Raw genomic sequence first — 53,562 nt, forward strand, 5'->3', positions numbered from 1 at the left:
ACCTCTGTGGGGTAGGTGGGCGTCCCACCCTAGTCAACAGCCAGGTGGAATCCCGTGGCGCGATATTCAAATACCTTAGAAATGCAATTACTTCAATTTCTCAAACATATGACTATTTTACACCATTTTAAAGACAAGACTCTCGTTAATCTAACCACACTGTCCGATTTCAAAAAGGCTTTACAACGAAAGCAAAACATTAGATTATGTCAGCAGAGTACCCAGCCAGAAATAATCAGACACCCATTTTTCAAGCTAGCATATAATGTCACATAAACCAAAACCACAGCTAAATGCAGCACTAACCTTTGATGATCTTCATCAGATGACACTCCTAGGACATTATGTTATACAATACATGCATGTTTTGTTCAATCAAGTTCATATTTATATCAAAAACCAGCTTTTTACATTAGCATGTGACTAGCATGTGACTAGCATTCCCACCGAACACTTCCGGTGAATTTACTAAATTACTCACGATAAACGTTCACAAAAAACATAACAATTAGTTTAAGAATTATAGATACAGAACTCCTTTATGCAATCGCGGTGTCCGATTTTAAAATAGCTTTTCGGTGAAAGCACATTTTGCAATATTCTGAGTAGATAGCCCGGCCATCACAGGCTAGGTACTCACCAAACTCAGATTTGCTATAAGAAAAATTGGATTACCTTTGCTGTTCTTCGTCAGAATGCACTCCCAGGACTTCTTCTTAAACAACAAATGTTGGTTTGGTTCCAAATAATCCATAGTTATATCCAAATAGCGGCGTTTTGTTCGTGCGTTCAAGACACTATCCGAAGGGTAACGAAGGGTGATGCGCCCGGCGCGTTTCGTGAAATATTCCATTACCGTACTTCGAAGCATGTCAAACGCTGTTTAAAATCAATTTTTAATGCGATTTTTCTCGTAAAATAGCGATAATATTCCGACCGGGAGTCGTTGTTTTCGTTCAAAGACTGAGAAAGTAAAATGGACTCTTCACGTGCACGCGCGCACCCGTCTCATTGTTCTCAGATCGACCACTTACCAAATGCGCTACTGTTTTTCAGACAGTAACTGCAGAGTCATCATTCAACGTTCTGGCGCCTTCTGAGAGCCTAAGGGAGCCTTAGAAAATGTCACGTTACAGCAGAGATCCTTTGTTTTGGATAGAGATGACAAAGAAGGCCAAGAAATGGTCAGAGAGGGCGCTTCCTGTTTGGAATCTTCTCAGGTTTTGGCCTGCCATATGAGTTGTGTTATACTCACAGACACCATTCAAACAGTTTTAGAAACTTTAGGGTGTTTTCTATCCAAATCAAACAATTATATGCATATTCTAGTTACTGGGCAGCAGTAGTAACCAGATTAAATCGGGTACGTTTTTTATCCGGCCGTGCAAATACTGCCCCCTATCCCCAACAGGTTAAATAATTGTTATTTATTTTGTCAACGTTTATGATGAGTATTTTTCTAAATTGATGTGCTCATTCACCGGAGGTTTTGGTGGGAATACATTTTCTGAACATCACGTGCCAGTGTAAAATGCTGTTTTTGGATATAAATATGAACTTTATCGAACAAAACATTCATCTATTGTGGATCATAATGTCCTAGGAGTGTCATCTGATGAAGATCGTCAAAGGTTAGTGCTTCATTTAGCTGTGTTTTGGGTTTTTGTGACACATATACTTGCTTGGAAAATGGCTGTGTGGTTATTTTTGTCTACGTACTCTCCTAACATAATCTAATGTTTTGCTTTCGCTGTAAAGCCTTTTTAAAATCGGACAATGTGGTTACATTAAGGAGAAGTGTATCTTTAAAATGGTATAAAATATCCGTATGTTTGAGAAATTGACATTATTCGATTTTTGATGTTTTGTATTTTGCGTCCTGCTGTTCTATTGGATGTTGGCTAGGCGTTCCGCTAGCAGAACGGCTATAGCCAAAAGGTTAACACATTTTTTAAACCAAACACTTTAACAAACACAAAACAAATGTGTATGCATGCTGTATTTCTGACAACAAGGGACGAACTGACGACCTACCTGTTAACTGTGCAGGGTCTAGACATCTTGTGTGGGTGAAAAATCTATAAACAACAAATGTCACATGACCGGATGAGGTAACCATTCTTGTTCTTCTTGTAACTTTCCGGTAGACTTTGCGGTAACTTTACGGTGTTTTGCTGCTCGTCACAGGTCGACGCAGGTATTGCAAATGATTTATCGTTCTCATAACCGTAGGTGCAGCCAAGTGGAAATACGAAAGCTTTCTAGCTATTTCGCACTGACGGTAATTTGAACACAAAGTTTCTAGTGAAAAGGTGCTTACACTCAGAGCCATGTATTTACACTCAGCCAGCTCATAGTACAATTCCACCCTAGCCTTATTACGGGTTAACGTTTTGGTAATTTTGGTTGGCCAACAAAATTTAAGACTACAATGACTGCACACGTTTCCCCAAATGTTAAATACATGGAACTACAACAGAATAAAACGCCATTAGCCATCATGCATTGCTTACATTCATTTTATACTGAAATGTCTGTTCAGAAAAATCGAAAACAGTACATATAGGCATACATCCACAATGTTCTAATAGGAATTAAATAAAGCCAAAATATCTACATATTCATAACATTAAAAAAATATGAAATACAGGCTATTGCGTCTATGGTTGTAGGAAAGGCTTGTGTGTCGCCTACTGGTTAAATTCGTGTCATAACGCACTAATTAAGTACCACATGACTTCGTGGCTTTTCGAACGTATTGAACAACACAAAAATGCACAAAAACACACAAAATCTGCTGAATTTTTTTTACATATATGCGCAAATTGAGGTTGGGCTGAAAAGCCAGACTACGGTTTGCAACTGCACATGGGGACAAAGATCATACTTTTTGGAGAAATGTCCTCTGGTCTGATGAAAGAAAAATAGAACTGTTTGGCCATAATGACCATCATTATGTTTGGAGGAAAATGGGGGATACTTGCAAGCCGAAGAACACCATCCCAACCGTGAAGCACAGGGGTGGGGGTGCTTTGCTGCAGGAGGGACTGGTGCACTTCACAATATCGATGGCATCATGAGGCAGGAAAATGATGTGGATATATTGAAGCAACATCTCAAGACATCAGTCCGGAAGTTAAAGCTTGGTCGCAAATGGGTCTTCCAAATGGACAATGACCCCAAGCATACTTCCAAAGTTGTGGCAAAATGGCTTAAGGACAATAAAGTCAAGGTATTGGAGTGGCCATCTCAAAGCCCTGACCTCAATCCTATAGAAGATTTGTGGACAGAACTGAAAAAGCGTGCGAGCAAGGAGGCCTACAAACCTGACTCAGTTACACCAGCTCTGTCAGGAGGAATGGGCCAAATTCACCCAACTTATTGTGGGAAGCTTGTGGAAGGCTACCCAAAACATTTGACCCAAGTTAATTGACTGTATGTAAACTTCTGACCCACGGGGAATGTGATGAAAGAAATAAAAATGGAAATAAATAATTCTCTCTACTATTATTCTGACATTTCACATTCTTAAAATAAAGTGGTGATGCTAACTGACCTAAAACAGGGGATTTTTACTCAGATTATTAACTTCTTAGGGCTAGGGGGCAGTATTTTAATGGCCGGATAAAAAACGTACCCGATTTAAACTGGTTACTACTCTTTTCCAGAAACGAGAATATGCATATAATTGGTAGATTTGGATAGAAAACACTCTAAAGTTTATAAAACTGTTTGAATGGTGTCTGTGAGTATAACAGAACTCATATGGCAGGCCAAAACCTGAGAAGATTCCATACAGGAAGAGCCCTCTCTGACCATTTCTTGTGCTCTGTGGCATCTCTGTCGAAAATACAGCATCTCTGCTGTAACGTGACAATTTCGAAGGTTCCCATAGGCTCTCTGAAGGCGCCAGAAAGTGGAATGATATCTCTGCTGTCTCTGGGCTAGGTACAGGAGCGCTGTTTGTGAGTGGTCAGGCTGGTGGCTCAGAGACAGGAGATGCGCGGCCCCGAGAAGTGGCCATGTTTTTCTTTCAGCCTTTGAACGAAAACAACGTCGCCCGGTTGGAATATAATCGCTATTTTACGAGAAAAATAGCATAAAAATTGATTTTAAACAGCGTTTGACATGCTTCTAAGTACGGTAATGGAATATTTTGAAATGTTTTGTCACGACATGCGTCCGCGCATCACCCTTCGGATAAGGACCTGAACGCACGAACAAAACGGAGGATATCTGAACATAACTATGGATTATTTTGAACCAAAACAACATTTGTGGTTGAAGCAGAAGTCCTGGGAGTGCATTCTGACGAAGAACAGCAAAGGTAATCCAATTTTTCTACTAGTAATTCTGAGTTTACTGAGCCTCGATGTTGGCGAGTGTCTGTTTAGCTAGCCTTGATGGCCGAGCTATCTACTCAGAATATTGCAAAATGTGCTTTTTCGAAAAGCTATTTTAAAATCTGACACCGCGATTGCATAAAGGAGTTCTGTATCTATAATTCTTTAAATAATTGTTATGTATTTTGTAAACGTTTATCAAGAGTAATTTAGTAAATTCACCGGAAGTTTTTGGTGTGTATGCTAGTTCTGAAAGTCACATGCTAATGTAAAAAGCTGGTTTTTGATATAAATATGAACTTGATTGAACAAAACATGCATGTATTGTATAACATAATGTCCTAGGAGTGTCATCTGATGAAGATCATCAAAGGTTAGTGCTGCATTTAGCTGTGGTTTTGGTTTTTGTGACATATATGCCAGCTTGAAAAATGGCTGAGTGATTATTTCTGGCTGGGTACTCTAACATAATCTAATGTTTTGTTTTCGCTGTAAAGCCTTTTTGAAATCGGGCAATGTGGTTGGATTAACGAGAGTCTTATCTTTCAAATGGTGTAAAATAGTCATATGTTTGAGAAATTGAAGTTATAGCATTTTTAAGGTTTTTGTCAGGAATTGTGAAAAACGGAGTTTAAATGTATTTGACTAAGGTGTATGTAAACTTCCGACATCAACTGTATATTTGTAGTAGCCTATTTATTACAGTAATCAGGTCCAGACACAAGAATAGAAATGTTATTAAAAAACGGTTTATATTTCACATATAGCACAACATATGTATTGTCAAAACATGACAATGTAGGTCCTGGATTGCAGGAAGCTTGACCCCAGTGATGTACTGGGCGGTACGCTCTACCCTCAACCGGTCAGGATGCTCTCGATGGTGCAGCTGTCTGTGCTAGCAAAACAGTCCTGTAGCGTAGTATCCACGCCATCTGATCACTTCTGTATTCAGCGAGTCACTGGTACTTCCTGCTTTAGTTTTTGCTTGTAAGCAGGAATCAGGAGGAAAGAATTATGGTCAGATTTGACAAGTGGAGGGCGGGGGAGAGCTTTGTATGCATCTCTGTATGTGGAGTAAAAATGTTTTCCTCTGGTTGCACATGTGACATGCTGGTAACAATTTAGTAAAACTGATTTAAGTTTGCCTGCATTAAAGTCCCTGGCCACTAGGAGCGCCGCTTCTGGGTGAGCATTTTCTTGTTTTCTTAAGGCCTTATTGAGTTGGTTGAGTGTGGTCTTAGTGCCAGCCTCTGTCTGTGGTGGTAAATAGACTCCTACGAATAATATGGATGAGTACACTCTTGGTAGACAGTGTGGTCTACAGCTTATCATAAATTACTCTACCTCAGGCGAGCAATACGGGTCAGTGCGCACGATGGGTCAGTGCACACGAGAGAGCACTTCCTGGAGTTTAGTGAGCTGCTTGACGCAACGGGGGTGGGCATGACCGAGTTGCTCATCTCAAAACTACAGAAGCATGGCATTGCCATCATGGACATGAGAGGGCAGGGGTATGACAACGGGGCGAATATGCAGAGGAGGCACAGCAGAGATTAACCTGTTTAGGATAGGTGGCAGTATTTTCACGGCCGGATAAAAAACGTACCCGATTTAATCTGGTTATTACTCCTGCTCAGAAACTAGAATATGCATATAATTAGTAGATGTGGATAGAAAACACCCTAAAGTTTCTAAAACTGTTTGAATGGTGTCTGTGAGTATAACAGAACTCATATGGCAGGCCAAAACCTGAGAAGATTCTATACAGGAAGTGCCCTCTCTGACCATTTCTTGTCCTTCTATAGCCTCTTTATGGAAAATAGAGGATCTCTGCTGTAACGTGACATTTTCTAAGGCTCCCTTAGGCTCTCAGAAGGTGCCAGAATGGGGAATGATGACTCTGCAGTCCCTGGGCGAAAAACAGTAGGGCTTTTGGAAAGTGGTCGTTCTGAGAACAATGACACGGGTGCGTACGTGCATGTGAAGACTCCATTTTCTATTTTCAGTGTTTGAACGAAAACAAGGTCTCCCGGTCGGAATATTATCGCTATTTTACGAGAAAAATCGCATAAAAATGTATTTTAAACAGCATTTGACATGCTTCGAACTACGGTAATGGAATATTTGGAAATGTTTTGTCACAATACGCGCCGGCGCGTCACCCTTCTGATATTGTCTTGAATGCAAGAACAAAACCCAGCTATTTGGATATAACTATGGATTATTTGGATCCAAAACAACATTGGGTGTTGAAGTAGAACAGCAAAGGTAATCCAATTTTTCTTATAGTAAATCTGAGTTTGGTGAGTGCCAAACTTGGTGGGTGTCAAAATAGCTAGCCATGATGGCCGGGCTATCTACTCAGAATATTGCAAAATGTGCTTTCACCGAAAAGCTATTTTAAAATCGGACACCGCGATTGCATAAAGGAGTTCTGTATCTATAATTCTTAAAATAATTGTTATGTTTTTTGTGAACGTTTATCGTGAGTAATTTAGTAAATTCACCGGAAGTTTTCGGTGTGTATGCTAGTTCTGAACGTCACATGCTAATGTAAAAACCTGGTTTTTGATATAAATATGAACTTGATTGAACAAAACATGCATGTATTGTATAACATAATGTCCTAGGAGTGTCATCTGATGAAGATCATCAAAGGTTAGTGCTGCATTTAGCTGTGGTTTTGATTTTTGTGACATATATGCTAGCTTGAAAAATGGCTGTGTGATTATTTCTGGCTGGGTACTCTCCTGACATAATCTAATGTTTTGCTTTCGTTGTAAAGCCTTTTTGAAATCGGACAATGTGGTTAGATAAAGGAGAGTCTTGTCTTTAAAATTGTGTAAAATAGTCATATGTTTGAAAAATTGAAGTTTTTGGATTTCTGAGGTGTTTGTAATTCGCGCCACGCTGTATCATTGGATATTGGCGAGGCGTTCCGCTAGCGGCACATCTAGATGTAAGAGGTTAAAAGAGAGTGCAGGATATCAATCCGAGAGCCTATTTTGTGCCGTGCAGCGCACACTGGCTGAAACTGGTTCCCTCTGATGCAGCATTGTGTTGCTTGGAGGCGACTGAGTTTTTTAACATGTGTCTTCCATGTTAAAACGTCTAGGAGCGACAACGGAACTACTGAGTTCCCATCTTCCTTTGGAAGCAATGTCGGCAAAGGAACTGTTCGTGAGGAGCTTCATGAAATGGGATTCCATGGCCAAGCAGCCGCACACAAGCCTAAGACCACCAAGCGCAATTCCAAGCGTCTGCCATAGTGGTGTAAATCTCGACGCCATTGGACACGTTCTCTGGAGTGATGAATCACACTTCACCATCTGGCAGTCCTATGGACAAATCTGGATTTGGCAGATGTCAGGAAAACGCTACCTTCCCCAAAGCGTAATGCCAACTGTAAAGTTTGGTGGAGGAGGAATAATGGTCTGGTGCTGCTTTTCATGGTTCGGGCTAGGCCCCTTAGTTCCACTGAAGGAAATCGTTACGCTACAGCAATCAATGACATTTGAGACGATACTCTGATTCCAACTTTTTGGTAACAGTTTGGGTAAGGCCCTTTCCTGTTTCAGCATGACAATGCCTCTGTGCACGAAGTGAGGTCCATACAGAAATGGTTTGTCGAGATCAGTGTGGAAGAACTTGACTGGCCTGCACAGAGCCCTGACCTCAACCACATCGAACAGCTTTGGGATGAATTGGAACTCCAAATGCGAGCTAAAACTAATCGCCCAGCATCAGTACCCGACCTCACTAATGCTCTTGTTGCTGAATGGAAACAAGTCTCCGCAGCAATGTTCTAACGTCTAGTGGAAAGACCGGCCATGGAAACGCATTTCATGAAGCTCCTGACGAACAGTTATTGTGCTGACGTGGCTTCCAGGAGGTAGTTTGGAACTCTGTAGTGAGTGTTGCAACCGGGGACAGAGGATTTTTACATGCTTCAGCACTTTGCGGTTCTGTTTTGTAAGCTTGTGTGGCCTACCACTTTGCGACTGAGCAATTGTTGCTCCTAGACGTTTCCACTTCACAATAACAGCACTTGCAGTTGACCGGGGAAGCTCTAGCAGGTCAGAAATGTGACAAACTGACTTGCTGTAAAGGTGGCATCCTGTGACAGTGCCACATTGAAAGTCACTGAGCTTTCCAGTAAGGCCATTCTATTGCCAGTGTTTGTCTATGGAGGTTGCATGGCTGTTTTCTCTATGTTATACACCCGTCAGCAACGGGTGTGAATGAAATAGCTGAATCCACTAATTTGAAGGGGTGTCCACATACTTTTGTATATAGTGTATTTTATTGTAGTGCCATGTAGCCATCCCACATGGGATTATAAGACACATTGATATTAGAATCAGTTCGAGCACCAGCGTAAAAATGAATTAAAAATAAACAATTATGAGGCTCAAAGCAGTGTTCCCAGCAAACTCTTAATACTGACAACCACATTTCTTTCAGCACTGTCAAATCTCTCTCTCTCTCGGAGAAGATGGCTCTCATTGACCTCATCGAGTGGTTTCAACTCCTGAAGGGCCACTCCATACTCATCCTGGAAGGCACCTTTAAGAAGAGCCTTCTCCCTAAGAGCATCTATGTTACTGGAAAGTGACAATACACATAGCTGCCCTGAGGAATCCCCACTTCATGGGCTGGACAACCTCCTGGCAGAGTATGCTGAGGGTCACCCCAAGTCCTACATCCTGACTGTCGACAAAGAAGTGAAGTTAGCTGAAACAGGAAAGATCTGGGTGGATCACAACCCCAAAATGAAACGGCACCAGGGAACCTCCTGTATCTTAACACTGTTTGTTAATTACAGATGAAGCTATATAACAATTATTACAGATACAAAATATTTCATTAAAATATTAAATAATTAAACGACACTCTAGACAACTACTTTCATGCCACCTGGTTCTGTCCACCCACCCTACAATTCTGGAAAGAAACTATATAAAAACAATCCATCCTTTTTGAATGTGATAACCCAATAAATAAAATGTCCCACAAAATATGAAGCCAATATAGTATGCTATGTTCTCGTGTTTCAGGAGCGTACAGATAAGGTGTGTACGTAAGGTGTGTTGGAAAGTGTTCAAGCGCTCCTGCGCACCTGCTAATCTAATTTCACCAGAAGTCTGACATGAAGAAACACATCTTCATTCATACAGGTGAGTCATCATGTATTCTATGGGAATAGAGATCTTGTCTTTGTCAAGGTCACAGTCGAAATGTGTTATTAATTTTCCATAAGGCCATACTATTCCAAGGTTATTATAGTAAAGGAAAATTGAAACTAAAATTCTAATTCAAATTTGAAAAACAATTTAGAAAACTGAAATAAAAAAGTAATCAATATTGAAACGATTGTCTTTGACTGAAAAAACAAAATTGAAACCAAGTATATGTTTAGTTTTAGTTTTTTTCTAAACTTTAGACAAAAGTCTAATGGGGTTTTTGAGCTTCTGAATCTGGCAGGTAAATGCTGTCAGTAGATGCTGATGTTACAAATAGGCCTATCTTGTGCATCACTATCACTAGCTATTACTACCTCCTGGGAAAACTCTAGTTTTGATTTACATTTGGTTGGAATCCAAAAAACACATGTCTCCGTATCATTTAGTTTATTTGGTAAATATTTTCTTAACTCTTCTTGAACTGCACTGTTGGGTCTACACTTGCACTGTAAGGTCTACACTTGTTCTATTCGGTGTATGTGACAAATACAGTTTGGTTTGATTTGACTTACAGTTGACTGGGGCAGGGGCAGAAATTGGACAAACTGACTTGTTGTATAAGTGGCATTCTATGATGGTGCCACGTTGAAAGTCACTGAGCTCTTCAGTGAGGTCATTCTACTGCCCATGTTTGTCTATGGAGATTGTATGGCTGTGTGCTCGATTTTATACACCTGTCAGCAATGGGTGTGACTGAAATAGCTAAATCCACTAATTGGAAGGAGTGTCCACATAGTTTTGTATATATAGTGTGTATGTAGCTTTAGAAATCAATGACTTGCTAACATCATGTCGTGTCTTGGCTATCATTAATGTGATGACGATTGTTTTATCAAATCGATTAACTATGTTTAATTATTACGATGATTAAATTAATCCTGTAACAATTAACTCATTTGCAATCTCAGGGCACCACGGAAGAGTTTATTTAACGAGTTACCGTTTTCCGAATTAACTATTAAAGATATAAATATCTCTTACATTTCAGTCATTAATTAATTGTTTACCTTCTATCAGTCTCAATCTGAATGTCGCAAAATCCTTAGATATCTGCACGAACCCAAGCATAAATGATGAACCAGCGATACACAAATTGGCTTAATTATTTATTTACTAACTAACTAAATAATCACACAGAATTACATAAACACACAAATAGTTGGTTATTGGTTACTAACACAATGCAATGAATGGTCCCTAGTGGACTAAAGCGATATGAGAGACAGATATTGGGCTTATTGTACATACATGTGGAAAACACCGCCATCGTCAATATGGATATTTAACACCCTAACAACCGCACTGCCCCTTTAACTTATAAAATAGTGAACTTCACCTCTGCTTTCCTATCCCAGGTGAGAAGCCCAATGTGTGCCAGGTGTGTGGCAAAGCCTTCAGCCAGAGCTCCAACTCATCACTTGCAGCTATCAGCACAGTGGCAACCAACCCTACCACTGACCCCGCTGCCTCTTCGGCTTCCAACGCAAACAGGAGAACCACCGCACATACTTTCAGTCTACGACCCTGCTACCAGCTGATCTGAGATCAGTTTTAATAAGCAAGCGAACAACAGCAAATAGATAGCAACTCAGAGGCTCTCACATGGTTGCTAATGTTTGCATTCCCAGGCTAATCATTGTTTTATTATTTTAGGTGATCAAACTCCCTTGATTGTCAGTGATTTACCTGTAAGGGTGTAGTTAAAGATATGGCCCTTTGAGATATAATACGTTTTAGTGCTTGACAAATATATTTCTCTTGTGACACCCATGTAGCTTCTCTGGAACTGAGTCATCCTCTTCAGTTCTCTAGAAAATAAACATTTAGCTGGAATGGATTGGGCTGAGAACTCCCCACCCTCCCTCTCTGTCAGCGTTACCCTATAAAAGCAGAGCCATCTCTCCACTCTGCACTAGAACACCTGATTACTACAACCTTCAAGCGCGCCATCGCATCGAGGAAGAACACACAGACACAGGTAAATACATCATTTAAAATACATGCTTTAGGTTTAGGTTTAAAATCACTATTGGCCTCATGGTAATGACCCCAGGCTTAATTGCTACAGAGAGATGTGTGGGGACAAGATCATCCTTATGGTGACATACATGGGTGCCTGACTTTGTCTGAAATTGAATTTTAAAAATCCTGCAATTCTACACTGTTTCTTCACAGGACGAATCCATATTTATGAACAGAACACAACTATTTGTTCTTAGGTTCTGACACAATAAATAAAATTGAACTCCAGTACTTAAATGGAAAAAATATATATTTTATTTTTAGAACACAAGGACATAAAACAATATGTGCGAATTTATCTAGGCATATATGCCAACAGTTTACAAAAACAATGCCTAATTTATTATAACCATTACACATAACAAATCCTAATTGCTAAATTGACCCATATATATTCAGTCAATAAAAAGTGCCATTTGAAACCATAATCTTAACAGGTTATATTATGTCATGGAACCAGGGGCGAAAATCTGATATCCACTTTGGAGGGGACAATTACATTAAATTTTCTCAAGAGCAATTCCTGAGGGGGACACCAAAAGTAGTGCTGTAACACATAGCCTACATTGTAATATGGTAAATGTATATTGAGGAACCAAAGAAATAAGGTGTTTGCCGTACTCCTAACTACCGGTACCCAAAACTACACAACTAATCACAACAGCAATACCATAGGGCTTCTATCATCTTCTATCATTCTATTTGGGCTTCGATCTACAAGGTAGCTAGCAAATGTGAAACGGATTAAAATGACAAGAGTTGACAGCTGTATGAGTTCACCATTTACACAACATATGCTGCAACCTTTTGTAATTTTAATAGTTTGTTTCAAATTGGCTGGCTTCCAACAATAGCTGAATTTGCAAAGCTAGCGAGCACCAATTCAGTTTCAGTGGTGTTTGCTATAATCTTTGCTACCCGGGTTAAATAAAGGTGAAATAAAATAAATAAATAAAAGTTCCCTTGCGACAATTTAGCTTTTGCAACGAGACCATTAAATATATTTAAGACAATGGTAGAAGAGAGTGTAGTTCTGTTCAGTTTGGACTTGAGTTTATCGCTAACCTTATCACAGGGACTTTGAAGCACTAACTTACATCATCTGCATGCTGATTCCATCTTTGACGACGCCACATAAATGGAATAGGTACTAGCTAGCTTAATAGTTAATATTTGCGCGCTAGCTCTGCATATTCAGCTAGTGTGTGTGTGCGCGATTGACTGGATGAACCTCACGGCAGTTACGTGCAAACTAAGGAACTGGCAGTGGATCACACCATTGTGAGGCAAAGAGCGGGGAGGTCACAATCTTTTGAAACTTAAAAACGCGCTATTAAGTGTCTATAATCAGCACAATTGCTTTCATTGCGTATTGTTAATATTATTTAAATTACATAGTTATGTTTCAGTGATATTGGGGGGGACAAATCATATCTTTCCCAGGGTGGGGGGGTCGTGTCCCCCCCGTCACCCCCGGGATTTCCGCCCCTGCATGGAACACAATCTTCAAAAGGCAGTAACCTCAGCAGGCGTGTAACTGTAAAAGCCTAGGGCTGTACACCTTAATTAGCACCTTAATTGGGGAGAACGGGCTGGTGATAACGACTGAAGCGGAATCAGTGGAATGGTATCAAATACATCAAATACATGATTTCCAGGTATTTGATGGCATTTGTGCCGTTCCCGCCACTTTTATGAGCGTGTCCCCTCAGCAAGATATACAGAAATGGGGGATACTGTCAGTCTTGTATCAATATGATACCAAATATTATGATCTCAGTATCTAGAGCATCCTCCACTGCAATGGTATAGCCTTGTTTTGTTAATTTGATCATTTGTTAGATTTGTCTTATTTTTGGATACTACGTTTCTTAGTAAAATGTCTACAAATATATGTTTTAGTGTAATGATGTTATTGCCTATGTTAGGTTGCTTTTCAACACTGAGTGGAAGACCCATGTATGCATTTATAAGTTATATTCTTCATGAATTAATGGGTAGCCTATTAATTTAAATGATCAAAAATGGCTGTAAATATCAGAGTGGGCATTTCAATTATGAACGACGTGACACACCAGGATTTTATAGTCCTTTGTTCCTTACACAGTTCAGATATATCAAGTTAAAAAATCATAATGTAATATAATAGAATAGAATATTTTTCCAAATGAAAAAAGTTGGCAGTGAGAGGACGTGTGTCTCCTTTTCAGGGTTACAACCCAAAATCTGTCTTCTTTTCAATATACAGGCGTGCGATTTAGTGTAATCTGCCTGTTCATTGGAATTTTCTAAATGGACAATTCCCATTGAAAACGGCATGGTGATGAATTACGGCCACAACATCTGGTGTTGAAAACAACAAGTAGACTGGGCTTAATGATTCTGATTAAAATATGTCCTTTATCAAACTAATGTTTTTGCAAATTGTTTTTAAATGTTTCCAGTTTATTCTTTTTTTTTATCACTTTGATATAATGGAGTATTTTGTGTAGATCAGTCAAAATCCATATTAAATCAGATGTTCCTGTTTGTAACACAAAAAAAATGGGAAATAGGCAGAGGGGTGTGAATACTTATATAGGCACTGTAATGAAACTGAACCTCAAGAGACTGTTGAAGCCACCAGTTATCATAGTCCCACAACTACTGACTGGTTCTCAACCTAGTTTTATTTTATTGTAAAACAAATGTGTTGTTAGTTTTAATAATTTAATTGTGCCTTATTTCAGATATTGTTACAGTTGTTGAATTTACATGCATATCTCTTTTTATGTTGACGTAATACAAGATAGCTGGAAGGGAGGAGTTGTTACATGTGATATAATGTGATATAGAATTTATCCTAGACACTACTTTGTTGTTACTGTGGAACCTAGAGCATTGATACTAATTGAGTACTGCGCCTACTAATGAATGTTCTGTGCTTGAACTTGAGTTTGATTGATAAACTAAAGTTAACATTACCTCCGTTTCAAGTAGAATTATTACTGTTTGTGTAGTAGTAAGAACACAACACCTAATGCCAATAAAATGACAAAACAGTAACAGAGAATAATGTACAATATGGCGAACTTAGCAAACTAGGCATTTGTGGTAAGTACATGGGGGGCCGCCATCTTCATGCACCTTCACCATTCTCAAATAAATTCTGAATTGACACCAACCCTTGTCTTATTTAAAGACTTACAATTAGCATAAGGACCAAGACATCGCAAAAGACATGCAGTGCCACTTAGTGCAATGGTGACTAATAATGATAAATTCCACAGATACACTTTGCTTATCGAGATCTGTGCTTTATGCAGATAGTTTGGATGAGGAATATTCTTTAATTTATTCAGTGGTGTAAAGTTCTTAAGGAAAAATACTTTAAAGTACTACTTATGACATTTTGGGAGGTATCTGTACCTTACTATTTATATTTTTTGACAACTTTCACTTCACTACATTTCTAATGAAAATAATGCACTTTTTACTTCATGAATTGTCCCTGACACCCAAAAGTACTTGCTACATTTTGAATGCTTAGCAGGACAGGAAAATTGTCAAATTCATACACTTGTCAAGAGAACATCCTACTGCCTCTGATCTGGCGGACTCACTAAACACACATTCTTTGTTTGTAAATGTTGTGTTTGAGTGTGCCCCTGGCTATCTGTAAAATAACAAATTGGTACCATCTGGTTTGCTTAATATGAGGAATTTGGAATGAATTACACTTTTACTTTTGATAAATAAGTATATTTTAGCAATTACATTTACTTTTGATACTTAAGTATATTTAAAACCAAATACTTTTAGACTTTTACTCAAGTAGTATTTTACTGGATTAATTTTAGTCATTTTCTATTAAGGTATCTTTACTTTTACTCAAGAATGACAATTGGGTAATTTTTCCACCACTGAATTGAATCAACTTAACCCTTAATTACCCTCTTTCTCTCCCCCTCTCTTTCTCTCCTTTCTCTATCGTTGCAGCAATGGATTGTGCTTCAACTGTCGTCACTTCACATACCAACAGCAAAAACGACTGCAATAAAAAAAAATGTGTTGCCCCATGTCCTACTGAATCAGGCAAAAACATATCAGGTCAAAACATATCAGGCCAAAACATATCAGGCCAAAACATATCAGGCCAAAACATATCAGGCAGTGTGGGCGGAAGTATTTCCATTGGCAACCAGGACAATACCATCACTCATACCGGTATGTAACCCTATCCAGCGGGAGGGAATCTACATATGAATGAATTTATACATCAATTCATATTTTATTGTTTTGTGGCCATCCAACATGGGAATATAACACACATTGATATTAGACATTTCAAAGCATAAAGCAATTACATGTCCATACACATACACATTTCACAGCTCAGTTCCAGAACCAGCATAAAAAAATGGTTTATTGTTGCTCATAGCAGTGTTCTATGCAAACTCCTAATACTGACAACCACATTTATTTCAGCACTGTCAATGACTCTCTCTCGTTCTCTTAGCTTAACAAACAACTCCCAGAAAAACTGTCGCACCCAGCATCACCATAGCCAACATAACAGGTGGCAAAGTGGGTCTCTACTACAAGGCAGAGAAGATGGCTCTCTGTGACCTCAGCGAGGGAAGTCAACTCAGGAAGGGCCACTCCATTCTCATCCTGGAAAACACCTTTAAGAAGACCCCTCTTCCTCCTCTATGTCACTGGCTTCCAAGTAGAAAGTGACAATACACACAGATTAAACTACATACAAATTATTGATTAAAAATAAAGAGAGAATAAATCTCAGATAAGTGAAAAAGTGCTACAAGATATACTTTGATTGTATGTTCAAATTCAGCAATGTAATCAATGTAGGTTTTTGACAAAAAAATAAATGGTACCAAACTGAGAAAATGTTAGTATGTGTTCTGTAAGATGTTATCATGAGTGTGTGTGTGTGTGTGATAACATTACATCACTGGGGTTGCCACCAGATATCCTACATACTGATACTAATTTTAACAAAGGTCAACAACACAATATTGTAATCAAAGTTTTATTTCTAAGGTTGAAGTCATGTTATTGCAAGACACTTACAGGGAGCACAAATATATATAGCAGAGACAAAGTCTGCACATTTCCTCATTACATTGGATTTGAAAATCATTTGAACTATAATGTTAGATAAATGCAGTGTTTCCCAACTAAAGGTTTGATGATTAGTTGAATCAAGTGTGTTAGTGCTAAGGAAAAAACTAAAATACAACTACTTTCACGCCACATGGCTCTGTCCACCCACCTTACAATTCTGGAAAGAAACCATACACAAACTGCCCACCCTTTTGGGTCACAGCCTTCCACTCTCCCATCCTTCTGCCTTCTTGGAGATCATCAGTCCATTTTTATTGCCTTAAAATATCACCAAGAAAACAATATTACTCAGCTAGACAAACAGAAACCAAGTGTGTTTGTCAATGGATTAACCTCCTCACAGACCACATCACAATGGGAAAAATACAGCATCCACCAAAGACTAAATTCAAACCTTCAACGATAACTGGACCCCATTCCTCTACTCCTTGCAGCTTCCGCTGAGCTGATCCCACCCCAGTATTTCCTCTACCACCCAAGTTGCTATTAGCATTTATTTGTATACATTATATATATTTATATATTTGTATACATTATATTATTATGGATCAGCAGTTGAAAGTTACAATGTTTGATAGTTGAAAGATGTTGTACAGTCAGGTCCATAATTATTGGTACTCTTGAAAAAGGTTAGTAAAAAATACTGAGCTATATTGAATGCAATTTTTTGGGGAAAATTGTATTCTTTTAAACTACCTGTTTTGAATACTCCAGCACACTCCCCTTGCGAGGTTAATTACACTGAGCCTTTAAAGAGAGAACACGTTGGGAGGAATTTTAGACCATTTCTCCAAATATAATCTTTCCAGATCCTTTATATCCTTTATCTACTCTTATGGACTGCCCTCTTCAATGAAAACCACAGGTTTTTAGGGGCTCAAGTCCAGGAACTGAGATGGCCATTGCAAAAAGTTGATTTTGTGTTCAATTCACCATTTCTTTGTAGATTTTGATTAGTGCTTGGGGTTACTGTCTTGCTGGAAGATCCACTTGCTGCCAAGTGTCAGCCTCCTGGCAGTGACAACCAGGTTTTTGGCTAAAATGTCCTGGTACTTGGTAAATTGCATGATGCCGTTGACCTTAACTGGGCCCCCTGGACCATAGGAAGCAAAATAGCCCCATAACATCAAAAATACACCCCTATTTTTTACCGAATGTATGAGCTACTTTTTCTGCATATGCTTCTGTTTTTCAACGTCAAACCCGTCACTGGTGTGCGAGGCCAAAGAGCGCTATTTTCATGTCGTCTGACCATAGCACTGGTTCCAATCCAAGTGTCAATGCCGTTTTATCAAACTCCAGGCAGTGCTATGATCGGATGACAGAAGGCTATGGCCTTGTTATTCACAGAATAATTCCCGGGTTCTCATGTCTTATTACTTAAGTATTTGCATTATTTATTTTATACAGTCTTTTTGTTTTCATCTTTATGAAGGGTGCCAATAATTATGGTCCTGACTGCATATACTGTAAATGTATTTGTATTGAACAGCGACAGAGCAACGTATTGAACATAGATCTCCAAGTCCAATGGCAAACTCGTTTCCTTCCCACTGCTTCAACTGGCAAGGGTTGTTTCATGTCCCCACGCTTCACTCTACCAAGTCTCTCACGTATACACACCTCTCCAATAGCCTCAGAGACACCATCCCACTCTGACACCAATGTAGCAAACAACAATGTAACATCCCTTGTGGGTCTTAAATCCAAGTTTTCCAGCCAGTAAGCAAACCCCTGCACCAATAGGGTTAACCAACTAAGGGAATATTCTAACAAGCCTATACAAGCAAGGGTATTTAACATAAATTACATTGCTACATATTTTTATTGTCCTACGACATGGGTGATGGAAATGTCTAGTCATTTGAGGAAGTGGACAAGAACACCACTGGAGAGGACTACTCCAATGATATTGTTGCCAGGGCTAAATGGAACAGCAAGGCTGAAGGTAAATTCACCAGAACACTACAATTAAATGTGTACACAACCGTTGTATGGTCTCTTTCACCAGGTCACAAACAGTTGTTTTGTTAACATGACAATACGTATTTTGTGCTAAATGTGAAATATAAAACGTTTTTTAATAACATTTCTATTCTTGTGTCTGGACATCATTACTGTATTCAATAGGCTACTACAAATATACAGTTGATGTCAGAAGTTTACATTCACCTTAGCAAAATACGTTTAAACTCAGTTTTTCACAATTCAAATCAAATAAAACATACAAATGGTTAGCAGATGTTAATGCGAGTGTAGCGAAATGCTTGTGCTTCTAGTTCCAACTGTGCAGTAATATCTGACAAGTAATCTTACAATGTCACAACAACTACAAGTGTAAAGGAATGATGAAGAATATGTACATATAAATATATGGATGAGTAATGGCCGAACGGCATAGGCAAGATGCAGTAGATTGTATAGTATATACATATGAGATGAGTAATGTAGGGTATGTAAACATTATATAAAGTGGCATTGTTTAAGTGACTAGTGATACATTTATTACATGCAATTATTAATTATTAAAGTGGCTTGAGATTGAGTCTGTATGTTGGCAGCAGCCACTCAATGTTTGTGATGGCTGTTTACAGTCTGATGGCCTTGAGATAGAAGCTGTTTTTCAGTCTCTCAGTCCCAGCTTTGATGCACCTGTACTGACCTCGCCTTCTGGATGATAGCAAGGTGAACAGGCAGTGGCTGAGACAGTTGTTGTCCTTGATTGTGGGCGGAGCAGTTGCCGTACCAGGCGGTGATACAGCCCGACAGGATGCTCTCGATTGTGCATCTGTAAAAGTTGTGTTTTTGGTGACAAGCCAAATTTCTTCAGCCTGCTGAGGTTGAACAGGCGCTGTTGCTGTTGCGCCTTCTTCACCACGCTGTCTGTGTGGGTGGACCATTTCACTTTGTTCGTGATGTGTACGCCGAGGAACTTGTATGCCGAGGAACTTGTATATGCCGAGAATACTAGATTGGCGCCGACAGTGATGGACGCCTCGCTTCGCGTTCTTAGGAAACTATGCAACATTGCAACATTCTTAGGAAACTATACCAACATTACGACCAGGAATACGACTTTCACGAAACGGATCCTCTGTTTGGACCACCACCCAGGACAAGGATCGTAAGTTCATCAAAGATGTGGTACCCACGGTGACTATGAAAACCTTCCCCAACCAGAAACTGTGGATTGATGGCAGCATTCATGCAAAGCTGAAAGCGCGAACCACTGCTTTCAATCATGGCAAGGCGACCGGAAACATGACCCAGTACAAACAGTGTAGCTATTCCTTCTGCAAGGCAATCAAACAAGCTAAGCGTCATAATGCTGCCACCCCCATGCACCAACATGATGGTGTTCTTCGGCTTGCAAGCCTCCCCCATTTTCCTCCAAACATAACGATGGTCATTATGGCCAAACAGTTCTATTTTTGTTTCATCAGATCAGAGGACATTTCTCCAAAAAGTACGATCTTTGTCCCCATGAGCAGTGTCAAACCGTAGTTAGACTTTTATATGGAAGTTTTGGAGCAGTGGCTTCTGCCTCGTTGAGCGGCCTTTCAGGTTATGTCGATATAGGACTCGTTTTACTGTGGATATACATACTTTTGTACCTGTTTCCTCCAGCATCTTCACAAGGTCCTTTGCTGTTGTTCTGGGACTGATTTTCACATCAATGTACGTTCATCTCTAGGAGACAGAACGCGTCTCCTTCCTGAACGGTATGATGGCTGCGTGGTTCCATGGTGTTTATACTTGCATACTATTGTTTGTACAGATGAACATGGTACCTTCAGGCATTTGGAAATTGCTCCCAAGGATGAACCATACTTGTGGAGGTCTACAATTTTTCTTTCTGAGGTCTTGGCTGATTTCTTTGGATTTTCCCATGATGTCAAGCAGAGGCACTGAGTTTGAAGGTAGGCCTTGAAATACATCCACAGGTACACCTCCAATTGACTCAAATTATGTCAATTAGCCTATCAGAAGCTTCTGAAGCCATGACATTATTTTCCATGCTGTTTAAAGGCACAGTCAACTTAGTGTATGTAAACTTCTGACCCACTGGAATTGTGATACACTGAATTATAAGTGAAATAATCTGTCTGTAAACAATTGTTGGCAAAATTACTTGTGTCATGCACAAAGTAGATGTCCTAACCGACTTGCCAGAACTATAGTTTGTTAACAAGAATTTTGCGGAGTGGATGAAAAACGAGTTTTAATGACTCCAACCTAAGTGTATGTAAACTTCCGACTTCAACTGTAAACTAAATTTGATCACGTTCACATTTTCTCCTGACACACAAATGGACTACAAATACATAACGTTACCAATTAGTTTACCCTGACCAGATGGACAGGGCGCATAGGATGTAACTATATGCAGCTGCTCTTATTAGTAGCCTAGACTTAAAAATAGTCTAGTTTTCATCCCATAGAGCATGTCAGATTTACAATTTCTAACTGTAAATAATTTTCAGAGAATAATAGACAGAGAAATAGGCATTCTTACCATATTTCTCCATTTCAAACCAGAGTGTCTTGTTTGCAACACTGTTTGCAAATAATTACATCTTAGACATCCTTGTGAATCTAAGCATGACACTTTCAAAAGTTACCTTTCCACCCAGACAGATGCTCTACCGACGCAAAAAAATGTAAGCTTCAGCTGCTGGCTACTTATCTATTGTGTAAGCCAACAACAGAAGTGCTTCCCTTAAAGCTGCCTGGGTTTAAACAAACATCTTCTCTTTTCAGAAAGAGAAAAGCTCAATCAATAGGGACAGAATAGCAAAGTCATTTTTTATCTCCTCGAATATTATAGGCTGCAGCTCAGCTTCAGAATGTCATAGAGAGTAATCAATATCCTCATATGCTTCAAAGTCACGTCTTTCGCGGGCATTGTAGAGCTTGTTTCTACCATAAGTCAACACCGAGTTAAGCATTGTTACAGAACGCATGATATAATTTGGATATGTTTCATGTATGTATTTCAAAACATAAAACAAACAATAGATATCCTTTTTGCCTTTTCCTCACTCAATTCGATCCCTGGTTTTAACCAAACACACCAAGCCCTTCCCAGACACTGAGGTATTTAATCAGTGCATACGACAGTATTGGAGTATTTGGCTACACCGACATCTATGGATAGCATAATTGTGTCTGTCAAACAGATAGGCTCCAATTTTACATATGTAAATCTATGATTATGCCCATAGAAAATGTTGGTGCACGCGTGCACATATAGGAGGTCCCAGGCAGAAGGGAATTTTACCCCATGCATCGGAGAGTTACAATGTTCCTATCACTATGCAGCCAGCTGCCTAAAGTAGGAGTTTCTTACTAATAATATGACACCTGTTATCACACATGGCACGACCCCACAATTGTTACAATAAAATAACACTTTTATATAACATATTTAACAAATATTGTAATATTCCTGTAGAACTGTAAAAAAGAGAGATCATTTTAGCTTTAGAAGCAATTGCTTTCATAAATGCATGGCGGGCTTTGTTTCGCTGGAGCAGTGTAGAATAAGCTTTATGTCAATGATCCAGCCTTAACGAATTGTTTATTTACATAATGAATTTGATTGACCAACATCTGTTTCAACATTTATTTATTTAGTCTCTGCCTAAAGTGGCCTCATTCCTCTTCTTTGGTGCTGCATTGCAGTCAGCAACGTTTTCTCTCGGTAGCTGTCCAGAAATGAAATCATCAGAGAGACAGAGCTAGAGGGGAGAAAGAGAGTGAGAGAGCGAGATTGTATTTTTATTTATTTAAATAGACTACTAAAGTAAATAGGTGATATATAATTTAGTAATCTTACAAATTAATGCGAGTGTATGATCAACGCTTACCTTTTATTCAGACAAGTTGACATGCCTGGCCTTCCTGGCAGCAAAAGCATACACTTTTTTAAAGTTATCTTTGCAAATTTCAGTAGCTACCTAGCTACCATCGTAAGTGTACAGTTTTCTCCGCTAGAATGGTAGAATGGCTTATGCTGCCGAAAATGTTGTGGCCATTTTGTTGAAGAACCCCTTGGGGTACACGGAAAAGGTGGAAATTGACTTCCACTATGTTTGGTAGCTATGGTGATGTGTGTGTTTATATGGGATTATCCAATTGTGAAACATTAATAAAAACGAATCTGCCAATTAAATGATTGCATTGTTTTTTATGTTTATGTGTGACAGACACGATTAGTGAATAAGGCAGCCTAACCTAGCCTGTTAACGTTAGCTAGCTGTACTACTAGTGGATATCATTTTCACTAAAAGTAAGCTATAGAGATTTGAAACAATTTGCCAGCATGTCTAAAAGACAAAAACTATCAGGAAGCGAGTATCCAAAAAAATGAATGAGAAAAGAGGCACAATCTCTAAACCAAATAAATTCGCTGCTGAAATGTATCAGCGTGCAGCAATGTCCATCAGCCGGTGTGGAGAATGACAAGCCTCCGAGGACAGGCCATAACTTCGCCGAGAACAACGAGCCCCTGTTCGCTGATTCTAGCAGCGAAGAGGGCAACCCGGAGGAGTCCGAGCCTTGCACTTCCATCGATGATGACAGCTCTCTGGCTGGAAAAGAACAGGTGGTTGCACCAGGCCATGCCACAGCGGCGAAGACCCTACTATCTTTTTATTTTTTTATTTGACCTTTATTTAACTAGGCAAGTCAGTCAAAAACAAATTCTTATTTTCAATGACGGCCTAGGAACAGTGGATTAACTGCCTTGTTCAAGGGCAGAACGACAGATTTTTACCTTTAAAAGACCCGTCCCCGATGACAGTGGGGGTGCTGCTGCTAAATCCGACTCCCAGACAAAAAACATAAAAAGATCCCGGTGAGTGGCCAAAATATGTGAATGGATCTTTATGGGATATGTTGTTAGTGCAGCCTGGGCCAAATCAGGATAAGGAGGGGAATTTCCCAAGAGATGAGGGGCAACAAAAGCTTTTGTTGGCCCACTACAATAGGAGGATGGCAAACGGGAGAGAATGGAGAGACCATGGCTTGTCTATTCCAATCACAACAATTCAGCATTCTGTTTTTGTTGTAAACTTTTTCACACGAGTACAAATCTGCGCTGGTCAGGGATGGAATCAGAGACTGGAAGAATCTGTGCCACCTCCTCAGCTCGCATGACAAGTCGCATGACCACCTAGATAATTCCCAGAGGTGGAAGGAGCTGGAGATCAGGCTGGTGTCCAAGCAAACTATCAATGCCCAACCCCAGCAGGCTATTGACGGAGAGACTCTCCACTGGCAGCAGGTGCTGCAGAGGCTCATAGCCCTGATATGCGTAATGGCCACCCAGAACATTGCGTTACGTGGGACCACGGACAGGCTGAACGAGCCAAATAATGGGAACTTGTGGAAATGCTGGGTATTTTTGATGGAATCACGAAGAAGCAAGTATGGAGCGTGCACTCCAAAGAAACACATGTGCACTACCTCGGTAAAAGAATCAAGAACTAAATAATTGACATGTTGGCACAAGAAATCGAGCAGACAGTGTGCAGTGCGCTAAAAGCAGCCAAATATTTTTCTATAATTTTGGACTACTGTTAAAGGAATTCCTGCTTGAGAGTAATGATTAAATAATTCTACCCTGAATTTAGGGATATGGTCTATATAGCCTGTAGAATGAGTAACTAAAGGGTTAAGCATAAATCTCATGAGATTGACTAGGATAAGAGAGGAATTGGTGTCTGTGGGTTTAAGTAAACATCAACTGTTAAACTGTGGTTGACCTGACCTAGCTTGAACCCTCCAGGTTTCCCTAATCTCAGAGTACTAAAAATGTCGGCAGGACCAGGATTTACGGTTTTGAGAGTTCTGGGGAAGAGGACAATTAACTCTTGATGTTAGTATGTAATGTGTGTGCGTAAATGAGGAGCCTGGTATATAATGTTCTGTAAAATGGACGGAAGAACGTTCTCTGAATAAACTGTACAGACCTTTTGCAGAAAGCTGAGTCCTTGCCTAATTATTCTTAACCCAGTGTTTTACAAACATTGGGGATTAGTCAAGGCTTATTGATTGTTCATTTTTATATTTGGCATTCGGAAATTCCAATAACAACTGCACACCAGACAAGAGCAAAACAGAGCAGATGACCACGGTGGTGCATTTTGTTTCAACCGAGGATGATGGGTCAGTGCGCACGAGAGAGCACTTCCTGGAGTTTAGTGAACTGCTTGACGCAACGGGGGCGGGCATGACCGAGTTGCTCATCTCAAAACTACAGAAACATGGCATCGCCATCATGGACATGAGAGGGCAGGAGTATGACAACGGGGCGAATATGCAGGGGAGGCACAGCAGAGTTCAGTAGAGTGTGCAGGATATCAATCCGAGGGCCTTTTTTGTGCCGTGCAGCGCACACTGGCTGAAACTGGTTCCCTCTGATGCAGCATTGTGTTGCTTGGAGGCGACTGAGTTTTTTAACACCATCCAAGAGATTTATACATTTTTATCCGGATCTACGCACCGCTGGGACGTAAAAGATGGACTCACAGTGAAACCCCTCAGCGCCACGAGATGGGAGAGCCGGGTGGAGGCTGTGAAACCCGTGTGTTACCAACTCGGGGAGATATATAATTCCCTGTTGTCGATCGCCAACGACACCAAGCTCACAGGCAGCTGTGGTGCTAAAACAAGGTTGGAGGAAAACAGCATTGCCGCCAAGATGAACAACTTTGGCTTTATGTGCGCAGTGGCCGTTTGGTATGACATCTTGTTCGAGGTGAACATCACCAGTAAGAGTTTGCAGGCGGTGAGATTTAACGTTTCAATAGCAGTGGCTCAATTGAACTCAACCAGGGTATTCATCCAAGATAACCACTACGATGCAGATTTTGCTTGCGCATTAGCAAGCGCAAAAGAGTTGGCAGAGGAGATGGGTGTTGAGCCCTGTTTCCCAGTGCAGCCCACAGTCTGTCCCAGGAAGAAAGAGAGTCTGGCTATGAGGGAGAAGATGAGCTTGTGACTGACCCTCAGCAGAAATTCAAAGTACATTTCTTTAATCAGATTCTTGATTCTGTTATCCAGTCCATCAACAAGCACTTTACGCAGCTTGAAGAGAACATCGACGCAAAATATCTATGTAAGGAGCTCAAAGTCTTGAGCAGGAGACTGGACAGTGAGGCAAAACCACTCGATGCACTGGAATACATATCCAGACACCAAATGGCCTCCTTGTATCCCGATGCCCTTGTTGCCCTGAGAGTTCTTCTCGCACTCCCGGTGACAGTGGCAAGTGGACAGTTCTCCAAGCTCAAACTCATCACAAACTACGTGTGCTCTACTATGAGTCAAGAGAGACTCAATGGACTCACCACCTTATCAATGAGCATAAGTTGTCTTGTATTTCAAGGCCTACCTTCAAACTCAGTGCCTCTTTGCTTGACATCATTAGAAAATCAAAAGAAATCAGCCAAAACCTCAGAAAGAAAAATTGTAGACCTCCACAAGTCTGGTTCATCCTTGGGAGCAATTTCCAAACGCCTGAAGGTACCACGTTCATCTGTACAAACAATAGTACGCAAGTATAAACCCCATGGAACCACGCAGCCGTCATACCGTTCAGGAAGGAGAAGCGTTCTGTCTCCTAGAGATGAATGTACTTTGGTGCGAAAAGTGCAAATCAATCTCAGAACAACAGCAAAGGACCTTGTGAAGATGCTGGAGGAAACGGGTACAAAATTATCTATATCCACAGTAAAACGAGTCCTATATCGACTTAACCTGAAAGGCGGCTCAGCAAGGAAGACGCCACTGCTTCAAAACCGCCATATAAAATCCAGACTACGGTTTGCCACTGCACATGGGGACAAAGATTGTACTTTTGGAGAAATGTCCTCTGGTCTGATGAAACAAAAATAGAACTGTTTGGCCATAATGACCATCGTTATGTTTGGAGGAAAAAGGGGGAGGCTTGCAAGCCGAAAAACACCATCCCAGATGTGAAGCATGGCTGTGGCAGCATCATGTTGTGCGGTGCTTTGCTGCAGGAGGGACTGGTGCACTTCACAATATAGATGGCATCATGAGGCAGGAAAATTATGTGGATATATTGAAGCAACATCTCAAGACATCAGTCAGGAAGTTAAAGCTTGGTGGCAAATGATCTTCCAAATGGACAATGACCCCAAACATACTTCCAAAGTTGTGGCAAAATGGCTTAAGGACAACAAAGTCAAGAAAGTCACAAAGCCCTGACCTCACTCTTATAGAAGATTTGTGGGCAGAACTGAAATGTGTGTGCGAGCAAGTGGCCGACAAACCTGACTTAGTTACACCAGCTCTGTCAGGATGAATGAGCCAAAATTCACCAAACTTATTGTGGGAAGCTTGTGGAAGGCTACCCAAAAGGTTTGACCCAAGTTAAACAATTTAAAGGCAATGCTACCAAATACGAATTGAGTGTATGTAAACTTCTGACCCACAGGGAATGTGATGAAATAAATAGTTCTCTCTACTATTATTCTGACATTTCACATTCTTAAAATAAAGTCCTAACTGACCGAAGACAGGGAATTTTTGCTCAGATTAAATGTCAGGAATTGTGTACATGAAACTTTCCACCTTCTCCACTACTGTCCCGTCAATGTGGATAGGGGGGTGCTCCCTCTGCTGTTTCCTGAAGTCCACGATCATCTCCTTTGTTTTGTTGATGTTGAGTGTGAGGTTATTTTCCTGACATCACACTCCAAGGGCCCTCACCTCCTCCCTGTAGGCCGTCTTGTCATTGTTGGTAATCAAGCCTACCACTCTAGTGTCGTCTGCAAACTTGATGATTGAGTTGGAGGCGTGCATGGCCACGCAGTCATGGGTGAACAGGGAGTACAGGAGAGGGCTGAGAACACACCCTTGTGGGGCCCCATTGTTGAGGATCAGCGGGGTGGAGATGGTGTTTCCTACACTCACCACCTGGGGGCAGCCCGTCAGAAAATCCAGGACCCAGTTGCACAGGGCGGGGTCGAGACCCAGGGTCTCGAGCTTAATGACGAGTTTGGAGGGTACTATGGTGTAAAATGCTGAGCTGTAATCGATGAACAGCATTCTTACATAGGTATTCCTCTTGTCCAGATGGGTTAGGGCAGTGTGCAGTTGGACAGTGATTGCGTCGCCTGTGGACCTATTGGGGCGGTAAGCAAATTGGAGTGTGTCTAGGCTGTCAGGGAGGATGGAGGTGATATGATCCTTGACTAGTATCTCAAAGAACTTCATGATGATGACGGAAGTGAGTGCTACGGGGCGATAGTCGTTTAGCTCAGTTTCCTTAGCTTTCTTGGGAACAGGAACAATGGTGGCCCTCTTGAAGCATGTGGGAACAGCAGACTGGGATAAGGATTTAGTTTGTCTGGGAGCAAGACATCGGTGTCAGTGATGGGGCTGGTTTTCTTTTTGTAGTCCGTGAATGACTGTAGACCCTGCCACATACGTCTCATGTCTGAGCCATTGAATTGCGACTCTACTTTGTCTTTATACTGACGCTTAGCTTGTTTGATTGCCTTGCGGAAGGAATAGCTAAACTGTTTGTATTGGGTCATGTTTCCGGTCGCCTTGCCATGATTAAAAGCAGTGGTTCGCGCTTTTAGATTTGCATGAATGCTGCCATCAATCCACAGTTTCTGGTTGGGGAAGGTTTTAATCGTCACCGTTGGTACCACATCTTCGATGAACTTGCTGATAAACTCGCTCACCGAATCAGCAGCGTATACATCAATGTTGTTGTCCGATGCTATCCGGAACATATCCCAGTCCACGTGATCGAAGCATTCTTGAATCAGATTGGTCGGACCAGCGTTGAACAGACCTGAGCATGGGCATTTCCTATTTTAGTTTCTGTCTATAGGCTGGGAGCAACAAAATGGAGTCATGGTCAGATTTGCCGAAAGGAGGGCAAGGGAGGGATTTGTACGCGTTGGGGAAATTAGAGTAGCAATGATCCAGAGTTTTTCCAGCCCAGGTCGCGCATTCGTTATGCTGATAAAATTTAGGGAGCCTTGTTTTCAGATTAGCCTTGTTAAAATCCCCAGCTACAATAAATGCACCCTCAGGATATGTCGTTTCCAGTTTACATAGAGTCCAATGAAGTTCTTTCAGGGCCGTCGAGGTTCTCTGCTTGGGGGGGGATAAACACGGCTGTGAATATAATCGAAGAGAATTCTCTTACATTTTACATTTTAGTTAATTTAGCAGACGCTCTTATCCAGAGCGACTTACAGTAGTGAATGCATACATTTCATACCTTTTTTTCCCCGTACTGGTAGATAATGCAGTCGGCATTTGATCGTAAGGAATTCCAGGTCAGGTGAACAACAGGACTTTAGTTCCTGTATGTTGTTATGATCACCCCACGACTCGTTAATCATAAGGCATACACTCCCGCCCTTCTTCTTACCAGAGAGATGTTTGTTTCTGTCGGAGCGATGCGTGAAGAAATCGGATGGCTGTACCAACTCTGATTACGTATCCCGAGTGAGCCATGTTTCCGTGAAACAAAGAATGTTACAATCTCTGATGTCTCTCTGGAAGTCAAGCCTTGCTCAAATTTTGTCTACCTTGTTGTCAAGAGACTGGACATTGGCGAGTAGTGTACTCATGAGCGGTGAGCAATGTGCCCGTCTACGGAGCCTGACCAGAAGACCGCTCCGTCTGCCCCTTCTGTGGTGCCGTTGTTTTTGGTCGCCTTCTGGGATCTGATCCATTGTCCTGGTTGGTGGACCAAACAGAGGATCCGCTTCGGGAAAGTCGTATTCCTGGTCGTAATTTTGGTATAGTTTCCTAAGAATGTTGCAATGTTGCATAGTTTCCTAAGAACGCTCTAGTATTCTTGGTGTACACAAGTTCGTCGGCGTACACATCACGACCAAAGTGAAATGGTCCACCCACACAGACAACGTGGTGAAGAAGGCGCAACAGCAACAGCGCCTCTTCGACCTCAGGAGGCTGAAGAAATTTGTCTTGTCACCAAAAACACACAAACTTTTACAGATGCACAATCAAGAGCATCCTGTCGGGCTGAATCACCGCCTGGTACGGCAACTGCTCCACACACAATCAAGGACAACAACTACCTGAGCCACTGCCTGTTCACCTCGCTATCATTCAGAAGGTGAGGTCAGTACAGGTGCATCAAAGCTGGGACTGAGAGACTGAAAAACAGCTTCTATCTCAAGGCCATCAGACTGTTAAACAGCCATCACTAACATTGAGTGGCTGCTGCAACATACAGACTCAATCTCAAGCCACTTTAATAATTAATAATTGCATGTAATAAATGTATCACAGGTCACTTAAACAATGCCACTTCATATAATGTTTACATACCCTACATTACTCATTTCATATGTATATACTGTACTCTATACCATCTACTGCATCTTGCTTATGCCGTTCGGCCATTACTCATCCATATAGTTATATGTACATATTCTTCATCATCCTTTACACTTGTGTGTATAAGGTAGTTGTTGTGACATTGTTAGATTACTTGTTAGATATTACTGCACAGTCGGAACTAGAAGCACAAGCATTTCGCTACACTCGCATTAACATCTGCTAACCATTTGTATGTGAACAATAAAATGTTATTTGATTTGAATTGTGAAAAACTGAGTTTAAATGTATTTGGCTAAGTTGTATGTAAACTTCACTTCAACTGTATATTTGTAGTAGCCTATTGAATACAGTAATGATATCCAGACACAAGAATAGAAATGTTATTAAAAAACATTTGTGGAAGGACCACCAGAGGGCAGGCTGGGCTCACGGATAGTAGCCCAACAAGGCATGTGAGACAAGGTAACCAGAGGCAATTAAGCACAGCTGACGGTACTAATGAGATATTCTCTTTCCCCTACAAGAGAGAGGATGGAACCAGCAAGAAGGGGGGAAGATAAACTATCTCTGGAGAATGGCTACGGAGAGAGAGGTGCTATCCAAGAAGATCCATTAAGACAGTGACGAATATGTGATTGTTGTTATAGTTTGAAGATAATTGTAATGTGATCCTGTGTCATCTAAAGAAGATGTATGTTGTTCCTTTGGAGATTCTCATTGACTGTGTTGGAGTGTTTGTATTGTCAGAAATCCCTCAATAGAGAACTGTGTTGAATCAAGAAAACCTACTCTGGACTCGTTTATTCCACCTTTCCACTTTAGAGTGACACCAAATGACTTGGTCCGCTCACACGTTTTATATTTCACATATAGCACAAAATACGTATTGTCATGTTAACAAAACAACTGTTTGTGACCTGGTGAAAGAGACCATACAACGGTTGTGTACACATTTAATTGTAGTGTTCTGGTTAATTTACCTTCAGGCTTGCTGTTCCATTTAGCCCTGGCAACAATATCATTGGAGTAGTCCTCTCCAGTGGTGTTCTTGTCCACTTCCTCAAATGACTAGACATTTCCATCCCCCATGTCGTAGGACAATAAAAATATGTAGCAATGTAATTTATGTTAAATACCCTTGCTTGTATAGGCTTGTTAGAATCTTCCCTTAGTTGGTTAACCCTATTGGTGCAGGGGTTTGCTTACTGGCTGGAAAACTTGGATTTAAGACCCACAAGGGATGTTACATTGTTGTTCGCTACATTGGTGTCAGAATGGGATGGTGTCTCTGAGGCTATTGGAGAGGTGTGTATACGTGAGAGACTTGGTAGAGTGAAGCGTGGGGACATGAAACAACCCTTGCCAGTTGAAGCAGTGGGAAGGAAACGAGTTTGCCATTGGACTTGGAGATCTATGTTCAATACGTTGCTCTGTCGCTGTTCAATACAAATACATTTACAGTATATGCAGTCAGGACCATAATTATTGGCACCCTTCATCAAGATGAAAACAAAAAGACTGCATAAAATAAATAATGCAAATACTTAAGTAATAAGACATGAGAACCCGGGAATTATTCTGTGAATAACAAGGCCATAGCCTTCTGTCATCCGATCATAGCACTGCCTGGAGTTTGATAAAACGGCATTGACACTTGGATTGGAACCGGTGCTATGGTCAGACGACATGAAAATAGCGCTCTTTGGCCTCGCACACCAGTGACGGGTTTGACGTTGAAAAACAGAAACATATGCAGAAAAGTAGCTCATACATTCGGTAAAAAATAGGGGTGTATTTTTGATGTTATGGGGCTATTTTGCTTCCTATGGTCCAGGGGGCCCAGTTAAGGTCAACGGCATCATGCAATTTACCAAGTACCCGGATATTTTAGCCAAAAACCTGGTTGTCACTGCCAGGAGGCTGACACTTGGCAGCAAGTGGATCTTCCAGCGAGACAGTAACCCAAAGCACTAATCAAAATCCACAAATAAATGGTGAATTGACCACAAAATCAACATTTTGCAATGGCTATCTCAGTTTCTGGACTTGAGCCCCTAAAAACCTGTGGTTTTAATTGAAGAGGGCAGTCCATAAGAGAAGATAAAGGATATAAAGGATCTGGAAAGATTATATTTGGAGAAATGGTCTAAAATTCCTCCCAACGTGTTCTCTCTTTAAAGGCTCAGTGTAATTAACCTCGCAAGGGGAGTGTGCTGGAGTATTCAAAACAGGTAGTTTAAAAGAATACAATTTCCCCCAAAGAATTGCATTCAATATAGCTCAGTATTTTTTGCTAACCTTTTTCAAGAGTACCAATAATTATGGACCTGACTGTACAACATCTATCAACTATCAAACGTTGTACCTTTCAACTGCTGCTCCATATAATGTATACAAATAAATAGTAATAGCAACTTGGGTGGTAGAGGAAACACTAGGGTGGGATCAGCTCAGCGGTAGCTGCAAGGAGTAGAGGAGTGGGGTCCAGTGTTCGTTGAAGGTTTGAATTTAGTCTTTGGTGGATGCTATAATTTTCCCATTGTGATGTGGTCTGTGAGGAGGTTAATCCATTGACAAACATACTTAGTTTCTGTTTTTCTAGCTGAGTAATATTGTTTTCTTGGTGATATTTTAAGGCAATAAAAATGGACTGATGATCTCCAAGAAGGCAGAAGGATGGGAAGAGTGGAATGCTGTGACGCAAAATGGTGGACAGTTTGTGTATGGTTTCTTTCCAGAATTGTAGGGTGGGTGGACAGAGCCATGTGGCGTGAAAGTAGTTGTATTTTAGTTTTTTCCTTAGCACTAACACACTTGATTCAACTAATCATCAAACCTTTAGTTGGGAAACACTGCATTTATCTAACATTCTAGTTCAATTGATTTTCAAATCCAATGTAATGAGGAAATGTGCAGACTTTGTCTCTGCTATATATATTTGTGCTCCCTGTAAGTGTCTTGCAATAACATGACTTCAACCTTAGAAATAAAACTTTGATTACAATATTGTGTTGTTGACCTTTGTTAAAATTAGTATCAGTATGTAGGATATCTGGTGGCAACCCCAGTGATGTAATGTTATCACACACACACACACACTCATGATAACATCTTACAGAACACATACTAACATTTTCTCAGTTTGGTACCATTTATTTTTTTGTCAAAAACCTACATTGATTACATTGCTGAATTTGAACATACAATCAAAGTATATCTTGTAGCACTTTTTCACTTATCTGAGATTTATTCTCTCTTTATTTTTAATCAATAATTTGTATGTAGTTTAATCTGTGTGTATTGTCACTTTCTACTTGGAAGCCAGTGACATAGAGGAGGAAGAGGGGTCTTCTTAAAGGTGTTTTCCAGGATGAGAATGGAGTGGCCCTTCCTGAGTTGACTTCCCTCGCTGAGGTCACAGAGAGCCATCTTCTCTGCCTTGTAGTAGAGACCCACTTTGCCACCTGTTATGTTGGCTATGGTGATGCTGGGTGCGACAGTTTTTCTGGGAGTTGTTTGTTAAGCTAAGAGAACGAGAGAGAGTCATTGACAGTGCTGAAATAAATGTGGTTGTCAGTATTAGGAGTTTGCATAGAACCCTGCTATGAGCAACAATAAACCATTTTTTATGCTGGTTCTGGAACTGAGCTGTGAAATGTGTATGTGTATGGACATGTAATTGCTTTATGCTTTGAAATGTCTAATATCAATGTGTGTTATATTCCCATGTTGGATGGCCACAAAACAATAAAATATGAATTGATGTATTTATTCATTCATATGAAGATTCCCTCCCGCTGGATAGGGTTACATACCGGAATGAGTGATGGTATTGTCCTGGTTGCCAATGGAAATACTTCCGCCCACACTGCCTGATATGTTTTGGCCTGATATGTTTTGGCCTGATATGTTTTGACCTGATATGTTTTTGCCTGATTCAGTAGGACATGGGGCAACAATTTTTTTTTTATTGCAGTCGTTTTTGCTGTTGGTATGTGAAGTGACGACAGTTGAAGCACAATCCATTGCTGCAACGATAGAGAAAGGAGAGAAAGAGAGGGGGAGATAAAGAGGGTAATTAAGGGTTAAGTTGATTCAATTCAGTGGTGGAAAAATTACCCAATTGTCATTCTTGAGTAAAAGTAAAGATACCTTAATAGAAAATGACTAAAATTAATCCAGTAAAATACTACTTGAGTAAAAGTCTAAAAGTATTTGGTTTTAAATATACTTAATTATCAAAAGTAAATGTAATTGCTAAAATATACTTATTTATCAAAAGTAAAAGTGTAATTCATTCCAAATTCCTCATATTAAGCAAACCAGATGGTACCAATTTGTTATTTTACAGATAGCCAGGGGCACACTCAAACACTCAGACAACATTTACAAACAAAGAATGTGTGTTTAGTGAGTCCGCCAGATCAGAGGCAGTACGATGTTCTCTTGACAAGTGTATGAATTTTAAAATTTTCCTGTCCTGCTAAGCATTCAAAATGTAGCAAGTACTTTTGGGTGTCAGGGACAATTCATGAAGTAAAAAGTGCATTATTTTCATTAGAAATGTAGTGAAGTGAAAGTTGTCACAAAATATAAATAGTAAGGTACAGATACCTCCCAAAATGTCATAAGTAGTACTTTAAAGTATTTTTCCTTAAGAACTTTACACCACTGAATAAATTAAAGAATATTCCTCATCCAAACTATCTGCATAAAGCACAGATCTCGATAAGCAAAGTGTATCTGTGGAATTTATCATTATTAGTCACAATTGCACTAAGTGGCATTGCATGTCTTTTGCGATGTCTTGGTCCTTATGCTAATTGTAAGTCTTTAAATGATTCAAGGGTTGGTGTCAATTCAGAATTTATTTGAGAATGGTGAAGGTGCATGAAGATGGCGGCCCCCCATGTACTTACCACAAATGCCTAGTTTGCTAAGTTCGCCATATTGTACATTATTCTCTGTTACTGTTTTGTCATTTTATTGGCATTAGGTGTTGTGTTCTTACTACTACACAAACAGTAATAATTCTACTTGAAACGGAGGTAATGTTAACTTTAGTTTATCAATCAAACTCAAGTTCAAGCACAGAACATTCATTAGTAGGCGCAGTACTCAATTAGTATCAATGCTCTAGGTTCCACAGTAACAACAAAGTAGTGTCTAGGATAAATTCTATATCACATTATATCACATGTAACAACTCCTCCCTTCCAGCTATCTTGTATTCCGTCAACATAAAAAGAGATATGCATGTAAATTCAACAACTGTAACAATATCTGAAATAAGGCACAATTCAATTATTAAAACTAACAACACATTTGTTTTACAATAAAATAAAACTAGGTTGAGAACCAGTCAGTAGTTGTGGGACTCTGACAACTGGTGGCTTCAACAGTCTCTTGAGGTTCAGTTTCATTACAGTGCCTATATAAGTATTCACACCCCTTTGACTATTTCCCATTTTTTTTTGTGTTACAAACAGGAACATCTGATTTAATATGGATTTTGACTAATCTACACAAAATACTCCATTATATCAAAGTGATAAAAAAAAGAATAAACTGGAAACATTTAAAAACAATTTGCAAAAACATTAGTTTGATAAAGGACATATTTTAATCAGAATCATTAAGCCCAGTCTACTTGTTGTTTTCAACACCAGATGTTGTGGCCATAATTCATCACCATGCAGTTTTCAATGGGAATTGTCCATTTAGAAAATTCCAATGAACAGGCAGATTACACAAAATCGCACGCCTGTATATTGAAAAGAAGACAGATTTTGGGTTGTAACCCTGAAAAGGAGACGCATGTCCTCTCACTGCCAACTTTTTTCATTTGGAAAAATATTCTATTCTATTATATTACATTATGATTTTTTAACTTGATATATCTGAACTGTGTAAGGAACAAAGGACTATAAAATCCTGGTGTGTCACGTCGTTCATAATTGAAATGCCCACTCTGATATTTACAGCCATTTTTGATCACTTAAATTAATAGGCTACCCATTAATTCATGAAGAATATAACTTATAAATGCATACATGGCTCTTCGACTTAGTGTTGAAAAGCAACCTAACATAGGCAATAACATCATTAAACTAAAACATATATTTGAAGACATTTTATGAAGAAACGTAGTATCCAAAAATAAGACAAATCTAACAAATGATCAAATTAACAAAACAAGGCTATGCCATTGCAGTGGAGGATGCTCTAGATACTGAGATCATAATATTTGGTATCATATTGATACAAGACTGACAGTATCCCCCATTTCTGTATATCTTGCTGAGGGGACACGCTTATAAAAGTGGCGGGAACGGCACAAATGCCATCAAATACCTGGAAATCATGTATTTGATATATTTGATACCATTCCACTGATTCCGCTTCAGTCGTTATCACCAGCCCGTTCTCCCCAATTAAGGTGCTAATTAAGGTGTACAGCCCTAGGCTTTTACAGTTACACGCCTGCTGAGGTTACTGCCTTTTGAAGATTGTGTTCCATGACATAATATAACCTGTTAAGATTATGGTTTCAAATGGCACTTTTTATTGACTGAATATATATGGGTCAATTTAGCAATTAGGATTTGTTATGTGTAATGGTTATAATAAATTAGGCATTGTTTTTGTGAACTGTTGGCATATATGCCTAGATAAATTCGCACATATTGTTTTATGTCCTTGTGTTCTAAAAATAAAATATATATTTTTTCCATTTAAGTACTGGAGTTCAATTTTATTTATTGTGTCAGAACCTAAGAACAAATAGTTGTGTTCTGTTCATAAATATGGATTCGTCCTGTGAAGAAACAGTGTAGAATTGCAGGATTTTTAAAATTCAATTTCAGACAAAGTCAGGCACCCATGTATGTCACCATAAGGATGATCTTGTCCCCACACATCTCTCTGTAGCAATTAAGCCTGGGGTCATTACCATGAGGCCAATAGTGATTTTAAACCTAAACCTAAAGCATGTATTTTAAATGATGTATTTACCTGTGTCTGTGTGTTCTTCCTCGATGCGATGGCGCGCTTGAAGGTTGTAGTAATCAGGTGTTCTAGTGCAGAGCGGAGAGATGGCTCTGCTTTTATAGGGTAACGCTGACAGAGAGGGAGGGTGGGGAGTTCTCAGCCCAATCCATTCCAGCTAAATGTTTATTTTCTAGAGAACTGAAGAGGATGACTCAGTTCCGGAGAAGCTACATGGGTGTCACAAGAGAAATATATTTGTCAAGCACTAAAACGTATTATATCTCAAAGGGCCATATCTTTAACTACACCCTTACAGGTAAATCACTGACAATCAAGGGAGTTTGATCACCTAAAATAATAAAACAATGATTAGCCTGGGAATGCAAACATTAGCAACCATGTGAGAGCCTCTGAGTTGCTATCTATTTGCTGTTGTTCGCTTGCTTATTAAAACTGATCTCAGATCAGCTGGTAGCAGGGTCGTAGACTGAAAGTATGTGCAGTGGTTCTCCTGTTTGCGTTGGAAGCCGAAGAGGCAGCGGGGTCAGTGGTAGGGTTGGTTGCCACTGTGCTGATAGCTGCAAGTGATGAGTTGGAGCTCTGGCTGAAGGCTTTGCCACACACCTGGCACACATTGGGCTTCTCACCTGGGATAGGAAAGCAGAGGTGAAGTTCACTATTTTATAAGTTAAAGGGGCAGTGCGGTTGTTAGGGTGTTAAATATCCATATTGACGATGGCGGTGTTTTCCACATGTATGTACAATAAGCCCAATATCTGTCTCTCATATCGCTTTAGTCCACTAGGGACCATTCATTGCATTGTGTTAGTAACCAATAACCAACTATTTGTGTGTTTATGTAATTCTGTGTGATTATTTAGTTAGTTAGTAAATAAATAATTAAGCCAATTTGTGTATCGCTGGTTCATCATTTATGCTTGGGTTCGTGCAGATATCTAAGGATTTTGCGACATTCAGATTGAGACTGATAGAAGGTAAACAATTAATTAATGACTGAAATGTAAGAGATATTTATATCTTTAATAGTTCATTCGGAAAACGGTAACTCGTTAAAAAAAATCTTCCGTGGTGCCCTGAGATTGCAAATGAGTTAATTGTTACAGGATTAATTTAATCATCGTAATATTTAAACATAGTTAATCGATTTGATAAAACAATCGTCATCACATTAATGATAGCCAAGACACGACATGATGTTAGCAAGTCATTGATTTCTAAAGCTACATACACACTATATATACAAAACTATGTGGACACTCCTTCCAATTAGTGGATTTAGCTATTTCAGTCACACCCATTGCTGACAGGTGTATAAAATCGAGCACACAGCCATACAATCTCCATAGACAAACATGGGCAGTAGAATGACCTCACTGAAGAGCTCAGTGACTTTCAACGTGGCACCATCATAGAATGCCACTTATACAACAAGTCAGTTTGTCCAATTTCTGCCCCTGCCCCAGTCAACTGTAAGTCAAATCAAACCAAACTGTATTTGTCACATACACCGAATAGAACAAGTGTAGACCTTACAGTGCAAGTGTAGACCCAACAGTGCAGTTCAAGAAGAGTTAAGAAAATATTTACCAAATAAACTAAATGATACGGAGACATGTGTTTTTTGGATTCCAACCAAATGTAAATCAAAACTAGAGTTTTCCCAGGAGGTAGTAATAGCTAGTGATAGTGATGCACAAGATAGGCCTATTTGTAACATCAGCATCTACTGACAGCATTTACCTGCCAGATTCAGAAGCTCAAAAACCCCATTAGACTTTTGTCTAAAGTTTAGAAAGAAACTAAAACTAAACATATACTTGGTTTCATTTTTGTTTTTTCACTCAAAGACAATCGTTTCAATATTGATTACTTTTTTATTTCAGTTTTCTAAATTGTTTTTCAAATTTGAATTAGAATTTTAGTTTCAATTTTCCTTTACTATAATAACCTTGGAATAGTATGGCCTTATGGAAAATTAATAACACATTTCGACTGTGACCTTGACAAAGACAAGATCTCTATTCCCATAGAATACATGATGACTCACCTGTATGAATGAAGATGTGTTTCTTCATGTCAGACTTCTGGTGAAATTAGATTAGCAGGTGCGCAAGAGCGCTTGAACACTTTCCAACACACCTTACGTACACACCTTATCTGTACGCTCCTGAAACACGAGAACATAGCATACTATATTGGCTTCATATTTTGTGGGACATTTTATTTATTGGGTTATCACATTCAAAAAGGATGGATTGTTTTTATATAGTTTCTTTACAGAATTGTAGGGTGGGTGGACAGAACCAGGTGGCATGAAAGTAGTTGTCTAGAGTGTCGTTTAATTATTTAATATTTTAATGAAATATTTTGTATCTGTAATAATTGTTATATAGCTTAATCTGTAATTAACAAACAGTGTTAAGATACAGGAGGTTCCCTGGTGCCGTTTCATTTTGGGGTTGTGATCCACCCAGATCTTTCCTGTTTCAGCTAACTTCACTTCTTTGTCGACAGTCAGGATGTAGGACTTGGGGTGACCCTCAGCATACTTTGCCAGGAGGTTGTCCAGCCCATGAAGTGGGGAATCCTCGGGGCAGCTATGTGTATTGTCACTTTCCAGTAACATAGATGCTCTTAGGGAGAAGGCTCTTCTTAAAGGTGCCTTCCAGGATGAGTATGGAGTGGCCCTTCAGGAGTTGAAACCACTCGAGGAGGTCAATGAGAGCCATCTTCTCCGAGAGAGAGAGAGATTTGACAGTGCTGAAAGAAATGTGGTTGTCAGTATTAAGAGTTTGCTGGGAACACTGCTTTGAGCCTCATAATTGTTTATTTTTAATTCATTTTTACGCTGGTGCTCGAACTGATTCTAATATCAATGTGTCTTATAATCCCATGTGGGATGGCTACATGGCACTACAATAAAATACACTATATACAAAAGTATGTGGACACCCCTTCAAATTAGTGGATTCAGCTATTTCATTCACACCCGTTGCTGACGGGTGTATAACATAGAGAAAACAGCCATGCAACCTCCATAGACAAACACTGGCAATAGAATGGCCTTACTGGAAAGCTCAGTGACTTTCAATGTGGCACTGTCACAGGATGCCACCTTTACAGCAAGTCATTTTTGTCACATTTCTGACCTGCTAGAGCTTCCCCGGTCAACTGCAAGTGCTGTTATTGTGAAGTGGAAACGTCTAGGAGCAACAATTGCTCAGTCGCAAAGTGGTAGGCCACACAAGCTTACAAAACAGAACCGCAAAGTGCTGAAGCATGTAAAAATCATCTGTCCCCGGTTGCAACACTCACTACAGAGTTCCAAACTACCTCCTGGAAGCCACGTCAGCACAATAACTGTTCGTCAGGAGCTTCATGAAATGCGTTTCCATGGCCGGTCTTTCCACTAGACGTTAGAACATTGCTGCGGAGACTTGTTTCCATTCAGCAACAAGAGCATTAGTGAGGTCGGGTATTGATGCTGGGCGATTAGTTTTAGCTCGCATTTGGAGTTCCAATTCATCCCAAAGCTGTTCGATGTGGTTGAGGTCAGGGCTCTGTGCAGGCCAGTCAAGTTCTTCCACACTGATCTCGACAAACCATTTCTGTATGGACCTCACTTCGTGCACAGAGGCATTGTCATGCTGAAACAGGAAAGGGCCTTACCCAAACTGTCACCAAAAAGTTGGAATCAAAGTATCGTCTCAAATGTCATTGATTGCTGTAGCGTAACGATTTCCTTCAGTGGAACTAAGGGGCCTAACCCGAACCATGAAAAGCAGCACCAGACCATTATTCCTCCTCCACCAAACTTTACAGTTGGCATTAAGCTTTGGGGAAGGTAGCGTTTTCCTGACATCTGCCAAATCCAGATTTGTCCATAGGACTGCCAGATGGTGAAGTGTGATTCATCACTCCAGAGAACGTGTCCAATGGCGTCGAGATTTACACCACTATGGCAGACGCTTGGAATTGCGCTTGGTGGTCTTAGGCTTGTGTGCGGCTGCTTGGCCATGGAATCCCATTTCATGAAGCTCCTCACGAACAGTTCCTTTGCCGACATTGCTTCCAAAGGAAGATGGGAACTCAGTAGTTCCGTTGTCGCTCCTAGACGTTTTAACATGGAAGACACATGTTAAAAAACTCAGTCGCCTCCAAGCAACACAATGCTGCATCAGAGGGAACCAGTTTCAGCCAGTGTGCGCTGCACGGCACAAAATAGGCTCTCGGATTGATATCCTGCACTCTCTTTTAACCTCTTACATCTAGATGTGCCGCTAGCGGAATGCCTCGCCAATATCCAATGATACAGCGTGGCACGAATTACAAACACCTCAGAAATCCAAAAACTTCAATTTTTCAAACATATGACTATTTTACACCATTTTAAAGACAAGACTCTCCTTTATCTAACCACATTGTCCGATTTCAAAAAGGCTTTACAACGAAAGCAAAACATTAGATTATGTCAGGAGAGTACCCAGCCAGAAATAATCACACACCCATTTTTCAAGCTAGCATATATGTCACAAAAACCAAAACCACAGCTAAATGCAGCACTAACCTTTGATGATCTTCATCAGATGACACTCCTAGGACATTATGTTATACAATAGATGCATGTTTTGTTCAATCAAGTTCATATTTACATCAAAAACCAGCTTTTTACATTAGCATGTGACGTTCAGAACTAGCATACACACCGAAAACTTCCGGTGAATTTACTAAATTACTCACGATAAACGTTCACAAAAAACATAACAATTATTTTAAGAATTATAGATACAGAACTCCTTTATGCAATCGCGGTGTCCGATTTTAAAATAGCTTTTCGGTGAAAGCACATTTTGCAATATTCTGAGTAGATAGCCCGGCCATCATGGCTAGCTATTTTGACACCCACCAAGTTTGGCACTCACCAAACTCAGATTTACTATAAGAAAAATTGGATTACCTTTGCTGTTCTTCGTCAGAATTCACTCCCAGGATTCTACTTCAACACCCAATGTTGTTTTGGATCCAAATAATCCATAGTTATATCCAAATAGCTGCGTTTTGTTCTTGCATTCAAGACAATATACGAAGGGTGACGCGCCGGCGCGTATCGTGACAAAACATTTCCAAATATTCCATTACCGTAGTTCGAAGCATGTCAAATGCTGTTTAAAATACATTTTTATGCGATTTTTCTCGTAAAATAGCGATAATATTCCGACCGGGAGACCTTGTTTTCGTTCAAACACTGAAAATAGAAAATGGAGTCTTCACATGCACGTACGCACCCGTGTCATTGTTCTCAGAACGACCACTTTCCAAAAGCCCTACTGTTTTTCGCCCAGGGACTGCAGAGTCATCATTCCCCATTCTGGCGCCTTCTGAGAGCCTAAGGGAGCCTTAGAAAATGTCACGTTACAGCAGAGATCCTCTATTTTCCATAAAGAGGCTATAGAAGGACAAGAAATGGTCAGAGAGGGCACTTCCTGTATAGAATCTTCTCAGGTTTTGGCCTGCCATATGAGTTCTGTTATACCTACAGACACCATTCAAACAGTTTTAGAAACTTTAGGGTGTTTTCTATCCACATCTACTAATTATATGCATATTCTAGTTTCTGGGCAGGAGTAATAACCAGATTAAATCGGGTACGTTTTTTATCCGGCCGTGAAAATACTGCCACCTATCCCAAACAGGTTCATCTCTGCTGTGCCTCCTCTGCATATTCGCCCCGTTGTCATACCCCTGCCCTCTCATGTCCATGATGGCAATGCCATGCTTCTGTAGTTTTGAGATGAGCAACTCGGTCATGCCCACCCCCGTTGCGTCAAGCAGCTCACTAAACTCCAGGAAGTGCTCTCTCGTGTGCACTGACCCATCGTGCGCACTGACCCGTATTGCTCGCCTGAGGTAGAGTAATTTATGATAAGCTGTAGACCACACTGTCTACCAAGAGTGTACTCATCCATATTATTCGTAGGTGTCTATTTACCACCACAGACAGAGGCTGGCACTAAGACCACACTCAACCAACTCAATAAGGCCTTAAGAAAACAAGAAAATGCTCACCCAGAAGCGGCGCTCCTAGTGGCCAGGGACTTTAATGCAGGCAAACTTAAATCAGTTTTACCAAATTGTTACCAGCATGTCACATGTGCAACCAGAGGAAAACATTTTTACTCCACATACAGAGATGCATACAAAGCTCTCCCCCGCCCTCCACTTGTCAAATCTGACCATAATTCTTTCCTCCTGATTCCTGCTTACAAGCAAAAACTAAAGCAGGAAGTACCAGTGACTCGCTGAATACGGAAGTGATCAGATGGCGTGGATACTACGCTACAGGACTGTTTTGCTAGCACAGACAGCTGCACCATCGAGAGCATCCTGACCGGTTGAGGGTAGAGCGTACCGCCCAGTACATCACTGGGGTCAAGCTTCCTGCAATCCAGGACCTACATTGTCATGTTTTGACAATACATATGTTGTGCTATATGTGAAATATAAACCGTTTTTTAATAACATTTCTATTCTTGTGTCTGGACCTGATTACTGTAATAAATAGGCTACTACAAATATACAGTTGATGTCGGAAGTTTACATACACCTTAGTCAAATACATTTAAACTCCGTTTTTCACAATTCCTGACAAAAACCTTAAAAATGCTATAACTTCAATTTCTCAAACATATGACTATTTTACACCATTTGAAAGATAAGACTCTCGTTAATCCAACCACATTGCCCGATTTCAAAAAGGCTTTACAGCGAAAGCAAAACATTAGATTATGTTAGGAGAGTACCCAGCCAGAAATAATCACTCAGCCATTTTTCAAGCTAGCATATATGTCACAAAAACCAAAACCACAGCTAAATGCAGCACTAACGTTTGATGATCTTCATCAGATGACACTCCTAGGACATTATGTTATACAATACATGCATGTTTTGTTCAATCAAGTTCATATTTATATCAAAAACCAGCTTTTTACATTAGCATGTGACGTTCAGAACTAGCATACACACCGAAAACTTCCGGTGAATTTACTAAATTACTCTTGATAAACGTTTACAAAATACATAACAATTATTTAAAGAATTATAGATACAGAACTCCTTTATGCAATCGCGGTGTCAGATTTTAAAATAGCTTTTCGGCAAAAGCACATTTTGCAAAATTCTGAGTAGATAGCTCGGCCATTAAGGCTAGCTAAACAGACACTCGCCAACATCGAGGCTCAGTAAACTCAGAATTACTAGTAGAAAAATTGGATTACCTTTGCTGTTCTTCGTCAGAATGCACTCCCAGGACTTCTACTTGAACCACAAAGTTGTTTTGTTTCAAAATAATCCATAGTTATGTTCAAATATCCTCCTTTTTGTTAATGCGTTCAGGTCCCTATCCAAAGGGTGATGCGCGGACGCATGTCGTGACAAAACATTTCAAAATATTCCATTACCGTACTTAGAAGCATGTCAAACGCTGTTTAAAATAAATTGTTATGCTATTTTTCTCGTAAAATAGCGATAATATTCCAACCGGGCGACGTTGTTTTCGTTCAAAGGCTGAAAGAAAAACATGGCCACTTCTCGGGGCCGCGCATGTCCTGTCTCTGAGCCACCAGCCTGACCACTCACAAACAGCGCTCCTGTACCTAGCCCAGAGACAGCAGAGATATCATTCCACTTTCTGGCGCCTTCAGAGAGCCTATGGGAGCCTTAGAAATTGTCACGTTACAGCAGAGATGCTGTATTTTCGACAGAGATGCCACAGAAGCACAAGAAATGGTCAGAGAGGACTCTTCCTGTATGGAATCTTCTCAGGTTTTGGCCTGCCATATGAGTTCTGTTATACTCACAGACACCATTCAAACAGTTTTATCAACTTTAGAGTGTTTTCTATCCAAATCGACCAATTATATGCATATTCTCGTTTCTGGAAAAGAGTAGTAACCAGTTTAAATCGGGTAGGTTTTTTATCCGGCCATGAAAATACTGCCCCCTAGCCCTAAGAAGTTAATAATCTGAGTAAAAATCCCCTGTTTTAGGTCAGTTAGCATCACCACTGTATTTTAAGAATGTGAAATGTCAGAATAATAGTAGAGAGAATTATTTATTTCCATTTTTATTTCTTTCATCACATTCCCCGTGGGTCAGAAGTTTACATACAGTCAATTAGTATTTGCTAGCATTGCCTTTAAATTGTTTAACTTGGGTCAAATGTTTTGGGTAGCCTTCCACAAGCTTCCCACAATAAGTTGGGTGAATTTGGCCCATTCCTCCTGACAGAGCTGGTGTAACTGCGTCAGGTTTGTAGGCCTCCTTGCTCGCACACGCTTTTTCAGTTCTGCCCACAAATCTTCTATAGGATTGAGGTCAGGGCTTTGAGATGGCCACTCCAATACCTTGACTTTGTTGTCCTTAAGCCATTTTGCCACAACTTTGGAAGTATGCTTGGGGTCATTGTCCATTTGGAAGACCCATTTGCGACCAAGCTTTAACTTCCTGACTGATGTCTTGAGATGTTGCTTCAATATATCCACATCATTTTCCTGCCTCATGATGCCATCTATATTGTGAAGTGCACCAGTCCCTCCTGCAGCAAAGCACCCCCACCCCTGTGCTTTACGGTTGGGATGGTGTTCTTCAGCTTGCAAGCATCCCCCATTTTCCTCCAAACATAATGATGGTCATTATGGCCAAACAGTTCTATTTTTCTTTCATCAGACCAGAGGACATTTCTCCAAAAGTATGACCTTTGTCCCCATGTGCAGTTGCAAACCGTAGTCTGGCTTTTCAGCCAACCTCATATTCAATTTGCGCATATATGTACATCATTTTTTTCAGCAGATTTTGTGTGTTTTTGTGCATTTTTGTGTTGTTCAATTCGTTCGAAAAGACACGAAGTCATGTGGTACTTAATTAGTGCGTTATGACACGAATTTAACCAGTAGGCGACACACAAGCCTTTCCTACAACCATAGACGCAATAGCCTGTATTTCATATTTTTTTAATGTTATGAATATGTAGATATTTTGGCTTTATTTAATTCCTATTAGAACATTGTGGATGTATGCCTATATGTACTGTTTTCGATTTTTCTGAACAGACATTTCAGTATAGAATGAATGTAAGCAATGCATGATGGCTAATGGTGTTTTATTCTGTTGTAGTTCCATGTATTTCTTTCAAAAAACAAACGTGAAAACCAGAATGTATATTGACCAGAATGTAACTGAAAATACAATAGCAACCTTGCCATTGTCCATCAATATCAAAACTTTCTTTTTCTTCGTATAACATTTGGGGAAACGTGTGCAGTCATTGTAGTCTTAAATTTTGTTGGCCAACCAAAATTACCAAAACGTTAACCCGTAATAAGGCTAGGGTGGAATTGTACTATGAGCTGGCTGAGTGTAAATACATGGCTCTGAGTGTAAGCACCTTTTCACTAGAAACTTTGTGTTCAAATTACCGTCAGTGCGAAATAGCTAGAAAGCTTTCGTATTTCCACTTGGCTGCACCTACGGTTATGAGAACGATAAATCAAGTGCAATACCTGCGTCGACCTGTAACGAGCAGCAAAACACCGGAAAGTTACCGCAAAGTCTACCGGAAAGTTACAAGAAGAACAAGAATGGTTACCTCATCCGGTCATGTGACATTTGTTGTTTATAGATTTTTTGCCCACACAAGATGTCTAGACCCTGCACAGTTAACAGGTAGGTCGTCAGTTCTTCCCTTGTTGTGCGAAATACAGCATGCAGACACATTTGTTTTGTGTTTTCGTTAAAGTGTTTGGTTTAAAAAATGTGTTAACCTGTTGGCTATAGCCGTTCCGCTAGCGTAACGCCTAGCCAACATCCAATGGAACAGCAGGGCGCGAAATACAAAACATAAAAAATCGAATAATGTCAATTTCTCAAACATACGGCTATTTTACACCATTTTAAAGATACACTTCTCCTTAATGTAACCACATTGTCCGATTTTAAAAAGGCTTTACAGCGAAAGCAAAACATTAGGTTATGTTAGGAGAGTACATAGACAAAAATAACCACACAGCCATTTTCCAAGCAAGTATATGTGTCACAAAAACCCAAAACACAGCTAAATGAAGCACTAACCTTTGACGATCTTCTTCAGATGACACTCCTAGGACATTATGTTACACAATAGATGAATGTTTTGTTCGATAAAGTTCATATTTATATCCAAAAACAGCATTTTACACTGGCGCGTGATGTTCAGAAAATATATTCCCACCAAAACTGCCGGTGAATGAGCACATCAATTTACAAAAATACTCATCATAAACGTTGACAAAATAAATAACAATTATTTAAAGAATTATAGATATACTTCTCCTTTATGCAACCGCTGTGTCAGATATCTGAGTACATAGCTTGCCATCACTGCAAGCTATACAGACACCCGTGGTCAACTAATCTCAGAATTAGTATTATAAATATTCTCTTACCTTTGCTGATCTTCGTCAGAATGCACTCCCAGGACTGCTACTTCCACAATAAATTATATTTTTGTTCGAAATAATCTATATTTATGTCCAAATACCTCCGTTTTGTTCGTGCGTTCAGATCACTATCCAAAGGCATAATGCGCGAGTGCAGTACCAGAGACGAAAAGACAAAATGTTCCATTACCGTTCGAAGAAGCATGTCAAACGTTGTTTGCAATCAATCTTTAGGGTGTTTTTTACATAAAATTGTGATAATATTCCAACCGGACAATACCGTATTCTTTCTAGAAGAAAAGGAAGGAACAAGGCGCTCGCGGGATCGCGCATACCCAAACCCTTTGTCCATAGGCAGTCCACTGATTGACTGAGCTACTATTATCTGCCCAGTAACAGGAGAAGGCTGAAAGAACTTTCTGAAGGCTGTTGACAGCCAATGGAAGCCTTAGGAAGTGCAACGTGACCCCACAGACACTAGTTTCGATAAGGATTCAAAAGAAGAACTACAATTCTCAGATTTTCCACTTCCTGGTTGGATTTTTCTCAGGTTTTTGCCTGCCATATGAGTTCTGTTATACTCACAGACATCATTCAAACAGTTTTAGAAACTTCAGAGTGTTTTCTATCCAAATTTCTATACTAATAATATGCATATTCTAGTTTCTGGGGCAGAGTAGTATGCCGTTTAATTTGGGTACGTTTTTCATCCGGCCGTGAAAATACTGCCCCCTACGCAAGAGAGGTTAACCAATAAAGCAAGTAGCTCCTAGACTTAACCCATATGCATGTATGTCTACAGTGGAACCTAGTCTCTCTCTCTCTTTAGCTCCGCTTCCTCTGTTATGGTGTTTTCAAGCTCACCCATTATGCAGCTGGACCTTACTTCTTGTGAGAATTATGCACCCACAGAAGAGAGACGTGATGATCCTTACCACTGTAGGTGCTGCAAGGAGCACTGTATGTGTGAACCAGACCAAATCTATCCCAACACCCCCTCCTGGTGTATCTGGAAGTTCACTCAATCTCCGGTTACAACCGGTGCCCGGTTACATGACCAGGTCTGATGCACCCCTTTAAATGGCCAATCTGCAGTTGCTACATCCACTTTTGGATTCTTGAAGAATATAGTTTATAAATGCCTCATGAACATAGTTCAACTGCCGTACCCTATCAGAACCCAAAATATAAGCTTTTTCTACTCCAATGTTTGTAAACATTGGAAAGTAAATGTAAACAAACACTCTATAGCATGTGTCAAACTCATTCCACGGGTGAGCCGAGTGTCTGTGGGTTTTTGCTCCTCCCTTGTACATGATTGATGAATTAAGGTCACTAATTACTAAGGAACTCCCCTCGCGTGGTTGTCTAGGTCTTAATTGAAAGGGAATAACTAAAACCAGCATACACTAGGCTCTCCATGGATTGAGATTGACACCACTGGACTATAGCCTGGAAACATGGTTTAAACTATGGTTACATTTCTCCATCCCCATCCCTCTGCTTTTTACAGAACCATTGGCGGGGAGAACAATTTATTGTTTCACCTGGTGATTGCCGATTTAAACCTTTTAAAACTGTAATGTGCTCCTGTGCTTGTGTGTGTGCTTATTAGTTTAGTTAATAAATAACAAAAGGTTATCCTTGTCTTCAAGTAATCATTTGCATCATGATGGAGCTACATCAGTACATTAGTCATGGGCTTTTAAGTCAATCAAATGTATTTATAAAGCCCTTCTTACATCAGCTGATGTCACAAAGTGCTGTACAGAAACCCAGCCTAAAACCCCAAACAGCAAGCAATCCAGGTGTAGAAGCACGGTGGCTAGGAAAAACTCCCTAGAAAGGCCAGAACCTAGGAAGAAACCTAGAGAGGAACCAGGCTATGAGGGGTGGCCAGTCCTCTTCTGGCTGTGCCGGGTGGAGATTATAACAGAACATGGCCAAGATGTTCAAATGTTCATAGATGACCAGCAGGGTCAAATAATAATAATCACAGTGGTTGTCGAGGGTGCAACAGGTCAGCACCTCAGGAGTAAATGTCAGTTGGCTTTTCATAGGCAATCATTCAGAGTATCTCTACCGCTGCTGCTGTCTCTAGAGAGTTGAAAACAGCAGGTCTGGGACAGGTAGCACGTCCGGTGAACAGGTCAGGGTTCCATAGCCGCAGGCAGAACAGTTGAAACTGGAGCAGCAGCAAGGCCAGGTGGACTGGGGACATCAAGGAGTCATCAGGCCAGGTAGTCCTGAGGCATGGTCCGAGGGCTCAGGTCCTCCGAGAGAAAGAAAGAAAGAGACAAAGAAAGAGGGAAAAGAGAGAAAGAGAATTAGCGAAAGCATACTTAAATTTACACAGGACACCGGATAAGACACGAGAAATACTCCAAATATAACAGACTGACACTAGCCCCCCGACACATAAACTACTGCTGCATAAATACTGGAGGCTGAGACAGGAGGGGACGGGAGACACTGTGGCCCCGTCCGACAATACCCCCGGACAGGGCCAAACAGGCAGGATATAACCCCACCCACTTTGCCAAAGCACAGCCCCCAAACCACTAGAGGGAAACCTTCAACCACCAACTTACCATCCTGAGACAAGGCCGAGTATAGCCCACAAAGTTCTCCGCCACGGCACAACCCAAGGGGTCAACCTATTGTAATGAGAAAATAATCATCAAATCATCAAAGAAAAGTCAACAATTCCTTATGTATGTATGAGATGCACAAATGCTTAACTAGTTCTGAGTACTTTGACCAGTTACTACTTTTACTCTCACTCAAGTAGTTTTCGAGAGGGCTACTTTACTTGTACTTCAGTACAAGAACTGACTCTCCCATCTGCTGCAGATGAAACAGTTTAGTTGAAAAATAATGTTGCCTAGTATCTACTGGCACACTGTCACGTCCTGACCATAGTAAGATGTTATTTTCTATGGTAGAGTAGGTCAGGGCGTGACAGGGGGTGTTTTTCTATGTTTTGTATTTCTATGTTCATGTTCTAGTTTTGTATTTCTATGTTGGTTTTGTTTGGGATGATCTCCAATTAGAGGCAGCTGGTCCTCGTTGTCTCTAATTGGAGATGATACTTAACTTCTTTGGGATAGGGGGCAGTCTTTTCACGGCCGGATAAAAAACGTACCCAATTTAATCTGGTTACTACTCCTGCCCAGAAACTAGAATATGCATATAATTAGTAGATTTGGATAGAAAACACTCTAAAGTTTCTACAACTGTTTGAATGGTGTCTGTGAGTATAGCAGAACTCATATGGCAGGCAAAAACCTGAGAAGATTTCATGCAGGAAGTGCCCTGTCTGACAATTTGTTGTCCTTCTGTTGTATCTCTATCGAAATTACAGCATATGTGCTGTTATGTGACACTTTTTAAGGCTTCCATTGGCTCTCTAAAGCCGCCAGAAAGTGGAATGGGGTGTCTGCTGTCTCTGGGCAAAGTATAGGAGCAGAGTTTGTAAGTGGTCAGCCTGGGGACAGTGAGACTGGAGATGTGCGGTCACGAGAACTCGCCATTTTTTTCTTTCTCTCTATGAATGAATACAACGTTGCCCGGTTGGAATATTATCGCTATTTTACGAGAAAAATAGCATAAAAATTGATTTTAAACAGCGTTTGACATGCTTCTAAGTACGGTAATGGAATATTTTGAAATCTTTTGTCACGAAATGCGCTCGTGCGTTACCCTTCGTATAGTGACCTGAACACACGAACAAAACGGAGGTATATGGATATAACTATGGATTATTTGGAACCAAAACAACATTTGTTGTTGAAGTAGAAGTCCTGGGAGTGCATTTTGCCGAAGAACAGCAAAGGTAATCCAATTTTTCTACTAGTAATTCTGAGTTTGGTGAGGGCCAAACTTGGTGGGTGATATAAATTGACATGCAGCATGTTAAGTGCATAGAGGCAGACTGTCTATCTGCTTGGTCTCTAGGCTAGTTGTCCACGAAAAATATTTAATGAAGGTGAAAGTTTTCATTAGCATAACTGCTTTTTTTGAATAGGCAGTGAGAATACATTTTCATCATTGTTGCTTATCAGGAATATGATGTGCTGAGGACCATGGCAATAGAGATGCGGTTATAAGGCCATGTGGGTAATGGGTATAAGGGTTGAAAGGCCACATATAGACTGTTGAATGGCTATTTTTGAACTTCTAGAAGTGTCAATATCGATGTAATAACGTTTATATAAGCATTTCTATACATACATTTGTTTTCTGCCATGAATTTTTATACACTCCTAGGAAACCTTTGTAAGAGGTCAGGTCTGGTCATAGAATCCCCAAAAATATGTTTTTGTTGTTTTTTGTAGCTCAGTCTTATGGCTTGGCACAAATAATCATTTTCATGAATTATGCAATCCCATACCCCTGATGGCCATGGGGTGCTCAGTAGCACCACCAACAGACTCCGACCGCACCTAAACAAAACAAAACAACCCCCCCCTCCAAAAAAAAGGGAGGGTAGGGTGGGTAACTACTGTCTATGGCGGCTCTGGTGCAGTACACATAAACTTCTTATCCCGCGGATCCTCCAACAGAGGTGGCTCTGGTTCGGGGCGTAACCCTCACTCTGCCCGCTGATCCCTCTGCTTCTGTGCCACTGGACCGTGGATCATCGCCGGAGGTTCCGTCTCAGGAGGTTCCGGGCTGCAGGCCGTATCAGGAGGTTCCGGGCTGCAGGCCGTCTCATGAGGTTCCGGACTGTAAAACGTCGCTGGAAGCTCTGGACTGGGAACTATCGCCGGAAGCTCTGGACTGGGAACTGTCGCCGGAAGCTCTGGACTGGGAACTGTTGCCGAAAGCTCCGGACCGGGAACTGTCGCCGAAAGCTCTGGACCGGGAACTGTCGCCGGAAGCTCTGGACCGGGAACTGTCGCCGGAAGCTCTGGACTGGGAACTGTCGCCGGAAGCTCTGGACTGGGAACTGTTGCCGGAAGCTCTGGACTGGGAACTGTCGCCGGAAGCTCTGGACTGGGAACTGTCGCCGGAAGCTCTGGACTGGGAACTGTCGCCGGAAGCTCTGGACTGGGAATGCGCACTGGAGGCCTGATGAGTGGGGCTGGCACAGGTGGCGTCAGACTGGGCGAGTGCAAGGAGGAGGCACAGGACATACTGGGCTGTGGAGGCGCACTGGAGGCCTGATGCTTGGGACCGGTACAGGTGGCACCGGGCTGATGACACGCACCTCAGGGCGAGTGCGGAGAGGAGGCACAGGACATACTGGACTGAGGAGGCGCACTGGAGGCTTGATGCGTGGGACCGGTACAGGTGGCACCGGGCTGATGACACGCACCTGAGGGCGAGTGTGGGGAGGTAGCACAGGACACACCGGACTGATGTCACGCTCCTCAGCACGCCCGCTCCTCAACGCTCTCCACGCCAGCACCACTCTCCGGAATCTTGCGTCGAGCTCCTCACTAGACTCCCTGACTGGCTCTGGTTCACCCATCGGCTCTCCACGGTAAGCATGGGAAGTTCGCTCAGGTCTCCACCCTGACTCTACCAATCTCCCCGTGTGCCCCCCTACATTTTTTGCGGGGGCTGCCTCTCGCACTTGCCTCGTGGTTGATATAGTGCCTCATAATATCGCCACTCCGCCTTTGCTGCCTCAATCTCCTCCTTAGGACGGCGATAATCCCCAGCCGGACTCCAGGGTCCTTTCCCGTCCAGTATCTCCTCCCAGGTCCATTCCTGTCTCTCCTGGGCAGGTTGCTTGGTCCATTGGTGGTGGGAGATTCTGTCACGGTTGTCAAGGAGAGGAGCGGACCAAAGTGCAGCGTGGGTGTCGTTCCACATTATATTTATACTGTGAAACTATGCAATACATAAATAAACTGAATGACAAAAAAACAACAAACCGTGACGCTGAGGTGAAACATACACTACTCAAAATTAATCTGACACAAATCCAGGTGGAAAAAAACCCTACTTAAAACCACGTTTAAA

The 53,562-nt window shown here is 40.7% G+C and overlaps 2 long non-coding RNA genes across 4 annotated transcripts; one reads left to right on the plus strand and one right to left on the minus strand.

Annotated features, from left to right (window-relative positions):
- Positions 1 to 11,385: 11,385 nt before the first annotated feature.
- LOC106588483 (uncharacterized) lies at positions 11,386 to 33,345 on the plus strand. 2 transcript variants are annotated; one of them, XR_006761721.1, is made up of 4 exons: positions 11,386 to 11,567; positions 15,590 to 15,817; positions 16,110 to 16,462; positions 33,331 to 33,345. It is a non-coding gene; the product is annotated as an uncharacterized lncRNA (long non-coding RNA). The 2 variants fall into 2 exon arrangements; XR_001324659.2 differs by lacking the exon at positions 33,331 to 33,345 and having other exon boundaries at positions 16,110 to 16,496.
- Positions 16,348 to 37,239, minus strand: LOC106588495 (uncharacterized). Of its 2 annotated transcripts, XR_006761724.1 has the most exons (4): positions 37,121 to 37,239; positions 33,922 to 34,134; positions 33,278 to 33,630; positions 16,348 to 16,409 (listed from the first exon to the last, which is right to left on the minus strand). It is a non-coding gene; the product is annotated as an uncharacterized lncRNA (long non-coding RNA). The 2 variants fall into 2 exon arrangements; XR_001324660.2 differs by lacking the exon at positions 16,348 to 16,409 and having other exon boundaries at positions 33,244 to 33,630.
- Positions 37,240 to 53,562: the final 16,323 nt, after the last annotated feature.

This window comes from Salmo salar, chromosome ssa02, assembly GCF_905237065.1.
Source record: "Salmo salar chromosome ssa02, Ssal_v3.1, whole genome shotgun sequence".
Classification (NCBI taxonomy): domain Eukaryota; kingdom Metazoa; phylum Chordata; class Actinopteri; order Salmoniformes; family Salmonidae; genus Salmo; species Salmo salar.